Below are 72,089 nucleotides of genomic sequence, written 5' to 3' on the forward strand. Positions count from 1 at the left end.
CATCCTTAGGCATTTTCAAAAGGCCACCTTCATTAGCATAAACTCCATTGTGGTAGAAAGGGGCTTGTTATGAATAACAAGACACCCCTTTCACCTTTATGGTTCTGAAGTGTTTTAGGAACTGAGGACAGGAGACCAAATTTTATAGCAAATATAAATATAGACCAAAATATAGACCAAATATAAAAGCAAAGATCCTTCCATTGCTTTTATTACTCAGGAAATTCCAAGGGTTTTGAGAGCTATAATCCAGAAACTGTGGGTAAAGACCAAAGATATATGAGAAACATATTTTGGCCATCTGAACGACCAAACATATATGTTTCTTACAAATCAGAAAATTGAAGTCCACTTCCTGGTCTTCAAACATGAATCACTCACAGCAAAATGATCATACCTGTCACAGCACTTACAATCAGTATAGCATCTCTAGAACAGATACGGTAATAGTGCCAATAAAATATACCCAACATTTGAAGAAGCTAGTGTGAGGCAGGGATAGATTTAAAGAAACAACTCATTTGTCCTATAAAGCCATTAGAAACATTTTTATATCCTTCTACTAGTTTGATTATTCTTTCTCCCTCTTCATCTACTTTTACTTGTACCTTATGAAAAACTGAATCACAAAATACATGTACTTCTTATAAATCACAATATCACACTATGTAATAATAATTACTTATAACCTGTTTCCTATAAATAAAGATGCATTTTCCAGGGTCAGCCCTGTGGCCGAGTGGTTACGTTTGTGTGCTCCGCTTAGGCAGCCTGGGGTTCACCGGTTTGGATCCTGAGTGTGGACCTATGCACTGCTCATCAAGCCATGCTGTGGTGGCCTCCCACATAGAAGAACTAGAATGACCTACAACTAGGATATACGACTATGTACTGGGGGTTTGGGGGAAAAAAAAAGAGGAAGATTGACAACTGATGTTAGCTCACAGCCAATCAAAACAAAAAAACATGCATTTTCCAAGCATTGGGAAATTTCAAAATTCTTTAATTTACATATCTTCACTATAAGATATAATGCTGACTCCTGGGCACAGCATAGTTCCTTCATGATTTGATACCTGCTTACTTCTCCAGTTTTTTCCTTAGGCATTCTCTCTGATGCTTTAAGTCTCAGAAGTACTATACTATTTTTAGTTCCTTAAAGAGGAAATATTCTCTCATGTTTTCACATAGTGCTCTTCACTTAACACTGGCTCCACTGTCACCCTTTCTGTCGTCTTCTCTGACTCCCATAGAAAGACTCAGGAACTCCTTTCTCCTGGTTTCCAGTTCACCTTCTACTTACTTCCACTATAACTCTTATTACTTTGTTGTAATAGTCCATCTGTATATATGTGTGTCTCCCCAAAATTTAAATGTATAAGGATAGGAGTCATAGTTTTACATACATTTTCATTATTTTGATATTGCATCAAAAGATTAATTTGCACTAACTTTAAGAAGTTTGTCCAACATAGCCAATATAACACTTTTTTTTTTTGAGGAAGATTGTCCCTGAGCTAACATCTGTGGCCATCTTCCTCTATCTTACATGTGGGACGCCTGCCACAGCATAGCTTGATAAGAACTGCTAGGTGTGCTGCCGGGATCCTAACCAGCAAAGTCCAGGCCGCTAAAGCAGAGTGTGCGAACTTACCTACTACGCCACCTGGCCGGCCCCCCAATGTAACACTTTTTTGATGCAATAAATGTTGATACATGTTTTGTTAATAATGCTTAAGAGGTGTTTTATCTTAAATTTTAACCACAGAGCATAAAGAGAAACAATACATCTTTTATTTTGTGAGTATCTATTTCATTAAATGAATTTTTTTTAAAGTTTTAAAATAATTCTTCTTTTCATAAAACATTCGTGTTGCTAGGCACCAATCTACAGCTTTATGTTTCTTGGGTCATTGGTTATTTTTCCTTTCATTAATATCTTAGTTGAGAAAGCCTTTCTGTTATTTGGCTAATTTCCTCATGCCAAAATCCTAATGTATAAAATCTTTCAAATGTATCTATCTCTACTTTATTTACCTTAAGTAAATAAAGGAATTTAAATAGCCAGGAAAGGCATGGTATCACTTGACTTTCAGTAATTCATAGGTTTAATTCCCACTCAGTGTAAAACATTTTTTCTCTTCCAATGTCTCTGCATGAGAAAAGCATAAGAGCTTTAGACTCCATATTCTTTCAAAACAGGGACTACTTTTGGAAACAAGTACCTGACTTTTCGAAGAGTCTCAGCCATAAAAAGCAATCCTCTGTGGAAATGTCATTGCATTCTCTGCCTCAGGGCGCTAACGTTTAGACTTCCTCTGCTGACTTTTGTTTTTAGATTTGCCCTCAGCTCTGAATCAGCTTTTTCACTCAGGACTGCAGTTACCCGTAATTCAATGGCTATGAAATAGTGATAGATAACACTCATATACTGCTTCTATGTGCTAGGTTTAAATCTAACACTTTAGTTAGGTTAGCTTATTTAATTCCAATGATTATGGTAGGTATATGGAATTATTGTCCTATTCTGCAAGCGAGAAAGCTGAAACATAAAAAAAATGGTATTTTGTTCAAGGTCACATAATCAAATAAATTTTGGAGCTGAGACTAGATCACAGATATTTCTATCCTTCATTACTTATGCTGCCTCTGTGCGTGAGAGATGCATGTATGAAAGTGGGCAAAAGAGGTAACAGCCTGCTATACTTCTACAAGTTTCATAATTGAATTCCAATTGGTTGCATATAAGGCTTTGGAAAAGATAAATAACTTAATGGAAATGTACTGGAGTAGCTAACAGGATTGAAGGAACAGCTAAAAACTGAATCTCAGTGTTCTCTTTGGACTATAACAGCAGGAGTTCAGGGGCCTCTTCTTCCTTCAATGCAGGTGACTCAGTTCCAGTGACCACCAGGTCAATTTGTTTCTCCATTAAAGTTTAAATTCACGAAGAAGTAGTGGATCAACTTGGTCTGGGTCAAGCGAGTACCAGCAGACAGTGGGGTAGAGAAGATAGCACCCTTGAATTATCTGCCATTCTTAGACAAGAGGGAATCGCTATGAGCCAGGCAGCCATCTTACCTGGTTTGTATTCTCCCAATATATAATGCACCTTTTTAAGGCTTATGTTGTATTTTAGAATTTGAACTGAAATAAAATAGCTCAGCTAAACCACATGCACATTAAGACAATTTGCTTCTTCATTTACCCACCCTCTCCTTAATTTTACCTGCTTCTGTTTTAAAATATGGTCCTAGTCACATATTTAAGACAAATTAGATCCATGTAATGTTGACAAAAATAATTAGTTTTGATGATTAAGAATTGAATTAACTTCCAGGTTTCATATAGGTTATACACTGTGTGACTTTTTTTTCTAATTATAAATTAAATTAGGTAAACAAGCTTATTCTCTTTCCTTGTGATTTTTCACAATGGTGAAAAATTGTGTCAAGTTGTTGTCACCAAAGTTGAAAAGTGCACTTATTAGATATTAAGAAAGGGAAACATTCCCATTTACAAAAGCAAGTTTAAAGTTAAGTACATTCTCCTGTAAAGCACTCAGGAATTTTAGGCATTTGCTAATGATTTTAAAGAGATGTACAATAGATCATCTCCAGGGTTGAAAGTTTGCCCTCTGACATTGATGAAAAATTATAGAGGCATCATACTAATGTCACAAGTAATGGAAATCATTTCTAAACTTGGGGGAGGTCAAATGTGGTTTGTAGTAAGTAAACTGCATTTGCTGAATCAAGCTTTCCAATCTAATTAGTCTAAAGGCTCTGGGTATACCTTACGACCTTTGGAACAGTTATCCATTTGAAAAGATCTTTCCCCCTCAACCTCTGTGAACTCTCTTCAGTATATGACAAATTTAATATGTAAAATCTTTCCAGATTCACTTTTTTTTATTAAAGTTCTGGCCAAAAAGATAATACTTAGGGTAGGAAGACTACACATAGCCTGAGAAAGTAGCCTCAGGTTTGAAGATAGCAATATATTTTAAAATTTATTATCTAATGAGCAAAGTAAAGACTAGGTCATGGATCAGGCAATAAAGAGGCTCAAAAATCTTTGTTTTCACTCTCTATAAGCTTTTGAATTTCTGTTCTGCCAAATAATTTTGACCAAACAGACTGCTAAGAACAAATAACACAGATCAGCTATGAGAGATGCCTTTACCTTTTTTCTCTTAGAATATAAAATATCAAATACTTTGAACAAGTGCACATCAAGATTCATCCTAGAAGAACAGTGCAGTTACAGTTTTACTTAAGGCAGAATTATATGAAAATTCTTTGACTACACAAGTTTGGTTGAGTAAAATATTTCAGAACTGCTGTTTAGAAATCTTGAAAGGTGGTCTTGATAATGTTTGAAATAAAGTGATTTTGTGGTAAAAAACCTAATTTGCCATAGCATCGTTGGAAGTATCCACATAAAGAAAGTATATTATTATGTTTGCTTCAAATTGTGTATGTGTGTGTGTGTATGTGTGACCCACATGTGTGACTCACCTTGCTACTGGAGAAAGGAACCAAAACATCAGCTATGGTTATTACTTAGCACTCCCTCTACACATCCTTTTGAAACTTTTTCTTCTTCCTATTATCTGCTATCTTGGTGAATCATTCTATCATCTGTAATGGAACCCAGTTAGAAAGTCTGAATTATTTACTTCTTCTCAAAGACCTCTAAACAAAACTCAGCTTCTGGAAGGTCTTCACCTTTTGGCTATAAAGGAGGAGCTTCTAATGGATTAACCCTCCTGAAACCAATATCTTTGAAATGTGGACAACATATAAAACCAACTGATTGAATCATCAGAGAACAATCAAGGCAATCAGAACTAAGAAGCTAAGATCCCAGAATAAGGGATAGAACTTGGAGGTGAGCTTCAAATTTGGCTCCATTTTCCCCCTAAGACATTTGCCTATTTTGATGCAGACAAAATAAGTTAAAAGTTAAACTGTGGCAAGTTTAACTGGGAAAAGCAGTCAGGATTCAGTATCAATAACCCTGAGGGGGGAAACTGGAGAAAAGTAAACTTGACATTTGTCTTGCAATTTCTCTTTCAAGGTCAACTTCTTAGCTACTCATGATTGAATGGGCAAGACTCCAAAAAACAGGTGGAAAGCAGTTACTGAGAAGCTAAAGAATTAAGCAGAGATTTCAACAGTCACGAGATGTTGAAGACACAGAGATTCCATATTCCATGTTAACAAAAGGAGCAAGTGCTCCAGATTTTCCAGTGAGGTCTTTCAAGATCTCTGAAGACGCCTAAGGCAGCTACGGTAACGCATTGCAACCAAGGAGGGATAGAATTTGCTGCTTATTGATAATATGGAACGATCTCAGTTCCTGTCCATTCTCAAGTCAACTATTTCAATTTTCATTTTCTCTATGGGCCTCTAAAAGCCTTCTAATTATGTTCTCCATTTCTTTACAACTCAGCCATAATTTTATTGTTATTCTTATTGTTTTGTGGAATCAGAAAAGCTACTGAAAAACAAATTGATACTGGAGCATGAATGTTGGGACAAAGACCCTCAAGCAAATTTAGGTAACTTTTTATTTTTTGTTTAACCAAGATGGGGCATAAGGTGACAAAACTACCATTTGCATTTTTGAAATAAGAATCTGGTAACTGTTCTCTGTGATGGAAAAAAATAAATACGTTTTCACCTATGGCTGAGTGTACTTAGAAGTGCACTCAGATTAACACATAACTCTGATGACGCATAGCTTCCACACACAATGTTATGAAGGTTGTGGAGAATTCAGGAACTATAGAGTAGGGTGGCTGCCATTGCTGATTCTGAAAGGTCTGAGGTAAAGCAGTGATAAACTCAAATTCCTCTATTTGTGCAGTACACACAAACTGAAAATCAGGTCTTTTACTGATTATGCTTAAAGAATCTCTGTTATCTTTGAATCATGGTACCAAGATACTGCAAAACCAAAGTTGATGTTAGGAGGATGAGGCTGAGCTCATTTTCAGTTTTATGGGGAATAATTTCACTTTTTCAGGAGGGAGTACTTTTGGTAGTATGAGATATAAATGTGGATGCTGGGCAAGAAGGAGAGGGCTATAGTGAATCTTTGTAATAGCACCTTGATTTCTGTTTGGAGATATTATCTACCCCTCAATAGTGTGTAGTGTTGGTGGAAAGGTACTTCCTATACGAAGTGTAGGAAGATAAAAGAGACAGATGCTTCCTCCACTACTCTACTACTGCCATGGAGAGGCTGCGTGACCTATGTTTGACCAATTGGATACTCTATTCTGGGACATCAGCCCTTGAGTGAGTGAAGAACGGATAAAGGGAATTACTGGAGGTCATGCACTGTAAAGTAGGAGTGGCAGAGCAATGTCAGCAGACCATTCTGAAAATGTAAAGATTATCTCTTTCTGATTTCTCACAGCCCATTTGCCATTGGCTCTTTCTGTTTCCAATCTTCGTGGCCCTTCAACTCCTTCAATCTGAGAGGATGAGGATCCGAAAGTCTTTTATTAAATTTCTTTTTTTTTATGCTTTCTTTTTGGTGAGGAAGATTCACCCTAAGCTAACATCTGTTGCCAATCTTCCCCTCTTTTTCTTTTCTCCCCAAAGCCCCATTACACAGTTGTATATCCAGTTGTAAATCCTTCCAGTTCTTCTATGTGGGATGCCGCCGCAGCATGGCTTGATGAGTGGTGTGTAGATCCACGCCCTGGATCCCAACCAGTGAACTCCCGGCTGCCAAAGGGGAGCACGTGAACTTAACCACCACGCCACTGGGCTCGCCCTATTAAATTTCTTTTTGCTCAGTCAGAAGTAGTTTTTATTGCTTATGTCCAAGAACTCCATGTTTCATGGAGTTATGGGGATAATCATGTGAAATAATACACTTAAAATTTTTAGCATAATAACTGACATGCAAAAACTGCTGGATAAGTGTGTGTTATCAATTTTTATAATAAATAGAATAGCAGATATGACAATCAGAATTTTCTCATGTTCAACAAAATGTATATTTCACATGGTAGAAATTTAAATCATTATCTTTAACCCCAATTAAAATTCCAAGGTATACATAGTACCTAGTTCAAGAAGTCTAAGTTGATTTAGTATCTTAGTGCCTTTTCCATTGCCCAAGAAACCTTTTAAAAATTGGCACTAGACCAGAACGATATGGGCCTAAAAGCTTGTAGGGACGTGAGAGAATACAACCTATCCTTAGGTAACTGACAGCTGTGTGTCCTGATTGAACCATCTTCACTTAGATTCTCTGCTGAAGACCACACTTGCCTCCATCTTTCTAGTCTAAACCTAAAAGGCACATATGGCGGATTAACTTTCTTGTAAACCACATGAATTGAGTCATTTGGAAACACTTTAAAGATAGTTTGAGTTCCTCTTTTGCTCACTAGTGCATCTTCCCTTTAGATATGTCTCAGCATGTCAGAAACAAAGTTGAGCAGTTCTATTTCTCAGTGTCCCTGGGAGAGAAGGACTTTCCAGCAGAATATCTAGTTTAGCATATTCTGGAGGCCAGTGGTTTAAAAATATCACGTCCATTTTGATTAAGTATAGTTTCATATGTTTTTGATAGCATTTCCAATGCATGTCTTATTTTTTATTAATGAGATTATAGTTTTCTGAAAAGTGGGAACCATCGTTTATATTATTAGATGAAAACCCCCATCTTCCAAAGAATTTATAGTTTTCCAACTAAAGCCCAAATTCCTAGTACCTTCTCTGGGCCCTGCCAAGTCTTTGTCTTTCTGTTAAAGGAGAGGAATTACACTATTGCAGAATGGAGTGTAGGTAGAGAAAAGAAAACCTGTGGGCTTAGCAAATAAATCATAGTCTCTCATCTGAACCATTTGGTGTACTAATGAGACATCTATATAAACCAACCCTTAAGAGTAGTAAGTACAAAATACAGTCATGCTAAGCGTTACTAAGAACAAAGGAAAGTTAATCAGTTCTCCTGGGAGGAAGTTTGAAGGAAAAGCCTTTCCAGAGAGTTGAGGTTTCAGTTGCACCTTGAAAATTAGTAAGTGATTGCTTAGACAAGGGCATTTCCAAGTGTTACAGCAGCATTGTAAACGGGATATGGTCCTAAAAGTGAATAGATTGTTTGGAAATTGAACTTGTCAAGTGTGGTGAAAGCGGTCAGGGTTCAATGCTGGGGCAGGGCGTGATGTCGGATAAAGATGATGAAATAAGTTGAGAGGACTCTTAAGCCATGGTAGAGAACTTAGGCTTGCTTTACAGGTGAGTTGTAAAACTGAAAGTAGCACCGTTCTCCTTGTTCTGGAATTGCACAATGAAGCAGCCCTGCTTCAGATATTGAGAACTTATTTGAGAAGATTAAAGCAGAGAATAACACAATTAAATTTGTGTCTTGGAAAGATGACTCTGGCCAGAAAATGGATAAGTGGGTTAGACAGTGTTGTCTAACAAAAATAGGATGCAACCCACATATGTACTTCAAATTTTTTTAACGTGGAAAAAAACAGGTAAAATTAATTTTAATGTTTTATTTATTTATTTATTTTTTTGAGGAAGATTAGCCCTGAGCTAACTACTGCTAATCCTCCTCTTTTTGCTGAGGAAGACTGGCCCTGAGCTAATATCCATGCCCATCTTCTTCTACTTTATATGTGGGATGCCTACCACAGCATTGCTTTTGCCAAGCGGTGCCATGTCCACACCCGGGATCCAAACTGGCGAAACTCAGACCGCCGAGAAGCAGAACGTGCGAACTTAACTGCTGCGCCACCAGGCCAGCCCCTTAATGTTTTATTTAACCCAATATACCCCAAATGTTATGACTTTGATATGTAATCAATATAAGCCTTATTAATGTGATATTTTATATTCTTCTTTCCATATTATGTCTTCAAAATCTGGTGTGTGTATTTTACACTTCCAATACAATTGAACTTGGACTAGCCATGCAATTTCAAGTGCTCAATAGCCACATGTGGTTAGTGGTTTTTGCACTGGATAATGAAGGAAACAAGATTAAAGACTTAGAGATGAATTGATACAAGTTTTTAATAGAATAGATGACTGGTGAGGGTTAAAACTAGGCGGGTAGCAGTGAGAATAGTGAGAGGTGAACCAAGAGATATTTAAAAAATGGAATCAACAGAACATGGTAATGGATTGAATACTGTGGGTGAAGAAGAGGAAAAAATAAAATATCTTAGGTTTTACTTTGGTTGACTGCTACAGAGGATTATGTTGGGCAGGAAAGATAATGAATTTGGTTTTATATACTAACTTGAAGACAAATTAGATATTTGCAAATAATATACGAATCACAGGAGCGAAGATTTTGGAGCTATGGACGTGAAAGTTGAAGTTAATCCATATGAACAGACGAAGTCATTCAGTGAACTAGAGGCGAACGAGGACGGATCCCTCAGGAACACCAGTATATCTAGTATTTAATCATATTCCAATAGAGGGAAGAGCAAACAAAAGAGACAAAGAAATAATTGTCTGAGATACAGACTGAGAAACAGAAGGGAAAGTACTTAAAGGAAGAAGAAATTTTATAGAAGGAAATGGAGTATCAGCAAGGTTCAATGAAACAGAGTTAGAACTAAAAAGGGGAAATAAAGTTTGGTAATTAGATCATTAGTTGCATTTTCAAAAACCACTTCTATACTTATGATTTCTATGTCCATATTTCCACAGAAAGTGCAAGAACTGACATTACTGAGTCTCTAGGATACATAAAGAAGTAAGTTAGACCCTCCAAATATCTTATCACATTTAACCTTCCCCCAAAGTCAGAGAGGGCATTGCCAGTCACTTTAATGGTGCTACTTGGTGAATTCAAGTGGCCTGCAAAGGTCATACTCCCATTCAATGGCAAAGCTGGGATGGATCCAAGTTCTGTCCTCAAAATCTGGTGTTTTTCCTGCTACGTCATGCTGCGTTTCCCAAATTCCTGCTGAATTTCAGTCTCACAATTGCCTTCTCTGCTACGAAAATCTTTTATATCTTATTCTCTGAAGAAAGTCGGAGCAAGAGAAGCTGGGGGAAATAAGATTGCTAGGGAATGGGACCCTTAATATTGAGCAGAGCACCAAAGGTTAGGGAAAATACATCTCTCTAGCATCAAGCCCCGGGTTTCTTTTTCTCTGCTCTTACATTTGGAATGCAGCAGGCAAGGCTGCACTTTCTAGCTTTCTTGAGGTCACCATGGTCTGCTAGTGCGATCCTCTTGAATAATGTATGTTTGGCCCCGAAAATGACCTTATCTGTTGGTTAGCATCTTTTATACGGGAAAGTTTGTAGAATTCAAGTCCAACTGAAGAGTTTTTTGATAAACACTTGCTTTTCATTTTTATTTACGAATGACATTTTCAGTTCATGCATCATAATTTTAATTTTAATAATAAGAATTGTGGAAATATTATCAACACGAGTCTATGTATCTGACGTAGTGTTTCAATATTTTGAATTGCATCGAGTAATTTAGTCTTCAATTTTTCAAAACGTGTGTGTAAATATTTAATGTAATGTTAGAGTTTGTTGTCCCTGCCCAAGAAAGATCAGGGTTCCCTGCCAGCTAAGGCCACATCTGACCTAGGCTTCTGATGTCAGGAAGATAGAAGTTTCAATTGCATTATTAACTTAATTTGGAGATGGCTCTTAAAGAGGATTTTGAGAAAGACAACATGAGCTATGTTAGCAATCCTAAGTAAATGTCTATGGGAAATTGCATAATTATAGATTATATGGTTTTATATTGCTGAAGAAAAGAAAGAGATTATGACATTCCACTGAAGATATGGACGGATGCAGTAAATTACATTCCCAGACACTGAAATTAAATTCCTCTTTTGTGTATATCCTTCCATGCCCCTCCCGCCTTACCACTGCCCCTCGTCTCTACCATTAGATATGATCTTTGCCTATTCTTCTGAATAGGAAATATTGAGAGAATTTTATAATTATGTTATGGCATTAATCATATTCAGTCTTTCATTGAAGGGCTTGATGTTCTCTTACTTTTGTGCTGTAATGGATTAAAATCCCAGAAAACTAAACCCATTTTCTGTTTTTTATGAGACGTACTGTGGCACCTAGCTTCTGACTCACACACTCCTTGGGTGCTTGATAAATACTTTTGTTTGTTTTTTGAATAAAGGTATAATTTAATGTTGTCCTTTTGGGGAAGCATAGCAAGATTAAGGAGTATTGAGAAGTATCTCCCTGCTTACATACATTACTTGTATCCCAATTTCTTGCCTTGTCCCAGTTCCCATCATTTTCCCTCTTATGCTTGGTTCTCTCTTATAATCTGACCACACTGTGTCTGAATCTCTCTGTGCTTTGTCTCTTTGCCTTTGCCCGTGTTGTTCCTGCTTCCTGGAATATCTTGATGTGTGCGTGGGGTGTGTATGTATGTGTCCACATGCATGAATGCAGAGGTGGGGGGAGACGGTAATATGAAGCAAAAAAGTTATTTTTTCTAAGTAATAATAGCTAACAGTTACATAATCCTACCTCTATTCTTGATGCTATTCTAAATGTTTTAAAATATGAATTTATTTCATCCCCAAACAAACTTATGGCTTAGCTACTGCTTTAATTTCCACTTTTTAGGTAAAAAACCTGGAGAGTGGAGAGGTCAATTAATTTGCCCAAAGTCATACAACCTGAAGGGGCAGTATGCAAGGGAGCACCTGCAACAGAGTTGAACCCTGGCAGAAGGCTTGTGGCCGCTTACACTACTCGGCCCCGTGATACTGAGTCATCCTGGCTAGGATGAACCCTCTTTATCCCATATAAAAAAAAACCCATCATTTTATCCATATTCTATTTCTTTTCCAGACTTAATCATATTCCAAAATAAAATCCTCTAAGTTTTTAATACAGTTTTTACCAGGCCTGATAAAATATCTTAGCTTTCATTTCTGATTGAATAGTACAATGAACAAAAAAGACATATATGTGTAAGTGAAAATTAACTGGTAAATAAACCTGCTAACATATTTTCAGGCAATTTGTTTATTGGTGTATTATTTTTTTAGAAAATTTTTCCTAAAACGCCCAATAAAGAAATTTTATATGTGTAGCCTTAACATTTATCAACAACTTTAATATTTCAAAATGATTTATCTTTTTTTTAAAAAAGATTTATAACAATGCACATGAGAATTTTTGTATGTATTAAGGACATAAACTTGGGGCCAGCCCTGTGGTGCAGTGGTTAAATTTGCATGTTCTGCTTTGGTGGCCCGGGTTTCACCGGTTTGGATCCTGGGTGCCAACTTATGCACCACTTGTCAAGCCATGCTGTGGCAGGCATCCCACATATAAAGTAGAGAAAGTTGTGCATGGATGTTAGCTCAGGGCCAGTGTTCCTCAGCAAAAAAAAAAAAAAAAAAAAAAAAAAAAAGGAGAATTGGCGGCTAATGTTAGCTCAGAGCTAATCTTCCTCAAAAAAAAGAGCACAAACTATTTGGTTAATATTTCCATAAGGGATTTCCTTAAACCATTGGAAAATCCTCATAAGAATTGGTCATTGAATGGCCAATAAAATATGAAAAGTTAACAGGTGTCTAGTTTAATTTATCTTATAGGCAAGCAAGCTGTTTTAGTAGAATTATAAATTTTATTTAGCTCATAGAGATAATCAGGAAAAATACTTTGAAATATTTTATTCTAGCCATGAAAACCAATTTTGTCATTTTAAAGATGCCAATGACAGCATTTTTATTATGTTTTCAACAACCTCATTGAGTGTTTTTCGTTTAAAACTAATTTCTATTTGAACCTTTCTTTTTATTTTCTTTTCTCTTAGAATTCTCAAAAATATCTTGAGCAAACCCAGTCTATATCTTTCTGGGCTTTGCAACTTTCTTAATGTTTAAATACATCTTTTATATCTGTAAAATGCACACAACATCCTATCCCTCTTTTTCTGTTAATAATGATAATGATGATACAATATAAATAGATTAATTCCTGTTTGGTGGTTGAGGCATGTCTTAATCACTCCTCCACACCACCTGGTTTGCTAATTCTGCTTCATCATCATATTTAGATTTTTGTTTTAATAACTTTCCTAGAAGCCACAATCTGAGATAAGTTTTTTCAATTGAGAATAAGATGGGGATATAAAACTTCAGAAACATGAGTTCTAGCTCAATTATTGTGATTATTTATTTTCATAAGATTAATTTTCCTTAATTCTCCTGTTAAGCTTTCCTGTAATTAATTTTTCACTGACCCTCAAGGGATCTCGTCTCTTTCTTACTAAAAAACCTTTTAAATACCAATTTCCTCCAATATTCTAATTAAAATGTTCACACTCCTTAATAGAGACTCCATTTCCTGGATCTCAATTTTCTGTCTAGCCCCTGCTCCCATCATTTCCCTCTTGCACTTGATTCTTGGGCAGAACTGAACTACGTTTTCTCTGAAAATGACTGATCTCTTTGACTTTGCACATATTGTTCCTACTTCCCAGAATACCTCGGTTCATCTTCTTGTCCTATTAATCTCCTATTTATTCTTTAAAGTTCGTGTCAAATGACACCTCTTCAAGAAACCCACTGCTAACTTTCTTAGACATAGTTGGTCACTCTGCTCTGTTAACAGCTATATCTTGTGTAAACTTCTTAATTAATTTTAGAAATTAACACCTACTAAACAGTGAACTCATTGCAGTAAGGATCATATTTTATTCATTTTAAGTCTTTGGGGGTTAATAGAGTATCTGGTACACCTTCATCACTGTAGTGATAATATTTCCAATTTAATAGTATTTCCTATGGGTCAGGAAATACACTATACCCTTTAAATGATAGATTTCATTTAACAGAGGATCCCTATGAAGTGGAAATTACTGTCACTCCAAATTTACTGACAAAAAAAATGAGTCATAAATGCGGACTGACTTGCCTAAGGTCACTTTATGGTAAACAGTGGAGGCATGATTTAAACCCAGATCATCTGGCTCTTGAGAGAACCTCTTCTTTACTCACCATGTCATGAGACACACCAAAAAAACCTCTGGGATATTGGCTTGCTAGAAACCAACCCAAAATCTAGTACGTCAAATATTACTGAACTTATTGAAGAGATATCAAGAACAAAGACTATAAGATTGTCAGTGAAAAAGAAAACAGTTGGGGTTTTGTTGTTTCCATACAAATCTCTTGACATGGACAATTATTTGGTTTCCCTAGAAATTATTTAAACTCAATGCTGGGATAGGGAATGAATATTGCTGAGCTTGTTCTTAAGGCAAAAGAAAGGCCTTTGGAGTTTGACAGAACTATTTGCACTTAGCTCTGCAACTTAGGGCTTATTTTGACCTCGAATGCATTGTAGTGACAACGCCTGTTTCAAATGCTCACACATTCAGTCTCCACCAAGCATCTAGGAGCCCAGCACCCACCATTCTAAGTGCCCAGACAGGCACTTTCACCCCTGACAGTAATCAGAGAAATTAATCCTCTTCTTAGGTCAAGGAAATTTTGGAGGTCGAGATGCATTATTTCCCTAAAATCCTTTTTTGTTTATCAATCTTAATATCTTTCCATTCTTACTTTCTTGTAATACTTATGGGAGTTGCAAATGGCAGCAATCAATTCTTATGGTTTCCTGTAGCCTGAAATGTAGTTTCTATTACCACCCTCTTTTTTGTTGATAGCAATAGGAGGAACAATTTTATAAAATGTTTGTACGGAATAATGAATAAGTGGCCAGGAGTCATTGTGAGTAAGAGCCGCCCATTCTGCAGATTCTATACGTTTGTCCCAAACCAAGAAACTGTTGGAGCAGTCAAAGTGTGGGATTATTGGCCTCCATTTGTCGTCATAATCATGTCCATCAAATGGCTGGAATTTATGGCAGAGGTGAGACAGTGAGGATCAAAAGCAATCAGAAACTGGGACTCGTGATATTCCTGCTGTAATGAACGGCTTTATTAAATATAATAAACATATTTTTGTTTAAGTAGTAAGTGGCTCAGATTTTTGTAGATAAAACTAAGAGGAATATTCAAATTTTAATGACTAGAGGAAATACTGTACAAATATTAAGATTTATACTGATCTGTTAACTGAGGCTTCGAAAAGAAGACAATGTGAGTATTTAATCTCCTTGAGACTTAGATTCATGATCTTTATAATTGTTCTAAAAAAATTGTTTTAATTTTTTTTAAAAACAATCTACTAAAGTTGATTTCTCAAAGTTTATGTGCTGAAGTTTATAGTGGATGACAGCTCTTTCTGTAAAGGCATTAAAAATTATATTTACCATCAGAAAGCATTAATGAGGTTTTCTTTTGAGTAAATTCTTGTCTGATCTGTTTTTATTGCATATTAATGAAATTTTCTGTTAAAACATATAACTATTGGCGTATATGTTATATAAGTTATATGTGAAAATATATAACTATGGCTATTAGAGCCTCTAGGACTTAATAGATCCAAAACTTTGAAAATAAATGTTGTAGGTAGGAGGAAGGAAAATAATTCCCAGTATGGAGATATGGTGAGCTACTCAAATGCAAATTATAATATTAAAAAAAAATATGGCCAGTTAATTCAGCAACATTTTTCTTTTTTAAAAATTTTGTGTGGTAAGAACATTTAACATGAGCTGTATCTTCTTAACAGATTTTTAAGTATATGATGGCTAGGTTGTGGAAACAACTCAAGTGTCCATTGACAGATAAATTAATAAAAAAAGGTAGCATATACATACAATGGAATATTATTAAGCCATAAAAGAGAAAGAAATCTTGCAGTATGCAACACTGTGGATGAAACTGGAGGGCCTTATGCTAAGTGAAATAAACCAATCACAGAAGGACAAATTCTAGGCAATGTTAGGTGAGATGATTACTACTGGTTTACATAGGAAAATAACTTATTCCTGGATATTTACCCAAAACATAGATTGAAAGATTTTTCTGGAATTAAAATTGCCCTACAAAGGAGGAAAGACTGCCTTACTCTGTATACAGTTTGAACATAGGCCAATGGCTAATCCAGCTGTGCCAGATTTTTCACTGGTGTCATTTATCTCTCAGAACTTACTGAAGGTGGAGTGATGTGTGTGGAGTGATAAACATAATTGATAGTTAATATTCAACATAAATTTTTACTAATTTTACCAAGAATAAATCAACTTTTAAAATACTAAAGTGTAGCTTGGTGAGTGAGGAGAGGCAGGTCGGCTGGAGGCAGGTACACTGTTTAAAAATTGTTGTTTAAAAATTGTTTTAAAAAAAGTTTTTTAGAATAAACACTCTTTGGTTATTGATTCAAGACTGTAATATATCTTTAAGTGAAACCTGACTAAGTTCAATATGCTTTCCATTAATCTCTTACTAGCATACTCAAAGACTAGTTATCAGAAAAGAGATTTTTCTCCCCTTTAGTCTTTAGAATTATCCAATAAAATTTGTGTTTTTAGCAAGTATCTCCTGAAAGAACTAGGATTACTGTCAAAGACTATTGTGAACAATATTCACACTTGTACTTCAGTTTGACAACTACGAATATGTTTTTTGTTATGCACTGTAGATTCACTTGGTGTTTTTACATCTTAAGTGCAGTTTCTCTTACTGCCACATGCAGTTTCTATGGTTACAGGCTCATTCCATTTCTATTTTTGCCTTTAAGAGGCCACACTGCTTCACATGGAAACGAACGCCAAGGAGAAGCAACTTAGCCCTAATACTCCCTCTTTGAGTTCTGTTTCTAATCCAACAATTTTCAGTGCAAAACCAATTTCATATTATGAATCTATTAGCTATTATTAAATATATTCCTCTTGTGTAGCAAATTTACAGAATTTGTTTCTTCTTTTCTATCTGTCCAGCATGAAGACTGCTTTAGACACAGGGCCTATTTAGTCATTTGCCAACGTCCCTGTGTCCTGTATAAAACTTTTGCCAGAAAAACCATTCTCCTAAAAAGCACAGTGTGACTTCTAATTTTCCTTTTTCTGTGAATCTATTGCTCCCTGTTTTGAGAAGGAAAACAACTTAAAAAACTCGCATTTTTCTCCGTTATATTCTTTCTAACCTCAACCATCCTTTCCCAAATAATGTGAAGCTACTGTCTGATGGACAAAATTCTAGTTGCTGGGGATTAAAGCAAACAAAAATACACTAGCTTCTGCTTTAGCCAGCCCTATAATTCAGATAAATAACAATAGAAGGGAGCCAAATCAGTGTGATGGGATCCCATTCAACAAGACATGATCAATGAGAACCGGAGGTCACTATGGAAAGCTTTACAGAGCCAGTGGGATGGAAATACCTTTTTTAATTATACAAAAGCTGCTGGTGACTAGATGTGGCAGACTCATAATAGGTTGTCTTTAATACTTAAAACTGCATCTGTCCACATACACAGGTTATGGCCATGCGGGGATAGACTGCTGCCAATAAGCTGTGATTTTAGTTAAAGGGAGGTCAACTGGGAAGTTTCTTTTCCAAACTAGCTGCCTATGCTCTTCATTCTCAGTGATTTATTCTTCATCTTAAAGACCACATAGTTTTAGTATTATATTTAAATTTTTTGTATTATATCTGTTTGACATTGGATCATTGTTTATTGATTCAAAAATATTCATTGATGGGTTCAGCCTGGTGGTGTGGCAGTTAAATTTGCACACTCCACTTCTGCAGCCTGGGGTTTGTGGGTTCAGATCCTGGGTGTGGACCTACACACCACTCATCAAGCCATTCTGTGGTGGTATCCCCCATACAAAACAGAGGAAGATTGGCACAGATGTTAGCTCAGCAACAATCTTCCTCAAGCAAAAAGAGGAAGATTGGCAATAGATGTTAGCTCAGGGCCAATCCTCCTCACCAAAAAAAAAAAATTACACAGACTCATTGAGTACTTGCTTTGTCCTGGGCATACTTTTATGTGCTGGGGATACTATAATCTACATTTCCAGTTATTTACCTATTGTCTCCCTCATGTGAAAAATAGAGATTATAATTCCTATCTTTTATGCCTTATAAGGCTATTATAACTTCCATATGAGATGGCTTAGTTTATCTAAAAACTTTCATTTTTTTATCGTATTTCCATATGACATGTACTATTATTTTAAAAATTTCTTTTGGATCACTATATTTCAGCAAGAAACCATATCACTCAATTATACTGTATAGCTATGTTATAATTTTCTAATATGTATTATACTAAAAATGCACTTCTTTGTGGTTTTAAGCTTTAATAGTTTCAGAAGGATAAATGCCACAAACTCACTAAAAAGTCATTTTAAAGTTCAACTACTTAAATTTCTTTTATACTTATTGGTTTTTGTTAGTTTTCAATGAAGCATTTTTAAATGTTATTGTGGTGAAGTATGTATAACATAAAATATGCCACTTTATACATTTTTAAGTGCACAATTCAGTGACATTAATTATATTCATAATGCTGTGCAACCATCACCGCTATCTAGTTCCAAAACTTTTGCATCACCCCAGGCAGAAACACTGTACCTATTAAGCAATAACTCCCCCTTTTTCTCCCCCTTTTGAACCCGGTGTTAGGGGAAAAGCTTTCAGGCTTCCACCACTGAGTATGATGTTACCTTAGGGTTTTTAAAATAAATGCCCTTTAATCATGTTGAAGAAGTTTCCTTATATTCCTAGTTTTATGAGTGTTTTTAATCATGAAAGAGTGTTGGAGTCTGTGAAATAATCACAGAAAACTGACTATTGAGATGATCACATGGTTGTTTTCCTTTTTTGTATGAATGTGGTATATTACATTGATTGCTTTTCTTATGTTGAACCACCCTTGTATTCCTAGGGTAAATCCTAGTTGGTCATGTATAATCTTTTTAATATGCTGTTGGATTTGGTTTGCTGCCATTTCGTTGAGGATTTTTACATCTGTTTTCATAAGAGATTTCGGTCTGTATTTTTCTTTTCTTGTGACGTCTTCACTTGGCTTCAGTATCAGTATCAGGGTAATGCTGGGCTCATAGAATGAGTTAGCAAGTATTCCTTCCTTTTCTATTTTTTGGAAGAGTTTGAGAAGGATTGGTCTTAGTTCTTGAATGTTTGGTAGAACTTGCCAGTGAAGCCATCTGGTTCTGGACTCTTCCTGGCACTGAACTTTTCTTTGTTGGGAGGTTTTTGATTACTGATTCAATCTCTTGTTATAGATCAACTGAGATTTTCTATTTCTTCATGAGTCAGTCTAGGTAATTTGCATGTTTCCAGAAATTTTTCCATTTCCCTTAGGTTATCTATTTTTTTGGCATATACCCGTTCATAGAATTCCCTCGTACTCCTCTTTATTTCTGTAAGATCACTAGTTATTCCTCACTTTCACTTCTCAGTTTAGTTATTCATATCTTCTCTCTTTTTTCTTTGTCAGTCTAACTAAAGATTTGTCAGAAGTGAAGAAATGTATGGAAATCTAGCATATATTTAACTTTATAGTTGATGGCTATAAAATTCTGAATAAGAGAATGTTATTGATATTTACTAAACTGCGGTCAGGATGGATAAGAAATATCCTAAAAAGTAAAGATTTGGGGGGAGTAATTTTAGAAGAATCATTAATACCAATCAGATGATTAGTAATAATAACTTTCACATCCTCTCAGTCTGATGACTCTAGTTGCAAAGTAAAAAATAACATGAAAAATGGAGGAGTTAAATACAGCATAGTTCCCAATAAGATTTCTTAGGATGTATTTAGGAAAAATGTAGACTTCATGCGTTATTTTGAACCCACAAGTTTCAGTGACCATATATATAGGAGAATCTCAATGGAAGAATTTATAATAATTCCCTATGCTATAATAAGCTTTTTCAAAAAAGTACCTGCTATATAAATGAACCAAAGATGGTCTTTGTATATTGGTCCTTGACCTGTTTACTTCATAACAGCAGGATGAGACCTGTTAGCTCAAAGTTCTCCTCATGCTGAACTCAAAATTTTATACATACAATTGTTTTAAACATACCCCAAATTAGCAGACATTTAGCTATTAGGACTGTCTGGTTTCTATACCTGGAGAAACTATGCCCAACATCTACCAGCCAAAATTAAATAAAACTTGGGGCTACAAAGACTCAAACTACTGCTGCCCTTCTGAGCTCTCTAACCCAGAGGCTCCACACCACATTGCTGAGCAACATCCGTTAAGACACAAGTCCCAGTCTGATCCCTCTCTCCCCTAAGAGTTCCCTTGCCTTCCTCTTCTGGATGGTGTCCCTCTCCCCAAGACTCTAACCTTGGTTGGAGTCATGCTGTGAGAGAGCTTGTGTACATGCAAACCTGTCAGAATGTCACTCAGATAAAGCTTGTGCGTGCTACTGCCTCTGTGTGGTTATATCTTTTCCTTATCAGCCCAGATCCTTTGAATGCCCTACAGTACCTTCTATTAGATAGACATGGGGTATAGCCATACTTTCGTTGTAAAAACAAACACACAATTCAAAACTAAAAGAGAGGCTGATATGAACTTTTCATGTAGAAACTGCATGTGCACAAGTCCTGCCACAAGAAAGAACTTGACACTTTTGAGGGTCTGAGAGGTGGCTAACGCACCTTGTAGAGGGTAGCACACAGTGAAGCTGGAGAGATCAGCAAGGCCGGATTGTTTAAGGCCTAATAAATCATGATAAAGAGTTTGCATTTTATTTCATGTGCAATAGGAAGCCATTGAAGATTTTACTTAGGGGCATGCCACAATCTAATGATGTTATAATAATCTTTTAATGATGAATTTTAAAAAGGCAGAACATAAAATTTTCATTTACAGCACAAAGTGAACTAAATAAAAACATGCATAGAAAAATGAGTTGATGAGATTGAATTTGGCTTTTCTTTAAACTTTTCTATTTGTCTGGCTGATGTGAGGAGAATAGGAGGGAGAAGCATGGAATTGGGATGATGTGCGAACAGGCTGCAGCATTCTCCAGAGACAGATGCAGGTAGCTCGGACTCTGTGGCTGCTGAGGGCATGAAGACATGCTAGGACTCGAGATACATTGTACAGATAGAGACATCAGGCTTGCTGATAGTTCACATGATGGATTTGGTGAAGAGAGTTTCTGACAGAGCAACTATGTGGGTGGCATTGCCATGTTCAGAAACGGGAAAGAATGTGGGGAACAATACGTTTTTGTTCTATTTTGAATGTGTTAGGGTTATGGTGCCTTTGAAACATCTGAGTAGTGGTCTTTTAAGAAGTCAGCTAAGTATAACAACTGGAGATCTGGAGAGAGTTCATGAAAATGGGGATTCTTTGGAGTATATACAGAGAACCTTATGTCAGTCCCAAAGGAGTGTGAAACTGCAATTTTTGGTGGATAGATAAGTAGATAAGGCAGGAAAAATAGTGATGATCACCCTGTGAAAGTGTTCAATTCTAAGATAAAGGGTTGAGACTTCAGTTGGAAGGTGATGGGGAGCTATTGAATATTTTGTGTAGGAATTACCTTACAAAAACAGTAATTAATGAATACTAATCTGGAGGTGGTAAGCTGAATAGATTGAAAGGGAAAACTGAAGTCAGGGATATGAAATATAAAACTGTTTCATCACTATTAAATTATCAAAAATTTTTAAAGTGTCACCCAGTACATATGAGAGTAAAATGTATGTAGGTGCTAAGAATGGATATTGCTGCAAAATCTTTGGAAAGTAATTTACTAAAAAATTGTATAATGTATAAGCTCATTCTATTTGTCTCAGAAATCAATTCAAGGAATTTACGTGAAGGGAAAAAAAGAGTTTCACAGCGTTCTCAACACAGAAAAATTCTTAGAATTGTTGTAGGATTCTTTAAATAATAAAAACAGAATAATTGGTGAAATAAATTTTAGTACATTCCCATAAAATAATACTATGAAACCATTAAAACAATGTTTAATAATGAGGGAAGTACCATATTTAAATTGCTAAGTAAAATTGCAGATTATATAATTTTTAATAAAAACTAAAAACTAAAGTATTAAAATATGCATAGAAAATAATATAGTGATATTAACAATGGCTTCTTCTTTTCCTTTTCTAAATTTTCCATTGTTAAAATAATGATCAGGGAGAAGAATCACAAAGACATTACTGAAAAGGAAAAGCAGTTGCAGACATTTAGACTTTAATAAAGGGTTGAATCAGTGTGTTGATTCAAAAGGAAATATAAGAGCAAATTTGCATAAGAATAATCACTACGATTTCCAAAATTTTTTGAGTACTTACTCTGGCCAACATTTTGTTAAACATTTAAAATATATTGTCCTATCTAATTCTCATAAACTTAAGTGGTTAGGGCAATATTATACACATTTTACAGATAAGAGAGTTTTATTAACTTGCAACAGGTCTGTTTCAGTAAGTTGGCATGCCAAGATTCAGACCCAATTCTGTGTGACTCAGAACCACTGTACAATAATTCAGGAAGCTCTGCAAAGGGGGATGGTTGAAGTTATTGGGATAGATGAGATCACTAAGAGAGATGAGAAGAAAATCTTGTGGGAAGATCACAATTGAGGTATGAGAGGGATAAGAAATTCATTGTTAATGTAAGATTGCTTGGACCCTGATCCTCTGTTTCCCCAGTGTGGGAGTTTTGCTTGTGTCAGATCATCAATTTAGCATCTCTGACACACTCCTCTCAGCACCAACTCCATTCTTCTCCTCCTGTGATTTCCTCTTTCTGACATGCCTCTACTCTGTGAACGCAGCTGAATTCTAAGACTCCTGTCATCCCCTATGTTGAAGGTTTCCCAGAAAACTGCACATTGCTCTTAACTTTGCTCAGGTTCTTATGACGCTCCGATGTGAAGTTAATAGTCAAGACAATTCTAGCTTAGATGTATATCAATTCTAATATTATTGAGAAGTTAACCTGGGGTTCAACTAGTTCACCAAATGGAAATGGAAAATCTCATTGCTTAAATAATTGAGGTTCTTCGGGATCCCTGGTGTACAATTGCTGTGAGGCTAGAGCTAGAGCAGAAAAAGGGAAAAACGTATTATTTTATGACACATTTATTAGCTGGTGAATTGAAAAGGAGAGGCACTAATAATTAATAAGGTGCATTGATTTACAAATATTTCAATCAATCTAGGCTATTCTATGCTGCGTTAACTTTGGTAGAGAAAGTGAAATCAATTTTACCATTAGCAGTTGCCACAATCTATTTTTTGTGCCATTTTTTTTTTGCAAGTTATGCTCTTTTCTACTTTACTCTTTTTAGTGTGGATACACTGAACAGAAGAAGATAGGGAACATTGTTCAGAAGTTGTTGATCTGCAGCATTCAGAGCATTATCTCCATCATTGATCGGCCATTACATAAGCCAAGTAGGATATCTATACACTTGATCAACAGTGCAACGTTTCTCAAGGCCAAGATTCACATGTGATGGCAGAATTAGTTGCTCCAGGGGCTACTTATTGATTTTATTTTATGTGAGGCAGACACACCCATTTTTATTATCTGCTTAATTGAAAATGCAAAATCACTAATAGTTAATGAAGTACATTGATTCCCAAATCTTTCAAAAGCTGATGTCACAAGGCACCCTTTAATTTCCAAACCTTTTTCTGCTCTTAATTAGGCTCAAACAATCAAAAAGCAGATTAATAAATGTGACTGAATAACAAGATCTAGCTTCACCAGAGATATGCAAATTTTTTGGGTTAATGTTAGCATGTTAAGGACATGATCTATGTTAAAAGTAGAGATACTATCATAGAGAGCATTTTTTTTTAAAAAAAGAAATAGTTTAATTTTTTTATTGCCGTAACATTGGATTATAACATTATATAACTTTCAGTTGTACATCATAATATCTTTTGAATTCTGTGTAGATTACATCATGATCATCACCCAAAGACAAATTATAATCCATCACCACACATGTGTGCCTACTCACTCCTTTCACCCTCCCCCCTCCCCCTTCCCCTCTGGTAACCACTAATCCAATCTCTGTTGCTATGTGTTTGTTTGTCATTTTTATCTTCTACTTATGAGTGAGATCATATGGTATTTGATTTTCTCCCTCTGACTTATTTCACTTAGCATAATACACTCAAGGTCCATCCGTGTTGTCACAAATGACCAGATTTTATCATTTCTTATGAGTGAGTATTATTCCATTGTGTATATATACCACATCTTCTTTATCCATTCATCCCTTGATGGGTACCTAGGTTGCTTCCAAGTCTTGGCTATTGTGCATAATGCTGCAATGAACATAGGGATGCATGTATCTTTATGCATTAGTGTTTTCAAGTCATAGAGAGCATTTAAAAACACATCATGATACTTATGAAATTCCTTAACATCTTTTTTATGCATGACTATTTTTTTCTTTATTCTAAAACATTTAAAACCTTAACAGGAACAAATTATAACTATCATTTTGGGTTGTTTGATTTAATGTATTGGTGTTATTTAATACTTTTGTCCACTCAGCTGATGGATTTCAGAAGCACAAGGATGCCATTTAGTGGTCCACAAGTGTGAGTGTGCTTGTTTTTATATAGTGTATTAGGAATAAAGTAGAATGCCTCTACTTGATAGAGGGAATATTATCATGGGACAAAGGAAAAATGAGTTCAGATCTCACAGGACAGTTCTCATAAAATTATCAATTATCTAAATTTTCCAACTAAAGCTATTTTCAAACACAAGAAGAGAAAATTTATTTTAGGAGACCAAAGTCAAAATTCCATCACTGTTGCTGACTTACCTTGTATAATTCACTTGATGACCTAGTCTATGCTTCAGGCTCCTATTCTGAGTCTTAGCCACATCCGGAAACGAAAGTGGTTAAACTGGACCAAAGTTAGCACATACACAGAGGTTATGCCGTCAGTCTTGACTGTTGCTATCTATGGAATACTTCACTGGTCGATGATGGAATTAATTCTCTCCAAAACTAGAACTAGTACGGCAATATTCCTCAGTACAGTACTTTTGGCAGCCATAAGGTCAGTCAGAATTGACTCATATGCTGAAACCTGTATAGTTACTTAGAATACATTTACTAATATCCTTCCTGGCTCTAAAATTCTATATTTCTGCTCAAAGTTTAATATTGACAGCAGTAAAATATCATTTTTCACTTGAATTTATGATGCATTTTAACTATATATTATAACTATTCAATACTTGTATTTTAAGATTTTTAAGTGTATATTATACCTATTACACTTGTACTAAGATACCTGAATAATCAAGGCTTTCAATACATAAAAATTAGGACTTGGAAGATATTTTTCACCATTTTGATTAAAATGGTGAAAAATTAGAACAATTAGAATTACCTTTCTGATTTTGAGATACAGTTTTATTTATTATTCATTTAATGCTAAATCTGTCACTGGATTTAAATCTATCAGTATTCCTTTGGAAAATATAGTTTGCTAAATACACATTTGTTTTACCCTTTGATTTCAAGACTTCACTACCTGCAATTTTCTTGGTTAGTATTTGACCTCTTTTAACCTTTTCTTTCTAAACTTATCCTACGAAAGGTAAGTTGCCTAAACTATCTTGACAGGTACTATATTCATTTACTAGGACTACTGTAACAAATTACCTCAATCGTGGTACCGTAAAACAACACAAATCTGTTTTTTATAGTACTCAAGGTCAAAAGTCCAAAGTTAGTTTCAGTGGGACTGAATAAAAGTGTCAGCCGGACTATAAGCCCTCTAGAGGCTCTAGGGGAGCATCCCTTTCCTTGACTTTTCCAGCTTCTGCAGCTGTACTTTTTGCATTCCTTGGCTTGTGGCCCCTTGGTCCATCTTCAAAGCCAGCAGCATAGCATTTTCAAATCTCTCTTTGCTGAGATCATCTTGTTACCTTTTCTCTTCTGTAGTAGCATCTCCCTCTGTTTCCCTCTTATAAGAACAACTTTGATTATATTTAAGCCCACCTGGATATTCAGGATAATCTCAAGATCCTTAATTTAGTCATATCTGCAAAGTCTATTTTTAAGGTAATATTCAGAAGTTCCAGGGATTAGGATCTTTGGGGGCCGTTGTTTCAGCCTACCACAGATGCCTCAGGGAGACATAGTTTATAATATCCAAAATAAAATAAACAAGCATTGATCAAGATTCATGAATATATTCATAGTAGTGTAACTGTGGGCCCTCCGGGACCAGTTCAACTGACTCCATCTTATCAATGGAATAATTAAGAAATTATCTTTCAGAAAATTTTCAGAGTCACATAGCCAGAGCATGCACAGAAGAAGAAATCTTGACCTGACATGACAGTGGAACCAAAGATTCTCCTTCCTGCAGAACCAAAGGACCAGGACATGACCAGAACTTAAAAGCTGGGCTCTTATCAGAAGCAAATGGTCTGTCATTCAGGAAGATCCAGTGTTAAAATTCCTTCCCCACCTTACCATAAATGTTTAGAACCTCATCATAGATGTTTAGAACTTCATCATAATTATTTAGAAACTTACCATAAATGCTTGAAGCCCACCAATCAAAATCTGTCCCACCAGCATTTCCATGTGCCAGTCTGTTCTCCCTAGCCTCCTAAATTTGACCCTAATTCCTGAATCAGAGAAATAGATCTGAGGGCATGCACCTCCTGTCTCCTTACAGATTGATCTTGCAGAATAAAGCTGATTTCTCTCCCAAAAGCTGGTGCCATGATTAATTGGCCGGTTTATGCATATCAGGTAGGAGAACCCCATTTTTGTGTGGTAACAGTAGCTCAAGGTCTGATGTCAGGAAATATCATGACTTCTCTAGTTATATACGACTAAAACTACAGTGGTACTACTGCCTATTGTTGGCTCAAAAACTTTTCTTTTAATATGATAATGTATTTGTATTGGCGTCACATTTGTAACTTGAATCTCTTTGTGACTAAGGGTCTGTGTTTTTAAAAAAAGTTAGCAGGGCTTTAGGGCATAGTCTATGCCTGTGAATATGATTGTATCATTTTATTCCACCCACATTATGATAAGCCTTTCTCACTTATTGTTATACCAGAGGGGAAAATTACAACTATGGAAAGTATGATGAAAACTTTAGTTGTCTATTCAACAAATATTTATTGAACATCTTCTATGTGCTAGGTATTGTTCTTAGAACTGTGGCTACATGTGTAAACCAAATAGTCAAAATTTCCTGCCCAAATGATTGCATTCTAGTTAGTGGAACGTGAAATGTAATGGTATTGCAGTATTCCGGGACAGTGTGAAAATCAACTTTTTCATTAGAATAAAACATGAAAACAAGGAAGATTTATGACTGCTAGGTTGTCCTCTGATGTACCTCTTTCCTCCACCTTCTTTCTTTACCCACTCTCCAGAAACAACTCCTACACACAATGGCGCTTTTAATGTAGAAATCTTTCAGTCACTCTACACCTCTGGAACAGTGCAGTTGAGCCCATAAGGTTGGTCTCATTTGCTTTGTCAATAACCTACCTGATAAGCATGGTTCCCTTAAGAAACCAAAAAGGCATTTAAAATGCTGAAAAATATGCCACGATTTCTCTATGTGCTATAAATTGGATATAATCCTTGGCCATCCTCTTGGCAGTTTGCTATGTCCCCCTACTTTATCTACGGCTTTGGAGAACCTATGTTTCTTAAAAAAGAGCAGTAGGTCATTGTTTTCACAACTCGAATGTAAAAGAGTGTTTGCCCCCAAACACACAATATTTGGAGTTATCAAAATGGTATTTATTGACATTTAACGAGGTTAGTAATCAGCAGCATTATAATGTAGGCTCTCAGGTAACTGAGAATTGAACTTTGATGTTGCGATTTTTTATTTTACATTTAGTTCTTTTTAAAAAAAATAAGAAACGGAGAGAGAATTTCAAAAATATAAATACCTCATTCTTTGAGGAGCAAAAATATTCCCCAAAATGTATTATTTTCATGTGCAAAATTGGCTTACAGATTCTATAGAAATTATTTTTTAACATTCTAATAATCATACATATTAGAATGTCAATTAGAATATAATTGCCTTTGGGGCTAAATTTCATTTAGCTAATGCAAATATTTGATGATCCTTTCTTAACATCCTGGTAGTTCAAATACATTATTATTGATACTAGGTTAAAAGCTTTGTAAATGGTTACGTGGGTTGGAAACCCAAGGATATTTCTAGACTATCAAATACTGAGAAATAAATCTATCTTCACTTATATGCCTCTGTAAAAGTTAAATCGCATTTGGCAAGGTCTATATTCATGACTAGTGCTATGAATACGCATCAAAGAAGGTTAAAATCTGTGGTTTTCTGTGTTCACCACATCAAAGTTTAACCGTAGGTTTGGGTAACTGATATAACTAGTGAGGAGTGGGGCCTTGCTGTCTATGGAGCTGCAGTCTAGTTTCTTGTAATAGAATCATACTCTTAGGACTTCATCTACTTTGAAAACCCTCTGTGGTCCAAATGTGACACACTACCACTATTCTTTTATTATTTTAGTAACATACTTAGATGACATTTTCATAGTTTTAAGTTCTACTTAACTCCATTTGACGTTCCTATTTTTGTCATGACCTACCTAAAGTAAATCAATGAACGATGAATAGGGAAATCAGAAGACCACCAGCTTGACAGTGGTTTGTAGAAATAATTAAGGGGCTGCATAAATAGGAAAGGCCTTTGTGTCTCTAGAAAAGCTGTAGCTACACTATAATTCCCTATAGTTCGCAGTAGTGTTATATGTAGCAGATGCTCAACAAATGTTTACTAAGTGATGAAAATGAATGGATTTTATGTTTATATTTTTTGTAACAATATCTGAACACTATAGCAGAACTTTTTCACTTACTGAATCTCAGCATCAATCTTTAAAAAAAAAATCTATAGAGACACAAGTGAGACAACCTCAGACCTTCATAGATCTCAGACGTTGATCAGATGTTCTATAATGATCTTTTATATTTTATTTGTATGTGCTTAACTGAATGATATTTTCTTAATGATCCATTAGTATAGCAAATAAATGCATATCCCTAAAATAAATTAAGCAGTAAAGAGTTAGGAAATTAAATTTAAAAGCCTATAGGAAATCCTTATTAAATTAACTGTTTATTTTTCCTAGTGCTTATCTGCAGAGACACGGAAAGTCAGGTCAAGCTTTAAAATTCCGGTTATTTACAGATGACATTACATAGAAAACCAGCAGAATCAAGCTCACATTTGTTGGCTCTGGAGAATTACTAACTAATACTTTATTCAGTGTCAACAAGGGCCTGCCCAGACAGTGCTTCCAATTTGTTTTTGGTTCCTGTCAGGACCCTATCAACCCCAATCCTCAAACTCTTTACTTTCTCACTCCAACTGCTTCTGAAGGTTTTCTGATGCTTAACTGAGAGTCACTTAATCCCTTTGCAGATGTTAACTGAAATCACTTAATGTTACATCTTCTTCCAGGCAGGAGTTAAAATAGATAACCCTTTTATTAATAATCCTTCTTTACCAACCAGTTATGTGTTAGACACAACTAAATATTTTACATCTATTATTAAAATTAATTTTTGCACTATTTTGTTTTTATGTGGCAGCTATCACTTGTACTTTTATTTAACACATGAAGAAACATATTAAAAAATTTGAATAACTCATAGACTCCTGTGTTGGGGTCCTTCATTGCACTTTGTTGAGCTAGCTTTTTCCGTTGACTCCTCTCACTCTTCCATAGGCAAAACTTAGTTCCAAATTGCATTTGTCAAATTTTGTGTGTGTGTATGTGTGAGGAAGATTGTCCCTGAGCTAACAGCCATGCCAATCTTCCTCTATTTTGTATGTGGGACGCTGCCACAGCATGGCTTAATGAGCAGTGCATAGGTCTGCACCAGGGATCCGAACTGGTGAACCTCAGGCCACTGAAATGGAGTGCGTGAACTTAACCACTAGGCTGATGGCCCAGCCCCCTGCGTCTGTCAACTTTTATACTTATAGATTCCTCATCCTCAGTTTTTGTTGGCTTAATTCAGACTTTCTTTGACTTTGGGTATTGCCAGGCAGGACTTACTTCTCCCCACCTAACTTCTCACCCAGTTCCATGCCTGTTTCTATAGCTTAGAAGGACTTGACTGCTCCTCATTTATGGTTGGAAACAGAGCATCCTGATGTCTGGAGCTTGGACATTAGGTTAGAAAAGTCAATTATAAGGTAAATAAGAAAGATGTGAATATAGTTTTCTCTTATGCACTAACTGGGAAAGAGACAGATGAACATGTCATGGTTGGAAATTATTTTCTAAGTGTGAACACATTTCCAATAAACCTCTTAGGAAACTCACTAATACAATTTTTCATTAATGTTATCATCACAGCGTTAAGGTAAAATTGAATTTGATTTAAATAAGATATCTTTGCTAATTTAATATCAAGTTATGTTCTATTAATGCTCAGGTTAAATAGGGTCAAAGCTAGAAGGAGTCATTGATATTTTGAGCTTTATTGATGATAATACATGCTGGTCTACTGCAAAGTTTGGTATAATAATGCACTCTGTATAACAGTTGATTAAATGTCTTCATCAAAAACTAAGAATGCATCATGGGGCTTATCTTAATTTTAATATGTTATTTTAAAAATTTGTTACGTTCCTGAAGCTCTATTATTTCAATACCCTTTCATTAGCTTCTGTGATACTCATATGAATTGGCCTTCTTTGCAATAAATGTCCAATTAGTCAGTAGAGTTTGGGACTATTATTGCATGAAAAACCACTATGATATTTGAGCTGTAGAAATAAATTTTTTGGAAATTTACCTAAATAGTGAAACTTTCATACTCCTAATTATAATTAAGAAATATATGGTAAAGAGACGAAGAGAAAGAAAAATAGCAGCAGCCTCTCTCGGTGGTCTTATATTTGTACCTTTATAGGGACACTCCAGGCTCAAGGTCACATCCTCATACTTTGGGGTGTAGAATGCCCAGGTCAACAGAAAACCCTACTTAATAATATCAGATGCTCAATTACTTTTTCTTGCTTATCTTAGACCAGTATATGTGCCTTAGGATCACATAACCAAAGCAAAGGGATATAGTAGTAATGAAGGATATTTGACACACCTTTCTCTACAACATGGCTATCCAGAAAATAGTTATGCCGTGCAGAGCTTAGCTACTCTATCATCATCTTAGATCTAGTGATATAATTATAGTCTTTTGGGAGACTTTTATCAAATGGGCAAATCTGACTGTTTTCTCTGTTGATTTTTCTTTTATGTATTTCTATCTTTCCAGTCTCGTCTCACTCATATTGACCAGTGATACAATTTATATCTTGGACTGTACTGACCAAATTCTAATTCATGGGCTCCTTCTGTTTAGCCTTTATATAAAATGCTGCCCTATTCTCATGTGAGTGAAGTAGATCATTTCTCCTCTTAGTAACAACTTGTCTTTTGGATGGTGTCACAAGATTCACTTCACACCAAGTAACTCGATATTTAAGAGATATCTGAATCCCACTCAGACTATTTCTTAGGATTAGGTACTTTATGTGGCTTATTAAATCTACTTACTAGCTTTTCTTTCAGTGATAATGTCTCTTAAATTTTTCCTAAGATTCTGGGGGTTATACCTCGTTGAGAGTCTGCAACTCACTTTTCACTACTGTGCTACTACTAATGGCAAGGTAACATTTATAAAATAATAAATGAAGCCATATGACCAGAAACATTAGTTCCTTAATGGAGGGACAAAATTTGACACTGAAGTATTTCATCTAAAAGTTTTTCAAATAATTTTCTTTTCTATAAAGACGGGGGATTTCCCAGCCAAATTTCTTTGCTGTTGGCTGCAAATAGAATATAAATGAACTGAGTAAGGTTCTTGTCTCTTGGCTGCTTGTGCTTTGAAGGGCTCTGAATCAGGAATGATGTGAGGGATGTAGCACAGTTAGGACAAACGTTTCACATCCAATCAGCTTCTTATCTTGTTCTTTCTCTACAGACACATTTTCCTTTAATTCCAGGAGAAAACATTGTGACAGCGGGAGACGTAATCTTAAAAATATCTTCAAAGAACATACGGATAGGTTCAATTAACCATATCTATCCATAGGTATAAATCATGTCAAACTTGAGTCTTTGGATATAATTCATGAGCAAGTGATTGTGAGGATAGCCTGTGCTTTTACTATGAGCACTAGAAAACTCTTTATTAATAAAAAACAGGAAAATCAGAGACTTTAGCCTTATTGGTGAATGCTCTAGGCCCAATGCAGAAAGTTAAACCCAGAGAAAATGCTATGACATGAATATCTATGCTACTCTGTCATCACTTTAGATCTAATGATCTAATTCTAGTCTCTTCAGAGAATTGTATTGTTTCTAAAATTTGAAATATTTTTTTTCTCATCTTTGGTTATATTTTTAAGTTTCATAGTCACATGTAAATGAATACTCTTCAAGGGTTCAGCTTTTCTATTATAATCTCTAAAGCATTTATCTTTAATTATTTTTAAAATGTAAGTTAGATCTACCTGCCGTATCCAATTATCATGCTAGTCTGGGTTACTTTTGAATGTAGAGTAGGATTTGTGTGTGATACAGGACTGTTATGGTGGACGTCTGTTTTGGCTGGCAAGAATTAATTCTGATATCACAGTCCGTTTTTCCCTTTCAGGAAATGACCCTCCAATATTATCAGTACCCATAACTCTTGGCTTCAACATATGGCTTCAACCTTGTAAATCAAAGTTCAAAGTGATTGGTTCAACAATGGGCACTTGATCCAATCTATCCTGGAGAACTTTTTGGAAATATTTGGAAAGAGGTGCTCTCTTTATTCCAAATTGCAGGCAGAGAGGATAAGTCTAAATTTTTTTCTTCTATGTGGAAAGGTGTATTAGTTAACTATTGTCATACAACAGTATTACCACAAATGTTATGGCTTAAAATAACACACTTTAAAAAAAATCTCGTTGTTTCTGTGGTCAGAAGTTTCTGCACAGCTTAACTGGGTCCTTTCCTCTGGGTCCTCACAGGGCTGCAATTGTGATACTGGCCAGGGCTGCAGTCTCATCTGGAACTCAGGTAGGGAAAGATGTATTTCCAAGTTCAGAAAATTGAATCCACAAATTATCTCATGGAGTCAGGCTTTGGGATGTCTTACTAAGCTAAAAAGAGGGGTTTGAGTGATATCATCAAAAGAAATTAAAAAAAAAACCAACAAAAGTATTTAGGCAGCTCATCCACCATCCAGACCTCTGGTTGAAAGGATAGTTGTCTCAACTTGGCCAGATTTTACACAGAATTTTTAAAAGCAATTCTGGAATATTTAGTCACATGTTAATTAAGCCTTAGCAGAGGGGAATTGATTATGTCCCAAGGATCCATATCTCAGAGTCCCATTGGAAGACATGATATCTGAGACTTTGCATAAAGTACAAGCAAACAAGAATAGGATATACTAAAAGTTTCATTTGTGCTCATTTTTTGAAAAGTCTCCATATTGTTAAAACATTGTGTACTTTCTCTCTTTATTCAGATATGCATCTGATGCCCAGCAAGCTGTGTAGCCCTCTTTCAAGGTCAGCATTGAGGAGCTTAGCATGCCAAATCTCACACACTTCTGGCCCAATCTCCCAAGACAGAGTGTGGGTGCTGTCTCAGGTCAGGTTCCCTAGAAGCAGAGTTTAGGGAAGAGACTTATGAAAGACTTTATTGAGAAATGCTCTCATTAGAAGAGGAAGATGGGAAGAGACAGGAGAACAAAGTTAAGCAATGTTGTACTCTGGAATAGACATTGCACCACAAGTTGGTGCCGTCTTGAGAAGAAGCCCTGCCTTTTGCAACCCCATGATAGTCAGTCCTTGGAGGATGGCTGTCAGGTGTTGTGGCATAAGCAATTCTCTGGAGGAAGGGGAAACTATGAACCTTAGCAACAAACTTTCATAGCCATTGGGAGACAGGTGCACTTGCTTGGGAAAAGTGATCCAACGTCACCCACTACAGGTATGCATTACCTATTCTTATAGCAGTAACTATCAATTTGTCTTCTTAGCTTCTGGGGGTAAGTGGGAATATGACTGCTTCCTGCTATGTATATGGTATTCTAGACTCCAAGTAAAAGGGAGATTTTACCAGGCATCCAGGAAACTCCATGCAAACTTACAAATCAAGTGAAGGGCATCAGTTGAAAAAAATGCATAAGTCATGCAGGAGAATTGAATTTTCTTAGGTACATTATATGCACGAAGATATTAATGATTATAAAAAATCAGGATTATTTGAAACACAAAGTTTAGAATATAAATCAAGCCATAATGTCCTCTCTTGAAGATGGTGAGATTATGTATTGGACAGTGAGGTGTTGCAAGAAAGAAGGACTAGTGATTGTGGAGGAGAGGGAGAACGAGAGAGAGAGAGAGAAATGGAGAGAGAGAGAAGTAATTCAAAAGTAAATAAAGTGATAGCAAAAAGCAAAGGGCCTAAATCAAGTGATCAAGAAACTGGAAAATCAATCCTTGTGTAATTGAGTTGACTGTGGACAGGGAATGCATAGAAAAGACTATGATAGACAGAAGGGAGTTTTCTAGATCACAATTCTTCAATTATAACTGTTTCCATCTTCCTACCAATCCTCACACATGCATTTACTCTCTAATCATTATCTTACCTTGAGACATTGCATATGCTCAAATCTTTACCTTTGACATTTTTTCTTCACACTCCATTCTTCTCTTGGGTAGCTTCTCCTTCTTTATCAGATTTCAGCTTAGACAGGAGCATTCCTCTCAGAATCTCTCCTGACCACTGAAGTCCTTGTTAGTAGTGCTTCCCTTGGGTACATCCCTTGGGTGCACTGTATACATACCATCAGAACGCATTCTCAGACTGTATTTTAATAGCACATTTATGAATATAGATTATGATTCTGTAAAGACATTAAGAATCAATTTACCTGTGACTAACACAAAGGCAGGTACACAATTTATACTTAATTGGTGTGTTGAATAAATAAATTATTGGTCAAAGTAATTCAACTGAAATAATTATATATATTAGGATAATATTTTTTTCCAATTTCGTATTCATAAAGTGTTAGTAACATCACAGTTATTATTTAGATACGGGTATTTTAGGTTATCATTAAAGTTAAGCAAAAATAACCATTATCTCAAGCCATTCATAGAAATAGACTGCGCATATAGAAGGAGAGAAGCGAAGGTAGAGGGGCTTAGAGAAATTATATGGAGACAGAGAGTAAAAGAAATAGAAACATCTAAATAAAAATAGTTGAAAGAATGCTTTTGAGACTGGGGGGAAAATGTGGAAGATACAGAGAAAAATTCAGAAGCAGAGCCAAATACAGTCATAGGAAAAACAGATTAAGCAGAGGCTAATTAGAATGAGATATGTAATATTGATAATAACAGCTGTCAGTCTCCTTGGTATTCAAAAGCCAAACAACCACTTTATCTTTATTAAGATACCTGGAAGGCCTGTTTCATCCCAGTGTTTCAGAGATATCTTGAAATTAAGACTTAATACATTATTCTGAACATTTTCCCATCAAGTTAAATTTGGCTTCAGAGTTTATTTGAGTAGGTATAATTTATAATTAAAGCCAAAATGATGAAAAATATCTTTAGACATGAAAATTACCACTATAATAGCTTTTTAATTTTTAAAGGCTTCATGCGGGATGATATGGCCATAAGAGTCTAACATGGGGGACATAATTCTGTGGATTCTAGCCTGTGGTGTGCTTAAAAATGCGTAGCAAGGGTCTCTCAGCAGAAGGAGGGGAAGGGCCCAAGATCGCTACCTCCTTATCGTCATTCTCTTCTGTGATCTTATGCTGACTCATTCAGAAAGCTTATGGTCTGCTAATGGAGAGATACAGGTATCAACATGCCACAGTACAAAAGAATAAAATCCAGGAAAGGAGGAAAAAAGTGTTAGCCAGCATTGTATTGCTAGGTTTTTTTTTATATATATTCAAAGCTTTCAAAAATAAATGATAAATTCCTTGAGATAGAGGCTGTATTTTAAAATTTTTCTCTTTGTGACTATATAAATTTGAATGAAAATTGGAAATCCCATCAATATGGTATTAATTACAAAAATTCATAAGGTACCCTGATTTCAGTGCTGTCCTATTACCAGAAAAATAGATCCTTGCCCTTCTAGAGTCATATTTTCTGATTTGGACAGCTGATTTCTTTTGTCTAGAATATCTATCATCAACAGTAAGGCATAGTGCTAGAAAAAAATGAAATGATATCGTATTTCATAAAAATTTTGTCTACTTCTCTTTGCCGTTAGAACTTTCTGGGCTTATAAGTGCTGGCTTTTCTTCTGGTTTTTGCAAACTCATTATAAATGCTTTCATTTGGACAAGAAGATTTATGCCTGATATAGTTAATAGCTCAAAAATTTTAGTGTGTTATTATATTCTATCTAAAATGCACATAACCTTTTAAGCAATTAGCTATAATGATACTCTGAAATGTCTAAAATGTACATAAAACCAATTTTGGTGAGTTTTTCCCTTTGTAATTTCTTTTGGAACTCTATTTAACTCTGTTGCAATGATATGCAGCTAACTCTGTCATACAGAATGAAATTGTTAAAACTAAAGCACAAATTTGGACTCAGTGATAAACTTTTCAGCTTTCACCTAACAGGAAATTTGAGTGCTGTTGTGTTCAGTTTGGGGGAAGAATAAAGGTTTTTCTCAGATTTCAATGAGGTTACATTGAGAAATAATGATATATTACAATCTAATTTTTCCAAGTAGACACGAAGTTCACCTTGGGGTTACTTTGCGCTGTTGGGTAATAAAAGAAAAATAACTCATTTTATACCACAGTCATTTGTCACTTCTGTGAATGCTTAAACTCTTATTCAAATGTAGCTAGTCTGAATTTCTAATCATAACTAGCGTGAGTACCTTCAGCTCTTGCAGTGTAACATTTAAAGTGAGTACTAGTGATCCTCAAACCTTGGATAGGCAGAACTTGTACTTCAGTGACAAACTGTCAAAAATATCTGGTAAGTTAAAGAAAAGCAAATACCTAGCAAAGAGAAAATTAAACAGAACATGCTGTCTTAAAACTTTATTTTTAATAGCCTGGTATAGAATTGAATTTCATTTGGACTATTACAGTTTCATTTTTTTTTAAGTGTGCTAAAGTTTAGATGTTTATGAAATTCAGGTGATAATTCTCCATTGATCTCCAACGTTTCTGCTCATATGTCAAGCAAGGCACTGACTGCTCTTTATTCCATACAATTTTTTCTAGAATGTTTGCACAGCAAATCTTCTTGATAAATACAGATAATATCTTGTTCTGGAGCAAAGGGCAAATATGCCTACTGTCTGGTATAATAAACACAATGCTTTCCTCCAGAACAAAGGCAAGCATGCTTATTAGCCATTATAAAATATTCAGATTCCTAAACTCAAGAGTTCCTCTCCCATCATCCAAGCTACTGCTTGTGTAGCTATCATCTGACCCACTTCACATAGCCATGTGGGAATTGTGGTTTAGGGAATAGCACAGGAATGGTAATATGGTAGCCTCTGCTATTGCTCTGTGTAATTAATCCATCCTTTGTTTCTGACCCGGGAGTCTTGTCTTCTGTCAGCATCCATCAAATTGCAGAAGTCTAACTTATTGGTTTGCAAGTAAGGTAAAATCTCAGACCTTTCACAGTTCTTGACAACAGACCAATTACTACTTAGTATAGTTGACAACTGAGATGTTCTAGAACTATTATAGTAGTCATTTTTACTAAATACAGTTGTTTGTGTTGTATATTATGTAGACAGGTCTCTAGAGATATAGGCCAGGTTTTATGATATTGTTATGGTAGGTCTAATGAGTGTCACAGACATTCTTTCTGGATTAGTTCTGCAATGATTTTTCATTGAAAAAAATTAATGCAGGATTTTAAATCTATGTAAGTATTCATTAGGTCTAATTTTATCAACTATATCTACCAGATTTATCATCTATATGTATCTATATGTACCAGAACTGACGGACTCCAATAGAAATTCCATTTGGATTAAAAAACATAGACTATTTTTTAGAGTAATTTTAGATTCGCAGCAAAAATGAGCAGAAGGTACAGAAATTTCTCATATATCCTGTGCCCCCACACACATATAGCTTCCCCCACTATCAACATCCCACATAGAGTGGTACATTTGTTACAATGGACGAACCTACATTGACAAGCCAGTCTCATCTGAAGTCGATAGTTTACATTAGGCTTCACTTTTGGTGTTGCACATTCTATGGGCTTGGACAAATGTATGATCATATGTATCTATCATTGTAATTCTCCCTTACCCACTGTTTTGCTTTCTGGAGTTTCAGTTACCCATGGTCAATTGGTCCAAAAATATTAAATGGAAAATTCCAGAAATAAGCACCTCTTAAGTTTTAAAGTTTGAGCCCTTCTGAGTAGCTTGATGAAATCTTGCTCCATCTCACTCTGTCCCTTTGGGATGAATCATCATCCCTTTGTCCAGCAGATCCACCACTATGTACGCTACCTGTCCTTTAGTCACTTAGTAGGCCTCTCCGTTATCAGATCAACTGTTGTGGTATCACAGTGCTTGTGTTCAAGTAACCCTTATTTTACTTAATAATGGCCCCAAAGAGCAAGAGTAGTGATGCTGGTAATTTGGATATGCCAAAGAGAAGCTATAAAGTGCTTCCTCTAAACGAAAAGGTGAAAGCTCTCGATTTAATAAGGAAAGTAAAAACAATTGTATGCTGAAGTTGTTAAGATCTAGGGTAACTTTTGTTACATTATATTGTTATAATTGTTCTATTTTATTATTAGTTATTGTGTTAATTTCTTACTGTGCCTAATTGAGAAATTCAGCTTTATCACAGGTATTTCTGTACAGGAAACAACACAGGCTTCGGTACCATCCACGATTTCAGGTATCCATTGTGGCTCTTGGAACGCATCTCTCACAGATGAGAGGAGACTAGTATATCATACAGAATAGTTTCACTGCTCTAAAATTCCTCTGTGTTCTGCCTATTGATCCCACTTTCCTCATAAACCCCTGTCAAACACTGATCTTTTCACCATCTCCATAGTTTTACTTTTTCCAGAATGTCATATACTTGGAATCATAGAAAATGCAGCCTTTAAAATTGTCTTCATTCACTTAGTAATATACATTTAAGGTTCCTCTATAGCTCTTCACGGTTTGAGAGTTCATTTCTTTTTAACACTTGATAATATTCCATTGTCTGGATGTACCACAGTTTATTTATCTGTTCACCTACTGAAAGACATCTTGTTTGCTTCCAAGTTTTGGCGATTATGAATAAAGCTGCTATAAACATCTACGTGCAGATTTTTGTGTGGACGTAAGTTTTCATCTCCTTTGGTTAAATACCAAGGATTGATTGTTGGGTCAAATGGTGAGACTATGTTTAGTTTTGTAAGAAACAGCCAACTGCCTTTCAAAGTGGCTGTGCAATTCTGCATTCCCTTCAGCAATGAATGAGTCCCCATTACTCCACATCTGTGCTGGCATTTGTGGTTGTCCGTGTTTTAGATTTTGGCCTAGTAATACATAGGCTGTGATATCTCATTGTTGTTTTAGCTTGTATTATCCTGATGATATATGATGTAGAATTTCTTTTCATATGCTTACTTGCCATCTACATAGCTTCTTTGATGAAGTGTCTGTTCAGATCTTTTAAATCAGATTTTTCATTTTCCTATTGTTGTGTTTTAAGAGTTCTTTCTATATTTTGGATTAACAGTCCTTTATCAGATATATCTTTTACAAGTGTTTCTCCCAGTCTGTGGCTTGTCTTCTTCTTCCCTTGATGGACATTTTTATGTAAGGATTTTACATTTGAGCAAGCATGTGATCAATGAGAGTCAAGAAAATTAAGATAGCCATGCTTATTTATCATTATGATGTCACTTAATCAGAGACGTTAACTCTATCTACTCTGTTTTTAAAAATCTCTTTTGTTTATTATAGGAAAATTTCCATACATCATAGATCCCTCAAATAACAACTTATTTTCACATGAATCCTGGATTTTTGGATTTGACTAATGTTCTTTGAAAGCAAAAAAAAAATAAAATTAAGTCTGTATCCTAAAGGAAATTACAGTGGAAAGACAGACATGTAAAACAAGAAAAATATCGAAGGGGTCAAGTGGTAACACGAGTGAAGCAAACCAGGGTTGTAAGCAACAATTGAGAGTGTTCAGGGGGCTAGCCCCGTGGCTGAGTGGTTAAATTTGTGCACACCGCTTTGGCAGCATGAGGTTCATGGTTCGGATCCTGGGTGTGAACCTACACACCACTTTCAAGCCATGCTGGGTGGCATTCCACATAGAAGAGCTAGAAGGACTTACAACTAGGATATACAGTTATGTCCTGGGGCATTGGGGAGAAAAACAAAAAGAGGAAGATTGGCAACAGATGTTAGCTCAAGGTCAATCTTCCTCACCGAAAAAGAAGCATAAAATAAATTAAAAAATCGTGTTAAAAAAAAAGAGAGAGAGTGTTTACAAGAGTGGTGAACTGAAAAAGTGCCTGTGGTCAAAGCACAAAGCATCAGATAATACTTAGCTGTAGCAAATTGTTTCTGTGTAGTAACAGGTCTTTTTAGTTTCAAGGGAAGCCAGAGATTCAGACTTTAATGTAAATATTTCAAATTTTAGAATATGAGGAAATATGGTGTGGTCCAAACCTGATTAGTCCCTTTAGCTTCATTTAACTTCTTCCACTTAACAAGTAATTTCAGAATGATATATGTACTATAATGGAGGTATATACGAAGTGTGGTGGAAGCATTGGAAAAGTTGCATGAAAAAGATAATCTTTGAAGAACCCATCCTTGGAAGGATGTATAGGGCCATTTCTTAGCTTTGCTGAAAGAAGGCAAAGGGAACAACATATGGAAAGCATGGAGGCTTGAGAGAATTTTCCATGTTTGGGGAACTATTTATGGTCTAGTGTTTCTGGAACACAAAGTTCCAGAATGGGACATAGACAATGGAATATGGAGAGTGGTAGATGTGCTTGATCAGATTGGCAGGGCCAATTCATGAAAGTCCTTGAAAGCCATGCCTAAGAGCACACTCTTTAAGTGATGAGAAGGCATTAAAACATTTTGAGTAGGGGGTTGCCTGATCTGGTTTGTATTTTAGAAATAATACTGGTTGGGGTATTGAAGATCAAATGGAAAGGCAACCAACCAGAAGCAGTTTTCTCAGAAAGGAGAGGGAATGGGAAACAGAATTCAGGCGATTGCATTAGATTTGGAGAGTAGGAACTCATATACGAGATACAAAATAATTTCTTGCTATGTAGGGATTTAGTTTTGTCTCTACAGAGTAACATTAAAATTGTATTTTGTTATGTTTTTTCATGTGAATTAAGTTAACTCTCAGAGATTCAAATTAAAAGCTGTTAAAATTAAACTGAAAAATATGTATAAATGCTTTTCACAACATATTTTAAAATTATTTTCAGAAATGCTAGTTCTCTCAAGGGATGGCCTCATATTACTTGAAAACAATCCTTTCCTTTCAGAAGAGGATGGAGAAAGTATAGCTAATACGCCAGCATGCTTAAGACTAACTAACTTTCTATCCTCTATCTTTATCGATCATCTCTCTCTCTCTCTCTCTCATCTATCTCTCATCTATCTATCTATCCATCATCACCTAGTTGGGGAGTCTATGGCTATGTCTCAAGCTGAAAACTACTGTTTGTTTTACTCAGTAGTGTCTCACTTGCAAGTGACAAAAGCCAGTCTATATTGGTTTAAGCAAATAAAAGGAATTCCTTGGTTTATGTAACCTAAAAGACCATGGGTTGGAAAAGCATATCAACTTGAATATTTTGGGGTATTTTTAGGAGAAAACACAACTGAAAACTTTTAAATTAACTTATTAGTTCATTAATGCATTTAATTTAAAAGTCCATCAGTAGGCAGGCTTAAGGTACAGCTTGATTGGGGCTCTGGCTTCCTTTCTCTGTGATTTTCTCTCTTCACTCTCCATATGTCAACTTTATCCTGAAATTAAGCTTCCTCAGGGTGGTCAAATGCCTGAAGCAGATCCGAGCATTCACACTAATGCACTGAATGTCCAACAGGAAGAGAGAACATCTTTTCCCTCAACCTTTATCCAAATTTCTAGGCTCTAATCTTATTGGGCTAAGTCATAACATTTTCTTAATCTTGAACCAATCACTTTGGACAGAGAGAATGCTATCTACTGACTGACTTAATTTTGGGTTAAATAGGCATCTGTGAACCAGTCATTATGACTTACAGAGCATGATTAAAGTTAGTGGCATGGGGCAGGCAATACCCATTCTTTCAACTGTGTTTGGAGTCAGATCCATCAAAATGGCATGGCTGCTATGCAAAGAGGAGGAAGAGGTGAAATAGATACTGGGAAAGTATCTCATACTGTCTACCACACCTTGCTTCAGATACACTGGTCCCAGGTCTTTGGGAATCTATCATCCTCTCTGTCCCTACTTTCCTTAGTGTCTGCTTCATTCTTCATTCCCAGTTCCCAAATGGTGGCAAGATGGCTACTAGCTTCTTCAGGCTAAAAAACTATTCTACCAGCTTAAAAATCTCAGGGCAAGAATTCCCTTTTCTCAGTAGCTCTAACAAATGATCACTGTGAATCTTTATTAGACCAACTTGGTTCACACATCCATACTTGTAACAAATTCTTCTACCAGAGCTGTGAGTGCTCATCTTGATCAGTCCTGGGCCATGTGACATTCTTGGACATAGGTTTAAGGTCAGCTCTATTCAAACAATGTGGATAGAAGTTGGAGCCAGGTAGATTCCCAAAGAAAAAGCAAGAGACTTATCAAAGAAGGGAAATTATTGCTAGGCAAGACAACAACAACATAAAACATAAAAATGTACACCAGAAAACCTTACAACAGTAACAATAACATCTGTCCAATAGAAAAATGAAAATTTCATTGGTTTATGTCAACAAAATTCAATAATGCATATTTTAATTGACTTAATTAAAGCTTCTTTACTGTTTGGAACAAAATAAAAAGGTTGCTGATAATTTGGATACAATCAAATATTTAACCTGCATGCTCGCTTAAAATCAATTCATTGTCTTAAAAACAGAGGAGTAATTAAAGATAATAAATTCAAAATCCTATATTACTTGGAATGTGTTTGGAATGTAATGTCACTTACTTTGGAATAATTTATTGGACATTCTTTGAGATTTATAATGAGGACCAAAAAATCACAAGACAAAGTTAATCTCAGTTTTGGCCTGAGCGTTCTTACTTACTTGACTGCAGGAGCCATTGAAAACTTTCTTATATTTAAAGATATCAAAAATTATTTCTACTTGCATTAAATAATCCAAAACTTACGTAGCATTCTATAGCATTATGTACTATTAGTCACTATGTCAGGAACAAGGTTGACAAACTAAGAAAAATGGACTAATGTCTGAGGGGAAAAAAGGCCATTTTTAGAAGGCTCTTAATTCAAAATGTATTAATGTGATAAATGCTCCATGGAGCCTGATTAGTGGACCTCCTCAGCATAAAATCTTCACATAAGTCAATTTTCAGTTTAGTTTTTCATTTCACCTTTAATAATAGTACCACTGACATATACATGACTTTAAAGTTCTTTTTGCCAATCTCATCTAAAGATAGAATAATTCCTTAAGTCAAAAATAAGAAATATCATTAAATGAGTGTTTAAACACGACTCAAATTTGCCACTTGTCTTTTACTGATCTGATTAAATTACATAAAAGAGCCTATCTATAGAAAGTTGACCCTCATTGAAGCATGGGATGCATTAAAATGGCAGCCATGATACCTATTAATCCTGGTTTTACAGTGTATCTAGAGTGAATCAAGTCGTTCACTCTAAATCAGGAGTGAGTTATCCACCTTTTCTGATGTGATGGGTTTCTATCCTCTTACTTTGCATTGCAGGGATGAAGCACTGTATCTATCATACGAGTTGATTATGTGACTGCTTTCTCAAGAAAACTCTCAAGATCATTTCATTGACCCCTTTATTAGTATTAGAGTGACACTCTATCAAACCTTTATTTCTCCCTTTAGAATGTTTAGGAAACTGCAGATTGCTTACCTTGACCTTTGTAAAATATCCTGCTCTGCAGAGATCCAATCCCCTCTATTCAGCCCATTAAAAAGATTCAAAACTCATTAAAATTTCTTTGGAAATTTTCATTTTCAATCATTTGCCTTGTAACTGGGTCCCTAAAACATGGGTTGTGCGACCTACAGCAAATTTTACAAACTTTATAACTCTCATTTGTTCTTTCACTCAAAAGTTAACAGGAAATAATAATGAGAGAACTCTGCTTAATTCAAGGATTCACTTAACTATATTTATTGAATGCCTCTAAGAAGTGTAATAGAAAGAAATTAAATATTTTCCTATCCTCAATAATTTTTAACCTAACATAGGATAAAATGGGTATATATCTGAGTGTTTTAAGTACATAACGAATAGGTACCATCAAACATAAGGTGGATATTTTATTATTTTTCATTATTTTCACTATTCTTATTTCATGTTAACTACTGAGTAAAAGAATAAATGAAAGTCACAGAAATTAATAAAATAATACCCAGTAGCAGGTGATTATGAATAGAACAGCACAAAAGAAAAAAATTTCAAAAAGAAATGCTCTAAAAACTTCATGGAAAGTCCATGTAGCTAAAGCTGTAAACAGTGAAATAAGTTTCCATATTTGTAAAATTTGCTGTAGGTCACACGACCCATGTTTTTAGGAACCCAGTTACAAGGCAAATGATTGAATATGAAAATTTCCAGAGAAATTTTAATGAGTTTTGAATCTTTTTAATGGGCTGAATTGAGGGCATTGCATCTCTGCACAGCAGGGCATTTCACAAATGTCGACGTAACCAATTTGCAGTTTCCTAAATATTCTAAGGGGAGAAATAAAGGTTTGATAGAATATTGCCCTTTAGTCATTAATGTAACACTTTAAAATGTACAGGTATTTGATATTCTAAGCAATCACTGAATATTTCAGCAGTGGTATAAGAATTTTGCCTCTGGGTGGCTCATAACTGTGTTTTAGGTGACATGATTGGCTATTGGCTTAGAAAAGAGATTAAACATCACAAAGAACATTGTGGATATTTTCCAGCCCAGTTGGCTTTTGGGCTTTCTTCCAAACGAAGCTTATTTCAAAGGTCTTTGAGAAAAAAAAACATCACAAAGGCAGAGCCTGTTCAGTAAGGTTTAGCAGTACTTAAGACTTCGTATTGTATGTTCTGTTCTTATTGGTTCTAACCCTATGATTATTCTGAGAGAAGAGAGGAAACTGATTTTATGGAGTGGTAAAATTGCAATGCTTTTTTTTTTTGTACCTGCTAGATTTTTTTTTTCTTTTAACAAAGTTCGTGTACATCTTAGCTCTGTTGCAAGTAGCAGTGCACTTTCACAGTATTTTTTTTCCATGTGCACATGGAAATATGTAAGTATAATATCTTAGAAGTGCTTAACATACTATAAATATGGAGCCTGCTTTTGGTACCAACCTTCTACAGAGAAATTGGTTTTTCACTTGAGTTTCCTGTATTTTGTAGAATTTTCAGATCACTTTGCCATCCCTTCTTTCTCAAATATATCTTTTTATTTTCAATTTTTTTTATTGTGGTAAAATACTTATAACCTAAATTTATCATCCTGGCCATTTTTAAGGGTACAGTTCAGAGGTATTAAATACATTTGTAATATTGTGCTACCATGACCACCATCCATCTCCAGATGGATGCAGAAAAAGATCTTGTATAACTGAAACTCTATACCCGTTAAACAATAGCTCCTATTTTCCCCTTTCCTTAGCCTTTGAAAACCACCATTCGCCTTTCTGTCTCTGTGATTTTGACTACACTAAGTACCTCACGTGAGTGGAATCACATATTGTTTATCTTGTTGTGACCGCTTATTTCACTTAGCATAATGTGCACAAGGTTCATCCCTGTCATAATAAATGTCAGAATTTCCTTTTACTTAAGGTTGAATAATATTCTATGGTATGTGTGTACCATATTTTGCTTATCTATTCATTCATTGGCAAACATTCAGGTTGTTTCCATTTCTTGGCTTATCCATTCATCCTTCGACGGACGCTGGGGTGGCTTCCACATTTTAACTATTGCGAATAATGCTGAAAAGACCATGAGTGTACAACTATCTCTTCAAGGTCCTGCTTTAAATTCTTTTGGATAAACACCCAGAAGTGGAATTGCTGGATCATATATTAATTCTACTTTTATATTTTTGAGGAACCTCCACACTGTTTTCCACAGAAGCTATACCGTTTTACATGCCTACCAACAGTGCTTAAGGGTTCCAATTTCTCCACATCATTGCCAAAACTTGCTATTTTCTGTGGTTTTTTTTTAATAGTAGTCATCCTAATGGATATGAGGTGGTATCTAATTGTAATTTTGACTTGCATTCCCCTAATGGTCAGTGATGTTGAGCACCTTTTCATGTGTTTATTTGTCATTTGTATATCTTCTTTGGAGAAATGTCTATTCAACTCTTTTGTCCATTTTTGAATAGGGTTTGTTTTCTGTTGGATTGACTTTTAGTTCTCTCTATAATTTAGATATTAATCCCTCATGACATATGTGATTTTTAAATATTTTCTCCTGTTCTGTGGGTTGCCTTTTTAATCCGGTAAAAGTATCTTTTGATTCACAAAATTTTAAAATTTTCATGAAGTTCAATTTGTGTATTTTTTCTTTTGTTACCTGTGCCTTTGGAGTCATTTCCAAGAAATAATTGCCAAATCCAGGGCCATGAAGCTTTTGCCCTATGTTTTCTTTTAAGAGTCTTACAGTTGTAGCTCTTACATTTTGGTCTTTGATACGTTTTGAGTTAATTTTTATGTGTGATGTTAAATAATGGTCCAATTTCATTATTTTGCATGTGAATATCTAGTTTTGCCAGCACCATTCGTTGAAAAGACCGTCTTACCCCCATTGACTAGTCTTGGCACCCTTGTCAAAAATCATGTAAGGGTTTATTTCTTTTTTTTTTTTTGTAAGATTTTTTATTTTTTTCCTTTTTCTCCCCAAAGCCCCCCGGTACATAGTTGTATATTCTTAGTTGTGGGTCCTTCTAGTTGTGGCATGTGGGACGCTGCCTCAGCGTGGTTTGATGAGCAGTGCCATGTCCGCGCCCAGGATTCGAACCAACGAAACACTGGGCCGCCTGCAGCGGAGCGCGTGAACTTAACCACTCGGCCACGGGGCCAGCCCCATGTAAGGGTTTATTTCTGTGCTCTCTATTGTATTCCTTGATTTATGTGTCTGTCTTTATGCCAGTGCCACACTCTTTTGATTACTGTAGCTTTGTAGTTAGGTTTGAAGTCAGGAAGTATGAAATATCCAACTTTTAAATCCCCTGGAATTAACTTCAGCCAGAGGAGAGACGCTTGCAATAATTTCCTGCCTCTTCGTCTGCACCTATGAGATCAGAAGCAGGAATCAGCAATCAGAGCACAGATCCCCAGTAATTGGAAGACAAGTCCTTTTTGCCCATCTTGGCTACCCGCAAGCTGCATGCAAGCTGTTCCTGGAATGTGTGCACGGATGCCTACCATGAGGCTGGGGAGTGAGAGTTGGGTAGCTGCTACTGTGCCAAGAGCTGAAATTGACTGAAAGTAACCAAAATTTACCGTCCAAGCCTTCCCCTGAAAGTTGCAAGCCTCCGGTAGACTCCAGAGTCCTAAAATAGTTACATCTGACAAATCCTGCCAGTGTAATTGTCGTCTAGGTGGGGAGATAGATTCTTAGCACTGCCAACTCCGCCATCTTCCCAGAATCCTCTCAAATGTATATTTGAGACTGAAATGGAAAGGGCCTCTTTGAAATGTGATAACAAACAGGTTTGCTTTCAATGAAATGAAGTGACAGTGGTGAGGTAGAGTGAGCTCGGATTACGTTGTTTCAATCTCTCCCTTCAGGTGTAACCTTGGGTAGATCTATGAAGAACAGATTTCTTACCAAATGGGGATACCAATAGCTCCCCCTGCACAGAGACCTTGTAAGTACTAAATAAGATGACGTGAGTAAAGGCTTTGGCACTCAAAAATGGAGGCAAGCTGTTTATTTTCCGTCTTACGAGGTGTCATTTGGAGAAGAAAATGTTCACACAGTCCAACTGATTATTTATAGATAACCTTCATTCCCAGATGAATTCAGACAAGCCAAATCAATTGAACTGCCTTCAATGACTCCCAGAACACCACTTTCTTCAAAATATGATATTAGAATTGTGAAGGATGAATGTTCTTCTTTGTATGCCTCATGTTCCAGTTTCACATGGAATAAAAACACAAAACCCACATTCTAGCTTGAACAGCATTTCCGTAGCTGCCTCAATCAAAAATAAATTCAGTGTCATAAGAACCAAGGGAGTTGAAGATAATACTATATTTCAGGAAATGAAGTCACTTTTAAGAGTGATTTGCTAAGATCTAAAAGCAGTGAGTTTCTTTTTTGTGTGTCCTCATGGGATGCTACAAACTTTGTGAAATGTCAAGACATGACATTGCAGCTGAGTAGATTTCCAAATCGGCAAGCACCAAATCTACTAAGTGTCTGATCTCTTCCATTTCCAAAGCATTTTTGTGAAATAAACTCGAAAAACACAAGTGAGTTGTATTACAAAATAGAAAACATATTTAAATACTGATTTTGAGGATCCTATGATAATCTAATCTTGGATAACTAAATTCAAAGAATTTGTTAAAATTACAAGACCACGGCAAATTTTGTAATGTGTTTTTTTCTTCTCCCCAAAGCCCCCTACTACATAGCTGTACATTCTAGTTGTGAATGCCTGTGGTTGTGCTATGTGGGACGCCTCATCAGCATGGCCTGATGAGCGGTGCCATGTCTGTGCCCAGGATCAGAACTGGCGAAACCCCGGGCCGCTGAAGCTCAGCACGTGAACCTGACCACTCAGCCACAGGGCAACCCCAAATTTTGTAATGTTTATGTAAAAAATGTACCTCAAATTTTGGCATTCTGGTCATTACTTGTGTTTGCTTCCTCAAATAATTCATTTGATATTTTTTCCCCCTAAGAGATTTACAAGTTCATATGCCTCTCTCATATAGGAGTCACTAATCATAATTATGGGCATAAAAGCTGAAAAAGATTTTGATAAACTCAAAAAAGCTATGCTTTGACTGGAAACAGCAGACTCCTAGGAGAATGTGTTTTCCAGAAATGTTGAAGTCCTGCTTTAAATGTTCACATTATGGTTATTTTTGACAGATTTCTGGTGAACTCTTCTTAGGGATCAAAATTGTGAGAATGTTTTATCTTCCTATTTAGACTCAAAAATTGAAAATGCCCAGATGATGGCACTCTGAAAATTTTGCACAGAAATAGGGTTCACTTCTAAAGCAAATGAAAACAAAAACAGGAATCAAGAAGACAGTTTTTATCTCAGAGAGTGAGAGCCACTTGCAAATCTCCAGAGACTTCTGCTGCTGTCAGACTTTTAGTTCAAGGAGAAGCAGGTGAAAATGAATTTATTAATTGGGGAGGAAATTGAATTGCTTATGTTCCCACACAGATAAAGAACATAGTACTCAGCCTGAAATGGTCAGACGGCATATAATCTGATTCTTTTTTCCAAAATGTATAGTTTCATCTTATATATCAGTGGCTAATTTTCATATATTCTTCTCTTATACTCCACTCCTTTCAATATGCCTGTTGACAGTAATAAATTCTCACATGCAGGTACATCAAGGGAATTTTTGGAACTCAGATGATTTAGAAATTAATTCTCCCTGAGTTACTAGAGTTTGACGTGAACCTTAAAGGATGAATAGGGATTTGTCAGATGAACAAAGAGTGAAAGAGATTTATACAGAGGATATTACTAATGTTCAGACCTAAAATATACAAACAAACTGGGCGGGTGTGTAGGATGACCAAGCAATTTGTCATCTCAACTGGAATGCATTTGAGAGTAAAAGAGGGCACTAGCAGTTAAAATTATATTACCGTTTGAAGTGCTTTTTGACCCACAAATTTAATTCAATATGTTCATAGAATAAACAATAATTTTAATAAAATTTACTTTCAAAAGTAATTTTTCTGAAAATTAAGCAATAGTTGCTCACTTTCAAGAAAATTATAAAATTCTCTTTTCAATATTGATTATCTGAGCATTATGTTCAATAGAAGCAGAATAATTACTTTTGGTGCATATTTATAACTTAAAAGAGTTTTTTGGTTCTTTCCATTTCTGGATTCTGTCTCTAGTATTTTAAAAATATTCCTATTAAAATATTCTCAGTGTGTTCTTCTTATTTCATAAACTAGCCCGCAATTCTAATTGATTGCATTTTATAGTTAACACATTTAGAATTGTTGATAATTTCAATTGATTCTTGCCTGTAGGCAACAATATACAGTTTAAAATGAAGAATACAATTAAATTTACTTATATTTTTGGTAAACATTTTAACACATTTAGAGATTCTTGTAGCCACTAATACAATCAGGGTCAGAATGGTTCTAGCAGCCCCAAAAGTTCCCTATGCTTTCCCTTTGTGGTCATACCCTTCCCCAACTCCTAACTCCTGACAACCACAGTTCTGTTCTTTCTTACTACAGTTTTGTCTTTTGAAAAAAAATGCTCTTTCATAGTTCATAAATTCATAGTTAAACATAAATATTTTATAGCAAATATTTTCAGAGTTACTGACTTTTTGCCTCCATTAGGAATACCTTTATGATGAACATTTTTGTAACACAAAGCTCATAAGTTAATCTGTCTGTATGATTCTAGAAATTTACGTGCTGCAACAGTTGTAGATTTTTGCAACGTCACTTCATTCTGAAGCAGAATATGAATTGAACCAATAGAAAATGGAACCCCACCAAGAGATTATTTCTATAATTCAAGATATTTCAAAGCATAACTATAAGTATCAGAATTAAGTCTTGTATACTAGTTGAGCTCTATCATTTAATTTTCTCAGTTACTCTCATGCATTTAATGGATATAAATTTTAAAGTTTTACTATTACCAAAAATTGCTTTCAATAATTATTTGATAAAAGCCTCAAAAGTTGACAGATTTTTTGTGCACCAGTTGATGAACATTTTGCTTAGGATTTTCAGCTGATTTTGAAGAAAATGCAACCAAAATTTAGACGACTGACATTAAAAATTATTGATTATCAATTGTGTACCAGGATTATGCTCAACACTGGGAAGCAGTAAATCAGAGATACACAGTTTCTAACCTCATGGGGCTTTCAGTTTGGTGGAGAAGACAGGTAACAAAGTGAACAAATAAACTATATATTATAATAAATGCAAAATATGAAACTGACAGGTTGCATGAAGAGAGAATAATTGATGTTTATGTTAGGTAAGTTAGTCAGGAAGTACCTATCTCTACAATTCTAATTACAGATAAATACACCGAGCCTCAGAGAAGTTAAAAACATTAACAAACAGACAGCTGATATGTGCTGGAGTTGAAATTCAAATCCAGGTCTACCCAATCTCGAATTTTGCATTTTCACTGCATGTCAATGAGAGGTTGGAGTAAATGCTCAATAAGGCCGTTTCAGACCCCCAGATGCTGAGATTCATGTGATATATGCTGTTTTCATGGGAGTCTGCAACTTAATAATAAAACTGCCTCCAAAACAATTTAATTGTTTTTAGTATCATTGGAAAGATTTTCCTAATTATATACTGGTATGAAATTAAAATAAGAAGAGATACGGTAAAGCACAGGCTATACAGAATGGTGGGGTTCTTAATCTAAAAATATTCACCTGCATTTTGTAATATGTAGCTCAGTGTAATATACAATTTCTCTCTGGACTCTTTTGAGAGGCTACGTTTTCTTTCTATTCAAAATGTTGCTCCTAAAGTTGATGTTATCTCATGAATGTGGATATGGCTAAAGAGGATGATTTATTTGATGAAATACTTGCTGCAAACTCATGTAGAATATAATTTTGTCTGAAGAGTAGACCTGTTTAGCCCACTTACAGTGGATAATGTTTGGCACGTTTCTCCTAGATTATGCTGTAGCATTATGTTAAAGAATTATCAGGACTTTAGATGCAAGATACCAAAAAGAGACAGCTGTGGATATGAAACACATGCTGAATTGGCGCTCAAATGACTTGAGTCAAGTCCTAGCTCTGAGTTTCAATTTCCTTTTTTGTCTGTAACATGGTCATTCCATCGTTGAGTTCACAGGGTTGAATGATGCAGACCAAAAAGTGCTGTGCTACCCAGGGAGAAATAGCCTTGTCATAACACCGATCCGTAGGGAATAATGCTTTATTTGCTCACTCAGTGTTCTGGAATAATTTCTTTAATAATTCCTAAATGTTGAATTTTCTATATATAGTTAATTTAAGCATGTATATTTCAAATTATGTATGATGTTTTATATCCTTTATCTGAACATCTGGCCATTGATGGCAAATGGAATTGTCCTTGTCCTAATCTTTTTCAGAAACTCTTTTTCTTTTGTTGCCCTGCTGATCTTCTGTGCTCTGTGCTATTTCTATATCATATCTGTTGAATCAAAATGGACTCATCTTAGTTCCGGGGCTTCAGCTACTTTTAGAGAGCCTTCCTTTCGCTGTCTGCATTTCCTGAAACTACACCTTCCATGTTTATGGATCTTGATTGCTCTGGCTTTCACTGTTTCTAATTTGGTCCTGAATAGATTTTGGGGAGGCTTCAAACTTCAAGAATGTTTGTTCTCTTTTAACAGGTGTTATGCAAAATGTCTACCTGTAAGCTACGAGTGACCTCCTTCTCCAGCAGAGGAAGGATCATGTGGTTGTTTTGGATGTTGGCTGTAAGTGAACAGCTTTCAGGCTGGTCACCATCTGAGAAAGCTTTCTCTGCTGTGTGGAGGTCATTGGCAATAGGACACTTACAGTGCTGCACACACTCTTGAAGATTTCTCTAGTGTGCTGCAGTCTGAGATGTACTGTTTAACTATTTTGAGCCCAATGTGTGCGTTGAAAATGAAAATGTTTTATAATCTTCAGACTTCTCGTTAGGGAAATTGATGTATGGTCACTATCATTGTTACTATCACTGTAAACTCTTGTGCTTTTCCCTATTAGGGGCTGGATTTATCACTAACAGGGCAGGTGACTGTCTACTGGAAAGATCCCTCCCCCTCACATTCTTCCCAATCTTGCAATTACTGGTCCAGAAATAAAAATATTCATTATTTATTTTGCATTCAGATTTAGTCAATAAAATATTATTGAACAACGTATTATGTGCTAGGCACTCTTACATGATCTGGGATTCATCTATATTAATTATATTATCTATTTTTACAAACAAAATACCTTTGGAGGGACCATGCATTGCTATCATGACCCTTTAATGGCTAAATATTAATGAGTTTATAAATCTTTTATAGCAGTGGTCTCAAAGATGTTGCCCAGACTAACAGCATCAGCCTTACCTGGGAACTTGTTGGAAACGCCCTACTGAATCAGAAAGTCTGGGCCTGGGCTCCCAGCAGTGTGTTTTAAAAGCCCTCCAGGTGATTCTGATGATGCTAAAGTCAGAGACCCATTGGTTTGCAGCATGCCAGTTACAGAGAAGAAGGTGAGGAGATTCTTCTGGGGAGGAAAACCAGAGGAGATAAGTTTTGATAATGTAAGAAAATGGTACACATTTCCATCATGGAAGGAGAGAACTTGACTGGAACACTTCAGTTAAGGGGCATGAAAAGCTTGGACTTTAGCACTTGAACAGAGGGTGGAAAGATATATGACAAAGAAAAGAGTGATTTGAAAAGCTCCTGAATCCTAACTTCAGGTACGTCATTATTTGCTCAGAGATGGTTGCCTCAGCAGTGAACACTGTTAGCATCTGTACCTCAGTCTGTCCTTGCAAAACATTGCAGTGTCCACCGTACTTGTGGAACCCTTAGTACAATGCACGTTCTAGTAGGCACTGTCATATTAGACAGTCCTTTATCCTGCCTTAAATGACGTATCTTCCCCGTTGGCTTTGTACCCCAAATTTCTTTTGTTGGTAACTTGTTTCACTGAAATTGTCATCTGCAGTAATTTACATACCACAGCTGTAAAAACGGTGACACAACATAGCTGCCAAGGAGACTTTAACGTGGTTGGTAGAACTATTTTTGTAGGCCTCCTGAAAGACGTTCCGGTTTTCTTAAATGTCTTTTGCCAGTGATCTGTCTTTTGTCAGTGATCTGTCTTTTGTTAGTAATCTGCTCAGAGAGGAAAAGTTAGTGTAAGTTTTATTTCATTAGTTATGATAAAAATTTTTAGCTGTGTAAAGGGTTTCTTTATTCGAGTTGCTAAAAATTTTCATTATGTTCCTGCTTTTTTTGATCAATTTATGATGCTTACACTGTCAGCATACAGTACATAGAACTTCTCCTATGAAATTCCCATTAACTTATATTAGTGTTCAAGCCATTGTTTGGATTCAGAATATAAATGTTTCATTTTTGACTGTATGTGCCATCCGGATCTCTCCCTCCCAATGGCAAAGGCCTACATGGTCATTAATACATTCATTCTTCTTTAATTACTCCTTGTAGGAGCTTCCAACTACACTTCTAGATTAAATTATATCATGTTGCTATTAAATAAAAACAAATCATTCTTCATTTAGCAAATGAATTCACCTTAGAGACTCTCAATAAATATTAATGAAACTATATTTCATGTAGTCGATTCTCTTTGAATTACACAATCCACGTCTAGACAGAACAAATTGTTAGAAATAATGGCAGGTGAGTTGCCTTTGGAAGGAGAGTAGAGTATCTGCTTGCTGTAGTAAAAAAAATGAGGACAGAGTGGAAGTGGCAGGAGTGAAAGGGAGGGTCATAAATCTCCAAATCACAAACGTGAATTTGGTTGAGTCAGCAAAATTTATAATGTTGCCCAATTGCTCAGAGGCCAAGGTAAATAAATTGTAATTAAACTGAATATCTTTTCCTCTTTCCCCTAATCTTTCTCCTTTTCTTCCTTCTCTTTACTTTTATTTACTTATAATATACACACATCCGTTACAAAAATGCAGTGTAGTAAGAAGTACTTTGTGAAATTAGAATTTTTTAAAAGTTGAGTTCTAGTTTTTACTTGCTGGCTTTGTATTCTCTGCCAAGTTACTTCATATCTAGGATTTTTAGTTTTCTCTTTCGTAAAACTTCCCTAAAATTCACTTTAGAAAGATAATGTTTCATTTGTTCATTCATCGTTCAGGAACATTTACTGACTGTCTGCTATGCTGAAGACACTGCTATGACCACTAGTGGCTGCCTGGGATCTCCTAATATGTACAGGACCCATTGTGTGTGTGTGTATATATATGTATACATATATATGAAGAAGTGGAATAATATCTGAGATTTTAGATAATCAAGTGCTCTATAGGTACTCATTGCAATCTCACCATGGTGCTGTGATATAGGAATAATTATAAATGCATGTTAATGGGGAATTGAGGCCCAGAGATGTTAAGTGACTTTTCCTAGGTAGCACAACTCTACGGTGGTACGGGTGGAAATATAAACCCAGAAAATCTTGCTCTAAAGCTTGGGATCTTAAATATTTTGCCAAATGGTCTTACTATAGAGAGATAATAGGTAAGTGTGCTTGTAAATTGTATGTATGTATTCTACATCATTTATATCCCACTTTATTGTAGGGTTGTTTTATGGTGATACAAATATAAATAATTAATAGTTCCAGACTTCAAGTATCTCCCAGTCCCACTGGAAAGACAAATAAGGTATAATAGTAGAGACATATACAAAGCCCTATAGAACTGCTAAGTAAGGTCAAATCAGCTTCCTAGGGAACTCAAATAAGGTATGGCAGAGGAGTGAACATTTGAACTATGTACGAAAAAACACATAGGCATTTACTAAGAAGGGAAGGAGATGAGTTGAGGGGCAAGTATTCTGTGCACATTGTAATACATGCAAAGGCACGGACCTTGGAGTGTTAGAGAAGACAATGTTTATTAAGATAGGAGAACCACTTAGACTAAAAGAGGAAGAAGACTGAGCAAGAAAAAGAGGGGTTCTAAGGTCAAAGTAAGTGTCCATGCAAGAAATTGTATTATTATCTCCAATTAACACATGAAGAAATTGACTTTCTTATGAGGACACTACTTTTCAATTTCTTGGAGCTAATGAAAGTCGATGAAAAATTTTAAATCGAAGTCTGATAGCCTCATACTACTCTAAAATCATAGTCAATTGTGGAAAATTAAATTTATCAGTATGTGAGAGGAGTGGAGGACAAATCTGAGAAAGCTAGGGAAGAAGTGATAATGAGCAAGAGTGAAAAAGGTTATTGGTGAGAAAGGCCATGTTGAGAAAACAGTACTTTTTGGATGACCTCAACTGGGATGTTGTCATGAAAGCTTAAACAGTAGAGAAGATTTTAGAATAGCTACTATAGATAATGTTATAGTAAGTAATTTAGAAATATTCAGAAAACATTGAGGACTAATGAGAAGTTAGTTAGCATCCAATTTTAGCAGAACAAAGAAGTAAGGGGTTATAAAACAATAAAGAAATGATAATTGAATGGATAGTCCCCATGTTCAGGTCAATCTAGGATTCAAGTGGACTTAGGAGGTGGATGAGTTACTGTACCCAACAACATTAGAAATATCATGTATCTGGGATCAAGCAAGGCGCTTCACATTATTTCTCTACTCATAAAATGAAGAACTATGAGCTGGATGATAGCAAGATTATAGCAATAAGGGACAACTTGGCTGGTAATATTCAAGATGTGTTGAATAATAGATTCATTCATTCCACGCATCACTCTGATTCAGCCACGCTGGCCTTCTTGCTGCTTTTTGAATAGGCCAAGCATAATTTCATGCCAAAGCCTTGCTGTCTCTCCTCACCTGGATATTTTCATGGTTTTATTTCATTTCATAGGTTTCTGCTCAAATGTTACCTTAGGAAGGTCTTTCCTCACCGCTTATTTAAAATAGATGTCTTCATATTCAATTCATATTACCATAGTTTATTTTTCTATGTGGAACTTAACAGTATTAGCCACTATGTTGTATATTTATTTGTCTCCCTCACAAAGATGGGGACTTTTTATAGTGTAATAACCTTGGACCACAAAAGTGCCTGGCAGTAGGTGCTCATTAAATATTTATTGAATCAATGAATGTCTGAATCAATGATTGGGATGGGATTTCTTGTGTAATTGTGCAAAATTGTCCAGTTTTAGTCAGTAATTATATAAAGACATACATGGCAGCGTATCAAAAGCATGGGAGGAATTTCTGGGAAGATGGCAGAGGGAGTAGATGTGTGAGGAAAAACTCTGCAAATTTTTTAACACAAAGCTGGGGATATAGACACAATAAAGAGCAATTCTTTTTTGCCAGATGCCCATGAAGTCATTTGAATCAAACAGGTGGATGATGCAAAGCTGGGAAAGAATCCCTTGTGCGATGCACTACAGAACTATGATTCAGACAGGTTTTGAATAATAAGATGGGCTACATTTAAGAAAATGAAATATAATAGGAAAACTGTAAAAACTACACCTGGATTTTTAAAAATTTGCGTGACTACGAGGTGGGTGAAGTTATAATTAAAAGTAATTCATAGTGAAACAAATCCAGCCTAGCCAAAACCTAAAGACATAAGTAAACAACAAACTCTGTAATAAGGCTATTATAAAAATGAATTTAATATTTGGTTTTGTAAACAAAAGCATAGTCTCCAGACACAGTGGTAATTACTCTATTATATTCTGGTTTCAGTATAGTACATCTAGAATATACTCTTCAGTTTATTCATTCATTCATTTGCTTAATAATTTGTTTGAGTACCTACTATGTGTTAGGTACTATTCTAAGCACTGAAGATGGGTCAGTAAATACATCTCCACATCTGATTTCTCTTTGTGTTAGGAGTGTATCTCTTGAAGACTTATGTGGAAATTGCTGAGCAGGCTTTTGAAGCAGTGGAGGGCTACTCACTTCTCTGCATCTCATCTTAATGGAAGCTTTGACAAACTAGCGTGCATTTAACCAGAGTAAATATGACAAGGATGAAAAGGATGAAGTCTATAAAAAAGAGAAGGCTTACTTTAAGCATTTGAACATGTAGTTTTTGAGAGAATGAGCAAACGATTTCTGCATTGCTTTGAAGTTGAGAACTAAGACCAACAAGTGAATTTAAGTGTGAAATAAGATTTGTCTTTACAAGTCCAAATTAGCTACCTCTTAACATTATTCTCCCCAAAGTGTTGATTTCTCCATCCCTGAATATGTTTAGCAGAGTCCAGACGGCCATCTCTAAGAGAAGTTTAGACATTGTTCATTAAAGGTTGGATGAGGCCATTTCCAATTCTGAATTTTTGTGAAAATGAATTACATTCTCTGGAGCAGATTCCAGAAGAACAAGAGAAGTGTGGTAAGTGGGTGGTTGTCAGAATGTATTTAGAAGGAGAAATTTTAGAGTTTGTGATTTTGGAATTGCAAACATTCTGAATGATTTACAAGACCTGTCATGAGTCTGTGCCTGTTTTATAAAGCTGAGGAGAGGTGAAGCAGTGTCCTGAAGTTGAAGATTGTAAGAGAATGTGAGACTGGGCTGTAGAAAAAGAGAGTGGGCATGGAATAAAAAGGAAAATTCTGACCCAGTTACTAAAACCATTAAGCTTTGCCTGAAATGGGAGCAGGTAAAAGTTGTATGTATGATTGATTGGAAATTTAAAAAATCCTAAGGTCATAGCAGACTATTCCAATCAGGTTCATAATTCCACTTTCCTTTTTAGAGAGTGGGAAATCGCATAGCTAGAACTGGAGATGATTTAAAGAAAGAGATGATAGAATGAATACAGGTTTCTCGGAAATAAGGAAATGAGTGCAGCTTTTGCGAAGAAGATCAAAGTGATAAGATGACTTTATTGAAACACAGTAGAAATACCAAAATGATCAGTTTAAATTAGGATGGAAAGAACCTCTGGAACTATATGGTCACCAAATTATAGAATTACTAGAAAGAGAAATTTGCACCCGGGATAGTACTTAGAGATAATAGGATGATGGAATCAGTGATCTGGTAGAAAGGTTAGAGGGAATTGTTGGGAATGTATCCCTTAAAGATTGATGTGGAAATTACCAAGCAGGCTTACTTTTGCAATTATCAAAGCATACCTCCTGAAATTTTATTGGTTATGTCAATATTTATTTGAGAAAATAAGTCTTTGGGTGAGTGGAAAAGGTCTTTGCTTCTTTGAATAATGAGAAGGAATAACAGAAATAATGTCTGGTTTTGCCTTGGGCAGAAGTAAAGATTAACTAGTGAAAGAGAGCAGAGTAACTCCATGAAACCTGAATAGCAAACATAGTTAGCTTGAGAAGGCAGACTGAGGCAACATGTGAAAGAGAGCAAAGTTGTGCTTTAAAGTCAAGCTAACTTTAATTAGCAATAAGTAATGAATGTTTGCATATTATAAGTTATCAATCATATGCCTCACTTTATCTCAAGATCCTCTTGCACTGTGGCAAATAAAATAGTAAAATACGAGTAAGTGCTAAGAGCACAGAACATGGAGTGAGACCTCCTGGATTTTGAATCTAAGATCCATAATTTACTGCCATCTAACTTTGGGCAAGATATTTAACATTTCTCTGACACAGTTTCCTTGTCTGTAAAATGGAAATAATAATTCTCACATCAGAAATTTGTTGTGAGAATTAAAGTGAGTTGATAGATGTAAAAACACTCCAAAAAAACAAACAGGGCCTGGCCCCGTGGCTGAGTGATTAAGTTCTCCTGCTCCGGTTCAGCGGCCCAGGGTTTCACAGCTTTGGATCCTGGGCGTGGACCTAGCACTGCTCATTAAGCCATGCTGAGGCAGCGTCCCACATAGCAGAACTAGGACCTACAACTAGAATACACAACTATGTACTGGGGGGCTTTGGGGAGAAGAAAAAAAAAGAGGAAGATTGGCAACAGATCTTAGCTCAGGGCCAATCTTTAAAAAAAGAAAAAAAACATGATGATGAATATCTGCTTTATAGAAAAGCAAACAAACAAAAAACAAAGTCCTGGCATATAACGAGTGCTACATAGGAGACTGTTGTTAATATTCTGACTAGATGCCCAGTTGGACTAGTGTCACTTTTTATAGTTTGCGTTGCTGTTGAATCTTATCACTGTAGGTCTTGGCAAGGTGCACAGAAACAAAGGCAGAACCTCTTAGTTAAGGATTTCCCTGGGGATTTTGTTTATCATAGATGTTTTCTTTAAAGCACAAGTAAGTGGAAGATTTATCTTTCATTTGCCTCCTCTGATAAGATTGGCAGAAAGAACAATAATTTTAAAACGTGGTTTTATCTACTTTCCTTTTCGGAAATGTCTATGTACTCTTTTTGTTATCAGAGATTTTAAATGTTGGAGCCGCTTGTTTTCCTACATTATTAAAGTTCCTCATGGCATCTAAAATGCCCTTTTGCTCTAATTTGATCATTCTCAATATCAGTCCCCAGGAACTTAGGCATCTATATTTCCATAAATGCAATCAAATCATCTCCTCCTTCAGAATTCACCGACCCTGGAGCCTAGCAATACACAATCAAGTTTGGTTTTTTAGCCACTCAATCTTGTTTAGCAAAACTTGATTAGATTCTATCATCCTACTCTTTAAAGATTCCATCTGTTTAAAAGTTCTTTTCTGTCTATAATAAAATTTCCTTCTTGTTCTCTGCTTTCATTTTTGCTTATTCACTTTTTGAATTTTGAAATCCAAAACCAATATCTGCCTCAATGTTTTTTTTCTTTTTGTTTGCAAAAAAAAAGCTCTTATTTTTCATTCTGGAGAAGTTAAATCATTTTCTAGCTAAAAGTTAAGAATTCCAGACAGGCGGCCCCACTTGGTACAGCATAGGGCTGGGCTTAAATGAAATCTAAGGGACACACAACATCAGAGGTCAACAGGTTTAGTTCATAATCCAAGAGGCGGTAGGATGGGAGGGTTGTGACAATTAGTACCAAAAATTTAGTCAAGGGAGACTTCAAAAATTTAACTGCAGCATTTGTGTGGAGAGGAGAAAGTTTGGGGATGGATTTCACAGGAGATAGAAAATACTGTAGTCCTTCAAACGAGCCATGATCAAGGACTGGTAGACACGGTCGAGGCAGATGTGGCAAGCATAGTGGGATGGATGTGGGGTCTGGAATCAGAATCCTTTGTTTTCAAGCACCAATTCTGTCATTTAACTTTCTGATTAAGTTATACAAAGTCTCTGAATTTCAAGTTACTTTTCCATGAAATGGGAAGAATAATATCTACCATTGAAGGTTAAATTAGATAACATGGAATTCCTGAGTCATCGATATAACTTCATGTTTCTTCTAGACATGTCCACATTTTTCTGGCTCCTACATACATCTGTGAATGTGACCTACTGCAGCTGTTCTTAGAGAATCAAATTTCTGCCATACTGCTCTCTGTCCTGCATCTTGAAGACGCTTGCCCTCCCTTTACCTAGAAGGTTTCAATGTGGCATGACTGACTTTGTCAACCAATTTTAAGCTTACTGTCATCTCCCCAGAGAGACCTTCTCTTTCCTATCAATCTATGGTATCACTATAAGTTTCCATTTTTCTCATAGCATATACTCCTTTTTTGAAATTATCTTGCTCATTTATGTACATGTTTATTGTTTGTCTCTCATGGGAATGGAAGTTCCTTGAGAATCTAAGCTGCCTTATCTCTGTATTCTCAAAATCTAGAGCCTTCTTTTTCAAAACGTAGGTAATCAATAATTATTTGTTGAACTAATAGTTAACTTAATAAATATGTGTAAAGTACATAATATAGTAGTTATTCAAGACATAACTGTTATTATTGGGTACCAAGAAACAGCAACCTGGGGAGAGTTGCAAGTAGCTTAAATGATAAGAAATAACTTATTTTTCTTTCTTGGGACTGTGCTAATTAGATGGCCCAAATTTGCAGTAGTAATTCTTGCTCTGTGAAATACTAGACACTGCAACTGACAGGGATGTGTTTTGAATAAGCAACATAATTCAAATCAGTAAATGCATTTTGATCACCAGTTACATGAAAGGTATATGGAACACAAAGATAAGTAAGAAATTGTCCCTGTCTACAAACATGTCCAATAAAGAAATATGCAATCTTTAAAATATAAAGGTTTAGAAACATATGCCTAAATAACAATAAAACCAATCATTAGAGCTTTTCCTTGATGTTTTACCTTTAATTATAAGAAAGTCCGATTGCTTAGCACCTGATAATGACAGAGAGGTTGATGGTTGTTGAAGACTAATTGGGCCACCCATGAAAATAGGAACTGAAAGAAATTAGATTCTGGTACTCAGCCAAAGTAACAAGGTCTGCTCTTTGCTGCACATGGATTAGAGTATATCTCTAGCTCACTAAAATCATCTAATAAGTTCTTGAGTTTTCTGTAGCTCATTAAACTGATCTCAAAATATCTTACTACAGCGTGTAGTGGCAAGTCAGTTCTCAATAAATACGAGTAAAATTAATCAGTGAATGAACATAGAGACAACCAGAAACAGCTTCCCATGATTACATTTTGAATGTGGATCTCAAAATAGGAATGTCAAAACTTGGATAGCAACTCATGGATAACATATTCCAACTCTTGTTTTATACTCAAAACTGACACAAGATGGTGATATGATTTGTCCAAGTCAGTTGCAGAGCTGGAAATTCTGAATTTTGCATCACTATATAATAGACCTCTCATTATGATATTGCCAAAAATGAAGATTTCATTGAGGAAGCGGCATGACGTTTCTAAAGTAAAGAACATAGATCTCTGGTATTGCAAACAAAATGTTGTATGCATGTTGTATGTACTTTCATGAGTGTTTTTTTCTAGTGACAGAGACCATAGCATTCTTCAGGTTCTCAAGATTGCCTATATGACTCAGGAAAGATTAAAAATGATTAATCTGCATTTAAAGATTGACTAAGGGGGCCAGCCCTGGTGGCCTAGTGGTTAAGTTCAACATGTTCCACTTTGCCGGCCCAGATTCAGTTCCAAGGTGCAGACCTCCACCACTCCTCAGAGGCCATCCTGTGGTGGTGGCCCACATACAAAAAGGTAGAGGAAGATTGGCATGAGATGTTAGGTCAGGGTGAATATTCCTCAATGAAAAAAAAAAAGATCAACTAAGAATTATCAAATATACTATCTCCTGAAAGCATTAGTATACACATCAGTAGTAATAGGAAGAAGTGATAAGAAATATATACTTTATTTTTCTCAAAGAAAATCTTTGCTTATTGCATAAAGTTAACTTTAAAGACTCTAAATTTGGGGATCTAACACAAATTAAAAAAAGAAAACTTTTCTTCTCTGAAATATGGTAAACCAGATGACGGGAGAAGGAAAAAAATGTTAATTATGTTAGGTGAGATAGATCACATGAGGATGAGAATTAAAGCTTGACTTGGGATAGAGAAGGATGTGAGGTCAAACCCAGATACAGATAAAGAGATAGGTTTTATTCAGACAGAACAAAATACTCTATGAGTTTAGTGGCAAGCAAAACATAATAAGCCTGGCAACAGTTTGCATAAGATAATTAAGCAATAACTAAACATAAATCCTGGACAGGGAGAAGAAACAGAGTAATCAAAATACTAGAAAATTCGTAAATCACTGTAGGTACGCAATTGACATTAGAGATATACTGCTCTAGGACTGCATATAGTGTGTCTCCCTGGAGCTGAGCTGGAAAACAGAGCTCCAGATCTAATGGAATCAAAGTACCGGGTTGGTTACTAAGGCTTAAGAATAAGGAAAGAGGAAAGAACTCTGTTTCCTGATGGGGTACACTGAGTAATGACTCTTGGGTACAGTACTGTTGTCCCACTAGAGGAACTTGGGGTCCAGGTAAAAGTGAGACTAGTCTCAAATGAAGGAGAAAGAAATTCCTCTGGTACCTAAATACCTGTATACCTCAAGCTAAGCTCATTCTCTTAGCTAGAGCCAAGGGAACAGCTGTTGTGAGAAGTGAGCAGCCACAGGAAGCAGCAAAGTAGGGTGGGGGTGTGTAGGTCATCGCTCCAGGGGCAGAGAAAGAAGTACAGGATTTTCTATTGATTTATAACTTACCTCTTTAAGTTTCTATAATTTGAATTTCTTTTAAAATATACGTGATCTATTAGTCCAAGCATAAAACATACATAACATATTTATTCAAACATTAATTTGTGGTATAGGATCAGATAGTTTTTTTACTGATATTGGTGCAGAATCATAAAGGCTTGGATACACTGAACAATGCGGAAAAGTTGATGGTATCTAAATCAGGCAAATTTTAATTCGCATTTCATACTAGTTCTGAGAACTTGGGAGTTCTCATTACTTCCTTGAAAATTAGTTTTCTCATCTATAAAATAGGAATGATAAAAACTAACTCAAAGAATGAATTAGGTGTGCTTGTCATACAGTAGTCATTCCATTTATGATAATCACTAATATTTTAATAAATTCAATAAATCTCAATTAACATTTAAACCCTATTTTTAAAATAGTCTTGTGACCAAATGATGACCAACAGTCGAAAAATTGTGCACTGTGAAGAATCAGATCAGAATCTAGTAAGCTCTACTGCAGAACAGATTGTTACAAAGTTTGGTATAAAATTTTGTTAAAAATTATCTATCAACCATAAAATTCTTCTAAGCTTTAGGCTATTGAATCTATCTATCTATCTATCTATCTATCTATCTATCTATCTATCTATCTCCATTCATTGTCTATTGTATATATATTAATGGAATATTATTCATCCTTTAAAAAGAAGGAAATTCTGCCATATGTGACAACATGGATGAACCTGGAGGAAATTATGCTAACTGAAATAAGCCAGTCACAGAAGAACAAACGATGCCTGATTCCACTTATACGAGGTACCTAAAATAGTCATACTCATACAAACAGAGGTGGTTACCAGAGGTGGTTACCTGTTGAACAACAGGAATAAAGTCTCAATTAAGCAAGATGGATAAGTTGTAGAGATCTTCTATACAACGTTGTGTCTATAGTTAACAATATTGTATTATACACTTAGAAATTTAAGAGGGTAGATTTCATGTTAAGTCTTCTTACCACAGTAAAAAATATTTTTTAAATTAATTAAAAAAAACCCTAAAGTTATATGTATAATATGCTTGTTCCAGTGATGGAACAGTATTTGGAAAGAAAATGATAATAGTTATATTAAGCAGTCTACATATGGGCAATTTTATTTATCTTTTCTTAAATATTTTACCATTTAATTATATTCTTTTATAAGACATATTTTGAAAGTAAGATGTAGAAGACATATGCCACTTTTCTTTTCTTTCCCAGTCGTCCTTCTTTTGAGAAATAGCCGTTACCAGACTCCATGTGATTCTGGTGGGTTTGTTAATTATCACATTCTCTTTCTCTATTATAGATGCACAGCATAATCTGGGCTGGTCAATCAGAATACTCCACCCCTTTGGGAACAATGAGTGATACCAGGAGCAATTCAAGCAGGAATAATCAGTGTCCATTTAGGAATTTTCATGAATGATGAGGAAGAAAGGGTCACTATCTTTGCATGAGTTTGTTTATTTAGTAGAATAAGTCTTGGGCCATTGTAGTTACCATTAAGAGGGAATCAATCAGAGATATGGAGAGAGACAGCCATTTATCATAAAGCTTGAGTACTTGAATTGAGCAGTGTCTGAAGTTTTTTAGCTCTGGATTTTTCCCTTACTTGAATCAATGGATTTCTATTGTACTTAAGTTTGTCTATTTTTGGTTTCTGTCAAGAAGATAAAATTTTGAGTAAAAGATGAAAAAGAAAAATCCACTAATGGTTTAAGACTTCTAAACATTCGGTATTCTGAAGACTAGATTTTCATTTCCTGGATTTTACCTCAATAATATATTGAGAACTATGTATTTGAATTATATATTAAGAACAATAAATGAATGGTGCATTGCTTAACAGTAATATTATTAGTTAATTTTATGTCTTTTCTGAACTCAGTTGTTTGTATGTATGGAAGTCATTAATTGCTACAATATCTCCCCAGCAGGGTAACTAGTTTATGTTCATTTCCAAAGAATTACAAAATTTCTTGCTTTCTACTTCATCTTGTCTTGAGACAGAATGCGAAGTGAGCTCCATAACCATTGAAGCCAACTGCTGTTAATCTATTTTAGGTGACAGATTCTAGAACATTATGACAAGAGTACATAGATGACACCTTCGGATAATCCTGGAAGAACAAGTACCAGACCTATCAAATAACTTTGTTGAACCCAGCCAAAAAAAGATTACACAGAACAAGAACGTTTGCAAAAATGTGAACAAAAGAAAGAGATTCATGCAAGTTGTTTTTAGAATGTTCCCTTATGGATCCTGACACAGCAAAAAAAGGCGTTGGAGTACATAACACCTTTTTTCCTGCTTTGTTGGCAGGCACCGCTCACTTGGGGGAACTTTATTTTATTAAATGACTATCAGGAAAGAAAAGAATCTGCATTATCACATTTTTCAGGAAGGGTAATCTGGTGCAACAGCTGTTAGCCTTTGTACATTATTTGTAATTCTGTCTCTTCCAAAGTACATTAGGAGGCTTGATTTTGATTTACAGGATTTTATTCCAAGTGTAAAATAGATTACTGGCAGTGTGCACAAAGGAAGTCTAGTTTTCATACAATAATCATTTTATTCAGGAGAATACATATAACTCAGATTTGTTGCACTTTCTATAGTCCTTTTAAAACACCCTTAAAGTGTATCCTGTTGAAAATGATTTTTGCACGTAACGCTTATCTTCCTGACTTTTTATAAATAATTCATGGCTTTAAATTCTGTACTTTTCTTTTACGAAATCTACAACATAGATTGCAATGATCTCTTTAAATGTCTCTCCTCCTACCTGCCCACCCAACTAGACTGCGAGCTCTCTGGGTGTAGGGATTATGATTTATTAACTGTATTTATCTTTGGAATCCCATCTCACACAGTGATTGACATGTAGTATTTGATAACTATTTTCTGAACAACTGGCAATCAAAGGAGACAAATTTATTCTTTCAATGGTTATCTCTTGTTACCAGTGGCAGGTATTTTGTCTGCAGTTACTTGCGATTTTGCTTTAAATTCTGACTACTACTTTTTCTGGTAGAGAATGTAAAAAATTAGAGCTGGGCTTAGGCAAACCCATAGTTGATTATATCCATATATCTTATATCTTTGATGGCTCCATTTTACACCCCTTTTCTCTAATTCTTTATTTCTTAAAGTGTATTCCAAATAAATTTAGACCAGTGATGTGTTCTGTGATAAATAAACTCCATATTCAATTAAATTTGGAACTGCTGTTTATATTCTGTATTGCCTTCTTGGAAATTGGTATAAAAATCATAAAAGAAAAGTTGATAATATTTTTACTTGTTTTACCACAAATCGTTTAAGTCAAAACCACTGTTGGCTAAACTTGTTTGTATATGGAATTCTTTTTCTCTGTAGAACCTATTATCATCTTACGCTAATTATGAAGAAAATACATCAAGTTATGATGCCCAGTAACATTTTGTACACTTGACTTTGCTCTATGTTTTTGCATGCTCCAATTGCCCCTGACAACAACCTACTTCCTAAGTCTTTTGTTCAAGCAAAAAATAAAGAACTCTTCTAGTTTTCAATATTCTATTGTCTAAGATCTGAGATCTCCATCTTACTCTGACTAGTTTTCTGTCACATTATAGTCTCCTTTCTATTTCGTTTCCAGTAGAAAAGGCATGAGCCAAGAGTTTACCTACAGAATTTGGCCTAAATATCATCAAGAAAAAAAAAGTTCTTCACCTTTATATTTTCATCCCACCCCGTCTGACAAAATTACCAAAAAGATATTTGAAAAACAAATCAAAATTTTAATTATGTTGGATAGTCTCCCTTGAGATCCAAGTCCATTAGACTGGTTTTGACATCTATCCGGAAAATCTTGATGTTTATTGATTATTTGGTATTGCATCCATTAGACTTATCCATTTCCCCTCCACTTCATGAGTTCTCTTGTATTTCTGGAAGTTGTTTGCTTGGATGATATGAACCACAATTCTGGCAATACTACAAGTTTTTCCATTATAAATTTCCTAGCCGTTTATCTTCTTGGAGATGAGGAGCCGAGGAGCACTTAAAGCAGAGTAACTTGTCATAAGTGAGAAATTCATTGACACGTGAAACATTTTATTCTGCTTCTGAGTGTGCAGTCAAGAGCAAACAGCTACTGAGATCACAAAATCTCTTAGACACATAGAGCTGTATTTTCAGAGTGTTGTGAGAGTACTGACTTTTGAATTGGGAGGTGGTATCATTTCTTTCTCCCCCGCATTTCATGCTCATGGCTAGTGTCTCCTGCTCCATAATATTCTATAATGAGATTAGCAAGCTTTTTGGGACAAATCTCTGAAGATTTTGGTAAGCCAATTAAAGAAGCCTATTATTAAACAGAAATCATAACTTAGTTAACAAAAAAAACAGGGGCGAACATGTATGCTCTCATTCCTTCTAAACTATTGGTATGAGGTACAAAAATGAAAAATGATTAATTTTTGTCACAGAAGTATCTCAGTAGTTGAGTTCCTTATTTAATTTTTAAATGGATTTTGTACTCATTTTCCACACTGGATGCTGTTATTTTCAGTGGTTCAAACACAAAACTAGTCCTAAAATTCTATACAACTGTAGTCACGTTTTATCTCAACCCCATGCCTGCAATTACTATTGCATGCACTTAGCATCCAGGACTATTACTGTCTGAGTTACTGGCTCAGTTTTAACATTCACTCTGTTAAAGAAAGTGCTAGAAATATCATTTTTTATTTTTATTTTTCTTAGTATATTTCATGAGAGTTAAGTAAGAATATCAAATGAAATTTCATGGTATTTTGGTAAATATGTACTTTGCATTTATAATGAAATCCAAGGAATGTAAACTATCTAATTAGTTTTATCAGTTATACATCCAATTTCTATTCCTTTTTCCTGCTGCGTTATCAGAAATGTTTAAGTTTATCACAATGAGAGTAATCTGAATCTTTGAAGAGCTGTTTGTTTGTATTCTATTGTCTGACCTTAATAGTCTCATAATTGAAGGATCTTTATGCCTGTTCTTTTTTAAGAAACTTCTGTGGAAAGATTCTTTTATCCTCCATTCTGAAAATACTTTTAAGGCTTTAAGAAAATTATAACTATTAAATATATTTCATAATTCTTCAGTGGTTTGTAACTTTTTCTTCATTTTAGTTTTGGTTTTGAAATTACCCAGACAATTCCAGAAATGTCAATGTTATTTAGGATTTATTCTCTATTGATCACACAAATAACCCAAGATCTTTGTAAAGTTTAGCTTATTACCTACACTGGTGAACTAATGTATGTGTTTCTGGGTGTTGATATGGCTATATGTGTCACTGTTAAATAAGAGAAAGAAAGATTTGGGATTACTTAAATCCTGCAGAAGATTTCATTTAGACATTTCATAAGGATAACGGACTGTGGGCTATTACAACTTGAAAGGGTACCCAGATCAGGGTTGGTCAGTCTGTACTCTTAAGTCTTAGGCACTATGTAAAGGAATCTAGTGGGACATTAAGATCATTGCATTATTAAATGCCATATACACTTACTTTCTTAATGCAAGTCCTTTTTTTGACAGAACTTTCAACAGGTATTTTGAGAGGCTAGATAACAAAGGGTTTCTCATAGGTGAGCTTAAATGTGACTGCTGTCTAGAAGTGGTGCTGAGGAAATAACAAAAGCACACTTTGGTGGTGATTTATAAGACCTTAGGATAGTTGGGCAGATACCTATCTGATTGCATCACATTATGTTATGAGATGTTATGTTATGTTATGAGAAATGATGATGAGAATATGTACCGGAAGCAATTACTGGGATTCAATCACTCTGAGAAACAGATGTTATACTGGGGATACTGTATTACCTGAGAACATATTTTCCAGGTAGGACAATGTTGAGCTCACTGCCAAACAGCTCTCCAATATCTATCAAAGCTTCTCAACAACCATTGAAAATAGCTCTTTCTGTGTGCTCCCATATTATCCTTGTTGCAGCACTCTCGTATTGATTATCATGCTGATTTGTAAGTTGTTACTTCTCTGTATCACTCATCAGACAGTGCTCCTTCTGGTAAGGCACCAATCATGTCTGTTGTGTTCCCAATGTTTAGCATAGTGGTAGATAGAGTAAAGAATTGGTAAATATTGTGTCTGTGAAGGAGTGAATGGATGGAAGCATAGTTGGAAAAAACAGTTGAACAGGAGACACAACATTATGGATTTTTCCACCATTTATTTAACTATTCTAAAATGTGATGGTAAGGCAGACTTTATTCAGGGCTACCGCAATAGACGTAGGGATGAATACAACAGGGTTTTGCAGTAGGGGAGAGTGACTGGGCTCAACTTCCAATAAAGGAAAAGCTAAGGAGCAGGGTAGGGGAAAGGGGGATGGAAAATTACTAAGAAATTAGGGTAATTCTTGCTAAACTGATCTTTTAGGATTCTTGCTGAAGATATGCCAGGATGATCAGATACCACCTTGGGGACGGGGGAGGGTGAGGAAGGTGATGAGATATTGAGGATGGGGGATGCAGCTAGACTGATTTGATAGCATTCTTGCAAAAACTGGGCTCTTGAGCACCTGCCCATAGATGGGGCCTCATTGGTCTCAGAGGAGCCTGTCTAGAGTTTGGCAAGGAGAGAGTTTTTGTCAATTGTTATCTCATTTAATACTGAAAACAATACTATAAGGTGGGTATCATTACAAATAAAAAAACTTAAACATAGAGAGATAAAAGAACTGTCTGAAGGTTAAACAAGTTACAAGTGTTTCAGCCAGGGGTGATTTCTGGAAATTAGAGGCTGTTCTGGGACTTCAAATCTTAATTGGATCCACAGATAATCGGTGAGATTGACATCTTAGAACCTGTGGTTCTATCTCCCTATATGTTCCCTGCAGCCATTCCCTTCTGAGATCTTGGGCTCACTCCAGGACCTTGACTAGGACAAGACTTGAGTCTCATTCTTATGAGACCCGTGAACTTTGTTCCCAACCTGACTGCTAACAGGGAAATCTCATTTTAGTTTGGCAGAAAACATTTGCTCACTTCTGTTTTCCAAACACTCTGCCTCTCTCCTCAAATCTTCCTTACTAGATTTATTATCTTTTTAAAACAAAAACCAGCAAGTTCTTCAGGCTGTTTGGCATTCAACTCCATAGCTACCTTACTTTGAGGCAATGAAGCCAAACCTGCTACTTCACTGATATGTGTGTGTGTGTGTGTGTGTTAGGGGAGGTTGGGAATAGAAAATAAAAACATGCTATTTGGTTTTTCCAAAGGAAAAAAGGTAATATCTCAAAATATTGCTCAGCCAAAACCAAATTTGTCTTTATTATTTGGAGAGTGTGAACTTTACACTTGATCGGGTTGATCTCTTTCAGGTTGATTGCTAAAAAACTTAAAACTATATTTATAATTTGCTTGTAAATAGTGATATCGACAAAATAATGATAATTATAGTAAGAGTACTTTATAACATTTTTAAGCTTTTATTATACGTGAAGCTACATTCAAAGTGTTCTATGTATTACCTCAATTATCTGTACAGCATCACTATGAGGTAGGTACTACCACTATACACATTTTAAGGAAATAGCATGTGCAGAACCCCACCCATATATAGCAATAGCGTCTATATCCATTCACTAAAATGTCAAAACCTAGCACTTCACATCCAATTAGTTAGAAAAAAGAGTGAAAATACAAATAATTAAATGATAAAAAGGGAGAATTAACTACACTATGGGTAGAGACTAAAATGTAATATTATGAACAATTATATATATCTTCATTGGAAAACCAAGAAGAGACTAATTAATTTGGGGCAATAGACAAATTA

Source organism: Equus asinus, chromosome 12 (assembly GCF_041296235.1).
Source record: "Equus asinus isolate D_3611 breed Donkey chromosome 12, EquAss-T2T_v2, whole genome shotgun sequence".
Taxonomy (NCBI): Eukaryota; Metazoa; Chordata; class Mammalia; order Perissodactyla; family Equidae; genus Equus; species Equus asinus.